General features: G+C 49.4%; 4 protein-coding genes and 1 long non-coding RNA gene across 12 annotated transcripts; 2 read left to right on the forward strand and 3 right to left on the reverse strand.

The window, feature by feature from the left end:
* Positions 1-984: 984 nt before the first annotated feature.
* Positions 985-4489, reverse strand: cenatac (centrosomal AT-AC splicing factor). Its single transcript, XM_057033458.1, has 11 exons — positions 4086-4489; positions 3343-3509; positions 2942-3040; positions 2797-2863; positions 2591-2653; positions 2256-2323; positions 2057-2159; positions 1936-1966; positions 1586-1687; positions 1366-1498; positions 985-1202 (listed from the first exon to the last, which is right to left on the reverse strand). Exons 1-11 carry the CDS (start codon positions 4200-4202, stop codon positions 1088-1090), a joined length of 1065 nt encoding a protein of 354 aa, XP_056889438.1. The 5' UTR covers positions 4203-4489; the 3' UTR covers positions 985-1087.
* Positions 4490-27016: 22527 nt separating this feature from the next.
* Positions 27017-29277, forward strand: gas1a (growth arrest-specific 1a). Its single transcript, XM_057033708.1, has one exon. It carries the CDS (start codon positions 27535-27537, stop codon positions 28318-28320), a length of 786 nt encoding a protein of 261 aa, XP_056889688.1. The 5' UTR covers positions 27017-27534; the 3' UTR covers positions 28321-29277.
* A 1103-nt stretch (positions 29278-30380) lies between these two features.
* Positions 30381-48635, forward strand: LOC130526308 (uncharacterized). 8 transcript variants are annotated; one of them, XR_008950701.1, is made up of 3 exons: positions 30541-30980; positions 44122-44232; positions 48300-48635. XR_008950701.1 is itself a non-coding variant. In XM_057033865.1 (2 exons), exon 2 carries the CDS (start codon positions 44238-44240, stop codon positions 45375-45377), a length of 1140 nt encoding a protein of 379 aa, XP_056889845.1. In that variant the 5' UTR covers positions 30381-30980; positions 44122-44237; the 3' UTR covers positions 45378-45979. The 8 variants fall into 8 exon arrangements, 4 of the variants coding, with proteins under 4 accessions (XP_056889845.1, XP_056889844.1, XP_056889846.1 ...); XR_008950700.1 differs by lacking the exon at positions 30541-30980 and adding an exon at positions 40960-41594; XR_008950703.1 differs by lacking the exon at positions 30541-30980 and adding an exon at positions 41728-43541.
* LOC130526310 (uncharacterized) lies at positions 47639-48205 on the reverse strand. Its single transcript, XR_008950704.1, has 3 exons — positions 48079-48205; positions 47983-48014; positions 47639-47927 (listed from the first exon to the last, which is right to left on the reverse strand). It is a non-coding gene; the product is annotated as an uncharacterized LOC130526310 (long non-coding RNA).
* A 4885-nt stretch (positions 48636-53520) lies between the features above and the next one.
* tars1 (threonyl-tRNA synthetase 1) lies at positions 53521-60238 on the reverse strand. The gene is made up of 19 exons (XM_057033642.1): positions 60068-60238; positions 59421-59498; positions 59028-59218; positions 58722-58845; positions 58409-58530; positions 57879-57996; positions 57744-57808; positions 57594-57672; positions 57276-57422; positions 56739-56837; positions 56490-56656; positions 56077-56239; positions 55831-55968; positions 55014-55091; positions 54836-54936; positions 54624-54728; positions 54481-54553; positions 54256-54370; positions 53521-54162 (listed from the first exon to the last, which is right to left on the reverse strand). The coding sequence occupies exons 1-19, from the start codon at positions 60125-60127 to the stop codon at positions 54014-54016; spliced, it is 2172 nt and encodes a 723-aa protein (XP_056889622.1). The 5' UTR covers positions 60128-60238; the 3' UTR covers positions 53521-54013.
* Between the last annotated feature and the right edge of the window lie 710 nt (positions 60239-60948).

Below are 60948 nucleotides of genomic sequence, written 5' to 3' on the forward strand. Positions count from 1 at the left end.
CATTATCAGGCGTGGGGATGAGCCTGTATGCTGTTATATATGAGGGAATAAGTGACTTTTTAAAAATGTGTATCGGATTAGACCCGTAGCCGTGCGTTTAGCCCCATTTCTTCAGTTACAGCCATGTTGTCACAGAGCTAAGAATAGCTCAGCTACACGTTGAATCCCTGTTTGCCTTGCAGCTGCACCGAAATCCACGCCCATCTCTCCAGAGCACACTAGGTACTCATTATACTGCTGTGGACAGGAAGGCTGTTCAGATAAAGGGCCCACTGAAAGCCCGAGAAGTGAAAAAGACCCAGTTTGAACCGGCGTTTCACTTTCCCAAATCACGACTCTGCAATTACATCCATCGTCAACGAGTGACTATAACTCCCTTGTGCGTCATAGGTGCGTTCTTCAACCCTCAACCCGGATTGTCTGGATTGTTTTGTAATAGCAGAGGACATTGGTGATGTTCTTCCCAGTGACTGATTTATGCTCACCAGCTGTAAGTATCTTTTCCCCTGTACTATAAAAGGTGTCTCTTTCGTTTTTTTGGCAACATGGTTGCGGTTATCTCCTTAACTACATGTTTGCTTTCAAAATGACAACCATTTCAACCAGGATTTATTGCAAATGAGTGGAAAATGAGCAATAAAAGCACAATAAATATGCGACAACACAACTATTGCACACAGTGTGATTACAGCCTCCTAGCAAACCTCAAACCATTGCAGCATTTTAACATTTACTGAGGAGGGACATGTTGGAAGCCTCGCTCAGAAGAGACATTTGTCATGGCCTTCAGAAAGTGGTAAGTGCTGTTCCAACAACCCACCCACCCCAAATTAGGTTGCTCTACCTCCCCCCCAGTCATTGTTTGACATTGCTGATTTCCATCTTGTGTTGTGCTGTTAATCATTCAGGATTCACCTACACGGTCTTTGAAGAGGTGACTCATAATTCCAAAGTAACTTTCCTCCCACAAATAAATCCAATGGGTTCTGTTTAAAATACTAATTTATTAACTGTACAATGCCAATCCCATACCCGGAAACACATTTTACATGTTACACTCATCTTCCAGAAAGCTAAGTCCACACTCTTAATGCTTGTCAGAACCAGTCATCTGTTCTGTTTTTGCCTTCTTTGACCCCTCTGTTCCATGCTCCTTCCTCCTCTTCTTTCTGTTCTGTCCTTCCTCCTGTCTGAACTGGTGCCTGTTGGGAAAACAGCAACACACAGTGGTGACGTTGACCTGCAGCCCTAAACATGTCCATTTTAAACTGGGCCAGGGACAGGAGATGAAGATTATAGCGCATATGAAAGACAAGTGAAGTCTCAGTCGGCGTGCAGGTGGAGCCAAGGCTGCCATTATCTCACCTGGACTGCCAGCGTCTGCCACTGTTCCACACTCTGCCGAAGGAGGGGAGCCAGTTGGCGTCAGTGTGTGAGCTGTGGTCAAAGTTGGCTCCGACTCTGTTTGGTGGAAGCTTTCTCAACTTCTCTTGTTCCTCTGGAAATAAAGGAGATGCCTTTAATGACACTCAAACTTGTTTAGGCTAAAACACAAACGATGATGAAATGTTGGGAGGATTCTTACTGTGTTTGAGGAAATCCTGCAGCGACGGGCCGATCTGGGCGTGGGCTGCGGTGCCAGAGGATCCCTCCAGAGGATCATCCTGGAACCAAGGAGGAACAGCACCTACAATGCAACAAACCAAAGCTGAGCCTCTGAGTCATTGCTCTCATGAATTGACCTAAGCTCGGGATTTCTGACTCGTACACTAAAGAACAAACGGAGCAACAAACACTTAGATCCAATTTAACATACAATCATTTCAACAGCGCTTTGCATGTGGACTCATTAGAGGTATTGTTTGCCGTGATTTGCATCCTCCCCCAAGCACACGGCCACTCCTCCCTCTGAATCTGAGTCTGACGTGACTGTACCTGTATGAACATTTCCACCGTTTGATGAATCCTGGAGGACAGGAAACACACGAGCGTGTGAGCGATGCGTTGAAAATTCGCCTTTTGAAAAAAGCTAACTTTGTTTCCTTCATCTGATCACCTGATAGCCGATGAAAGTCAGGCCTTGTCCAGCGGCGCTCCACGGTCCGTCATCATCCACGCTTCCTGCTGGCCGGTTGGATCCCTGTGGTGTAAATCCAGAGCTGCTCCCGAGACACGATGAGCCCGATTCATGACAATTTGTGTTATTAGTGAAGTGTTAGCGAGGATGAAAAGCCAGCGGCAGACGCGGCGCTTACCGGACAGCGTTCCCTGCAGATGTGTTTGTGCCTCTGGATCCGTTCAGCAACTCCGGCTCTGCCTCACGCTGACATTGATTCAGGAAAAGCCAAACGTGGTTCACACAGGAAGCCTGAGCACTAATCATAACTCTCCCCCCTTTTTTCGGCGTCATAGTTTCATTTTCATTCTTTCTTTTTTTTTGCACTTATATACAAGATTTTTAATGAATTCAGCTGATTATGTTTTCTGAGAATAAGAACATTTCTACTAAAATGAATAAAACATGTGGAGTGAAATAAATAAATGAAAGCCACAGTGATGGATACTGCCAGCGCATCCTTGGAAAACAAACCTCTGAAAGAGACTGAAGAACCTCTTGACGATGCATTTCCTGGGCCCGGATGTGATCAGCTTGCTACGGTCATCCAGATTAAACAAGAGACTCACGTCAGCTGATGTCATGCAGTTCTTGGCACATCACAAATGGATCGCTCTCTAACAGCTCTCTGACAGAAATGCATATTCTGGATGACAATTCATGTTTTCTTGAAGCATCACCTGCTTTATGAATTCATCCTCCTCCTCCACAAATGACTCCAGAGCTTTAGCCACCTCAGTTTTGAACCTGCACAAAAATTAAACAGGATCTTTTCCGTGCACATATTTCCCAAGAACTGTTGATTTCAGGGTTCGTCAGTCCTACCTTTCACTTTCTTCCTCTGTGAAGATGAATTTGTCTCTAAATTTGGTTTCAGCCTTATTCTCCCACCAGAATTTGTGAGTATTCCTCCTGTGTTCTGGGCTGAAATCCAAGAGTCTAAATGTCAAACTAAAAGATCTCTTTCATGTAATAACAAACAATTTAGGAAAGAATTTAGAAAACATTTGACCTAAATCTGTTAATCTGAGAAACACATATCCAAACACACACCAAAAAAAACCATCTGGGAAGTGTTTGGGATTAGGCCTATACTTCCCTTTTTAGCCTAAATCAAACAATGGTAAGAATAGATTTGTGTTAATTTTGACAGGTCAAGCACATTCATGGGACATAGACATGTATCACTTATCATTAAGATCAAATTTGATTTACACAAAACTTACGTGACCATATGCTCTATCAAGCCTCCGTGCAGTACACTCATGTTTCCATCTGTAACATTTCTTTCTACTTCAAGCCCACAGCAGTAGCACCAGAATGTCTCCTTATGTTGGGTACCATCAAACTTCTCCACTTGGGGTTTCTTTAGTGTTCGACGGGCTTCCTTCACCTGAGACGCAGGAGGTAAAGAATAGTTTTTAATTTATTTACACCTAACCCTCCCACACATCAGCTGGTGTGATTATAAAACCTTAACCACTGACCTTTTCAAGTTTTGTATTATAATCTACATGTATATAGCAAAAAAGTCATGGATTTGCAGTTTGAAAACAAAGAAACCCTAAGCCATGGTAAGATATTATGGGTATTGTTATTTCTTACTGTGACACCTAACAGGGGAAACCTTGGCCTAACTATAAATATCAAACTACTACTAATCTACAATTTTTAGTAGCATTTTGGCAGTTTTAATGTCTCAGTTATACCCCCTAGAGGCCACTGTGACATTGCTTAAATCTTTGAGTAAAGTTGGAGATTACTAAAACATTAGTAAATGCTCGATTTCTTAATTTAAAAAAAGGAACTCAGAAATTATGTAAATACTTATCTTAAGAATGAGTTTTACCCAATAATCTCACCATAACTGAATGCGTTAACCAAATGAATATAGCGATTGGCTATACATAATACAGATTATGAATATAAAAAAAATAAAAACAAAACAATCATAACATATATGACAGACCTTTTCTAGGAATTTGAGTAGAACCACTCTCAGTCTGCTTTGATGACTTTTCCCGTAGATGTGTCCCTTCCCAACGAACGTTGTTTGTCTACATACGGCACAGTAATGTGCGCCCATTTCGACAGCAAGATAAATACAAACCTATACAAAAACGCCTTTTTTCATTTTTCGTTTATATACCACAACAACCCCAACATAAACAACGAGCAATCGCCACCTGCCACTCAGCCGGAAGCTGTACCGTCCTAAGATTGGTTCCCCCGAAGCACCAAGTAGCTATAGTTCCAGTTCCGGGGTGAAGAGCGTCTTTTAATGCCCACCGACTGTGTCATTAATAATACGGGAAAGAAAGACAATGGCTTTATACAGTAATTAACTTCAAACTTTAATCTACTGTCTATGAGTTCCCGCAGGTGTTTTGCGTTTGTGTCGAAGTTTACGAAAAATGCCAGTGTTACAGCCTACGTCTAGATGGCAGCACTGTCCCAATGTGGTCTCAGACCAACATACAGAAGAAGAACAGTTATTTCTTTAAAAAAAAAAAAAACCCAAAAAAAACCCAGCATGTTGTTTAAGTTTGATCCATTTGAACAATACACCTGAAAATTGAGTTTAGAAAAAAATATTACAGCATTTTATTTTTTTAATGGCATGTGGATTAACAGCAAAACTGACAAGTTGGCACCAGACCTAGGCCGTGGAGAGTGTCAGGTAAATCCAGCATCTTTGGCGTTTTTAGTAGCATATTTGCATTAAAATGTAGCCATTTTTTTCACCATAGCATGTCATTCGTATTCCGTCTTGCAAATGTATTTTACTTTGTTCATCTATCATCAGATCTTTAGAACTGGTATACATTTCTCGTATTTTCCTATTTTATTTAAATGGTGAAAATGATCGTTCTCCCCAACTTTCCCCTTGACAACCCTACATCAGGTCAAACATCCCACACTTGTAGGGAATTAAAACTCCACGGACACCACTTGGTGGCGCTGCAACTCCTCCCACAGTCTGACACACTGCGGCACACATGAAACTTTCAAACAATCATTTAGAACTCATTGTTCAGAATCTGAAACTGTTTGATGAAATGCAACACATTCTTAGATTTTCCTTGAGTTCTATTCTGAGTGTGCCTCAAGATTGTGAACCTGCAACTTTGCTAAATCATCTTTATCAGCTCGACAACATTACAAACTCTCGCAAAGCAACCGCTGATGGATTGAACCGGAGGTTTCAGGAGGATATTAAAAAGTGATGGACGCGGTGACAACTCCAGACGTCTCATTTTGCAGCTTGAAAGGCAGCAGCTGATAGTGTAGATCAGTGATCAGTCATCTCAGCATGTCTGAAAGCAAAGGGAAAAAGTGCAATAATAATAAAAACAAACCTCTCCGATTCTTTAACAATGTAATAGAGCTTTCAGCTATGTTTATGCTGTCACAGATACAGCGGGAGTTTCCCTCGTGCACACACACACACACACCCATACACACACTTATTTTCCAAGTAGACTGTGAGCCCAAAATGGAGACATAAAAAGATGAAACGATTCTGTATATTTAACCATATTACATAAAAGCCAAAATGGACGTGTGATGAAACCCTCAGCTGAAAAACCAGGTCTGCAGAATCCATCATGGTTTTCACAAGCTCTCCAGGGTGATTAGCTTTGGCTGGTGCATTGGCGTGCCCTGCAAATCAAAACCATATTTGTTGAGGCCCGACACGCTCGTGTGCTCTCAGAAAGTGTCTCCAATGTGAAACCAGTGATTCATAAAACATTATTCTCACCTCCGCGGCCAAATGAAAGACCTGCGGAGCAAGGAACAAATTAACGGAAAGGTATTTAGCCTTTGCAAGAGACCCCATTCTGAAAACCGCACTATTCATAAAGCCTCAGTGCATAATTATGTTTTTATAGCTTTATAAACTATAGCGTTGACTTGTAATTTCATGGTTAGTAAGTTAGCAATTTTGAAACCCAAGTTTGTCTTTGGTTTTGTTTGTTTGCATTTTGTAGAAGTCATGTATGATTTTCTGTTCCTTTATAAGTGCTTGTTCTCACAGAACTTGGGAATTCTGCCATGTTTGATTCTGGAAGTCAGATGAATGTGGAGGGACGACGTCTGGGGCTGTTATACAGCTGTTGGTCTTTGTTCTGTTTTGGCTTTTTCTTTGTTATTTATGAAACTAGTGATGCGACAGAAATGCCAACAAAACTGTACATTCTAAAGAAAAATATGTTTAACGTTGTGTCAACTAATGACTTTTATGAATGTAAGAGTTCATCTCCAGACATCGTTGTTGCCGTGTCAGTATTTCACCACCAGGGGGAGGTAGTGAACCGACTGCGAAATGATGTCACCACCATTTTTCAACTTTACCTGTGAGATAAAATCATCAAACCCTCCGTTGCAGCATTAAAAAGTTTAACATATTTGCTGGTTTGCTTCGTCGGTTGCACATCCTGAATGAAGCAGAAGTCTTCAGTGGTTTTATGTGAGCTTCTTTCTGGGTGGCCTGTCACCAGCCGAGCGGCGAGGAACAGGCTGTAGATCTTCCTCGGCTCTCAGTGCTGTTGTCTCACTGACACCAGTGACAAAAGCTCAAACAGGCCCTGGTCCCAAATGGACCTGCTGCCTCCACTGTTGCGGGCTGAGCTTGTCCAGCTGTTTCTGCTGCCTCAGACAAAAATAAGGCCTCCGTTTAAAAGTCAGACGCTGCTAGATTTAGCTGCACGTCTCGGTCGTGTTATAAAAGAGGGCGCTTTTGTCAGAGAAGAACAACAAAAACAGCAAATAAATAAACGTGTCGTTCCTGAATGAGAGAAAACACTTTGAAAAGCGTCTTCAGAAGCCTCTGCAGGAAGGCAACTCTTCAACACTTTTCATTCTTTTAACTTCTTGTCCAGACTCACGGTGCGTTTGAGGCCCACAGGATGTCTGTGTTTTCCAGTGACGACTGAAGCCTGCCAAGCACCTCCTCGGCCATACGTCGCATTTATGGACTCTCTCCGCGCCTTAACTCTCTGTTTTCCTTTCATTTTCTTGACCACTTTATCCCTTTCAGGGTCTGTATGTTACCATCCATGTTCCCTCCCCCTCGCGCTCCTCTCCCACCCCCGTCCTCCCTCCTGCTCTCTTCCCGTCTCCCCCCTCTCGGTTGACTTTTCCACGTCAGAGACTAAGCAAACACAGTCGTGTGTGAGCGGCCTCGTAACTCCGCGAGCCCTCCTGGCCCAGCGCAGCTGCGTCTTCGTCTCCCCGCCATCTTCAACATTCTCCACATTTCTCCGGCGGCTCCGCTGCCTTTTGCCTGCTCCGGTTTGACCTCCCGACCCTGCGGAACGCCAACGAAACAAGACACGTGTTCACCGGGGACAGAAACTTGTCCGCCTTCGCTGAGTTCAGGTTCAGTTAAATCCAACCTTAAAACAGTTGAGGAATTTATCATCTAAATCTGTGGGTTTTTTTTAATCTAATTGTCAAATCAGCGCTAATGTTGCTACGACAAACAAGCCCAAAGTGTTCGTCATTAATCTGCCTGTTAAATGTGACGCAGTTTAAATTTTCCTGCCATTAGAAACAGACGTGAGAGGCCGAAAATGGAGAGCGCCAAAGGTCAGGGGTTCAAAGTTAGCAGCAGAGTGTGTGTGTGTGTGTGTGTGTGTGTGTGTGTGTGTGTGTGTGTGTGTGTGTGTGTGTGTGTGTGTGTGTGTGACAGCTAATGCAGACATCAGCAGGAGGCCAGCATGTGTTTTCTTCGGTTTGACTCACCCTCCTCACTCTCCTCCCCCCTCCCACTCCTCCTTTTTCTCCCCCTCTCTCCGTCCCTCAGCACACTCACTCCTCTCCTCACCCCTCCTCACTCCTCCTCACTCTCCTCACCCCTCCTCACTCTCCTCAACCTCCTTTTTCTCCCCCTCTCTCCGTCCTCAGCACCCTCACTCCTCTCCTCCCCCCTCCTCCTTTTTCTCTCCCCCTCTCTCCGTCCCTCAGCACCCTCACTCCTCTCCTCACCCCTCCTCACTCTCCTCACCCCTCCTCACTTTCCTCACCCCTCCTCACTCCTCCTCACTCTCCTCAACCTCCTTTTTCTCCCCCTCTCTCCGTCCCTCAGCACACTCACTCCTCTCCTCACCCCTCCACTCCTCCTTTTTCTCCCCCCTCTCTCCGTCCTCAGCACCCTCACTCCTCTCCTCCCCCCTCACTCTCCTCCCCCCTCCTCACTCTCCTCCCCCCTCCTCACTCTCCTCAACCTCCTTTTTCTCCCCCCTCTCTCCGTCCCTCAGCACCCTCACTCTCTCCTCCCCCCTCCTCACTCTCCTCCCCCCTCCTCCTCTCCTCCCCCCTCACTCTCCTCACCCCTCCCACTCCTCCTTTTTCTCCCCCTCTCTCTCCGTCCCTCAGCACCCTCACTCCTCTCCTCCCCCCTCACATGTTTGTCTTTATTCCCGTCCCTCCTTCACTGTGGGGAGACAGGACAGCAGGAGCGGGTGGACTCATCTCCTCTCGCCACGTGTTGCTCATGAGCAGCACTTTGGTGTTTTAGCTCCACGTGGACGCTGAGGACCTGCCGGTGATGCCCGGAGACGCGGTTTCTCTGCACGCCGACACAAAGTTCTGCTGCTGTAATCCTCCAGAAACCAACAGGCGGAGGTTGTAATGGTTTCAGGCTGGCGGTTTATCCTCCCGACACACCTACGGAACGCCACGAGCACGCCTTCCCTCTCCGCCCTCCGTCGGCTTGAGGTTTTTCTTTTTCCCGCTCTCGGAGCACCTTCGCTAGCACCTTGCAAGCCGCAGAAGTGAAGCCGAGAAGTGACAAATTGAGGGGGTTTTGGCAGGCGGCTGGCGGTGAAACGCGCCTGTTTACATGGGAGGACGCCGCAGAACCACAGACGTGTCTCCGGCTGCCGTCAGGAGAGGAGAGCAGGAGGGAGAAGCAGAGCGGCAGGAGCCGGAGCAACGTGTACGCTTCCACCAGGCTGGCCCGTCATGCTGTTGTTAGCCACCAATTAATTCCACGCACCGGTGACCAGGGCCTTTTTAAACCTCTCCTGATTACCTTTGGCCTCGTCTCAGCCGTTATCTCCTTTTTTCATATGGATATATGGGCCAAAACAGTGCCGCCATTCTGGGGAGGAAAAAGGGCACTAATGGGCCAAAATGTGACCGGTGCAGATGGATGTTGAGGGAGAAATTGTTCTAAGCTGAAAGTTTATTCAGGCATCTGGAAATTACAGCCTCTCATTGAAGTAAAAGGCAACGTTTGGATTGTTAATGTAGATCTTTAAATACATTCTCACACGTAAAGAGAACCATGTGGCAGTTGTTTCTGCCCCTCAGCTGCAGAAAAGATTTGCTTTGTCCACAAGTAGTTAACATTTATAATACCAATATACCAGGCGTACTCATCGGCACATACTCACTCAAATGTTGAACTCGGAACGCTTATTTTTCAAGTTTGTTCATAAACATGTAGTAGCACAAAGGGTCCACCGGGGGAGCTGTCCCAATGGCTACCCTCTTACATAAGGATGAAAACTGGATTTCTTTTGAAGTCTTCTATCTTTAGATGGTCAAGAGCTGTTCCTGATGGGCTCTAAGAGGGGTTGAAGAAGAAACTTGACATATTTATGTGTGCAAAAATATCTGGGATAGAGTAGAAAGGTCCACATATCTTGGTTTATTTTTAACTACGCGCCTGACATCGGTATTATTCTGCCTCTTACAGCAGATCAGACAGTTATGTGGCAGATAATCACGTGTTTTAAGTGCTGAAACAAAGATGAACAGAAAGCTTTTGTATGTCTCATTAGCTCGGCCCTCTGGCAGCCGTTGAAAGGTACCGAACGTTCATTTACAGCGTTCAATTTACAGGAAACCAAACAAAAATGAGCCAATTAATAACAGCTGCTTCATGGAATAACACGGACGGTTTTTCCAAACATCTGCAGCAAATAAACTGCAGAGATGCAGAGAGAGAAGATAATTATGTAGCGCTCGATCGAAGCCTCATTATTATCAGTCATAAAAACTATGGAAATAACTGGATTAGGCCACGAAACACATGCGCGCACAGATATCCTGCAGCGTATCATAAATATATGCTATGAATGCGTCTAAAAACAGGAACGTTTCGCATCAGACGTGATTGATCTCCAGACTTGAGCCACATGTTGGAGCCTGATATTTGTGGCCTCCAGCTGTGAGATGAGCTGTGAGAGATTAACGGACGGCGGGACTCATTTCTTCAACAGATGTGTGGAAAGATCACCTTTTAAATCCGCTGTGATCGTTATTAGCTACAACGCGAGGAGCTCTTTAAAGACCTTTCTGGGGAAACGCTCTTTTAAAGGTTTCGCTGCATGATTTTAGAGACATTCCTTAATTCCCAGTCCTTGGCTACCAGGATGAGGTCTTGCTGCTATATCGGTGGAGCTGAGGGCCCCAGGCAGCCATGTTCTTCCCAGCGAGCCCAGGTTCCTGTGTTGTGGTGGGAGGGTTAGCGGAGGCGTCCCGGGCAAACGTCGCTGTTTATTTCCATTCTGTCATGTGTGCAAATCTGATTACAGTTCGCTAAAGTCAATATTTAACTTCTGCGGATGGCATCGCCGTCGGCTAGCTTGTTTATCCGGCGCCCCGCCACATCTGCTGCCAGTGTCGCACGCGGTAGCCGACGTGTGCCGCCACTGAGAACAAAAGCAAACAACAAGCCCACAGTCCGGCGGGTCGGAGGTCAGAGCGAGAAAACCCACGTTTGTCTGTGGGAAAGCAGCGCTGGGAGAGGACGGAGGGCAGCGGGACGCTAGAGACGTGCAGCAAAGCTGGTTTCTCACATCAGCATTCTTCATATGTAAATGTGGGGGGGGGAAAGGAAACCACAAGTAGCCAAAACCCGATTACAGAAGAAGCGGCATCCGCGTGGAGCTTGCATCAACCATCTCCTTTGATCCCCCAGTCGTATGGCGAGAAGCAACGCGGACGTTAATTGCATTTCTAGGATTTTTCTTCATTGGCTTCCCCGTGTGTGAGAATCTGCCACTTTGTCGCGAGCCAAGACAAACAGTCGGCCCGGGCGTCTCCTCATCTGGCCCTCCGGCGCGGAGGATTTGGTATTTATTAAAAATAGAGAAGACTGTATTTCTTCCAGTTGTGACTTCATTACCTCAGGTTATTCCACTGAGGCAGACCACACACAGTCAGCAGATCTGAAACCATTCCTCTGGTTGTTTGCATAACCCACTATTTGAATTTGAGGGTTTTGCGGAATCGTGGGCTTTTTTTCCTGCCAACGATGCACAGATCAGGACTTTATTAGACTTGTAGTGGCTCCTATGTTGTTGTTCCCTGGATTGCTTTGACAAACATACAAGTCTGACTGTTCTCTTCATTGAAAACAACAGGAACAGCCAAGTCCCCCCCCCCCCCCCCACACACATGTGCCATCCATGTAAACTAATGCAGAAATATGCGCAGTTTTACAGCTGAAACATGAAACACGTGATGTTTAAAACATTAAGGAAATCGTGATGTTGGAGTCTCACCATGTGGAAGGGGCCTAAACTGGATTTAATGTAGGCGACATACATACATTACTCTCACTGTGTAGGCCCCCCTCCACCCCGTCACCCCTTCCTTAAAATTCACTTTCGTCTGTGCAACATCTGGAATTCATTGGGAGAAGGAGGTTTAGGGGGAAATGAACTCTGACAAGAGTCTGTAGCTTTGTGTTCCGCCTCCTGCTTTAAGTTTCCTTAAGATGCTTAAGATAGGCCCGCAGACAAAAACCCCATTGGCCGGTCTCACGCAGCCTTTTACCTGTCCCACGCTGAAAACAAAACAGAGCACTGTTGAGATCGCAGCGGAACCACAGGAACTAGCGTTAGCACAGGCATGGTTTTTAATCATTAAAATATCAGCGGGATCCCGCAGCTGCGCATCAGGATCGAACCGTTCGTTGTTTTCATCGGACACTTAAAAAGACCAACAAAGAACAAACGTCACCATGGCGATGTCTTGCTCAACGTGCTTCTGAATGGTTGAACTGTGAAGCGAGGGCGCTACCATGCTAACATTAAAGGCCATTTGGCTATTTGGGTTCGCAAGCTTGGTGTGAGATCTATAGTTTTTAACGACCAAATCCATTGGCGAGTGAAAAAGAAGATAAAACATTAGTGGCTGATACATAATAACGGGCGTAAACATGGCGGCAGCTAGCAGAACTGTAGAACATACCCAGTGAGAAAGCTTTTGTAAACTTTGCACTTTTAGGTTGTTTTGTCGCCTGAGCCTCACCCGCACGGTGGCCGTAAATATACATCAGGGATTCGTGCTCATAATCATAAAAGTTGCCAACTTTAAATCCGTTAAATTTCCCGTCAAACGTGTTGCGTCCCAGCCTCAAACTGAAAGACTTTTACTGCTGCTGTAATATCTTTGTTCTTTACGCCCTAAATAAAAGACACGTATGGGCCTATAAGCATCCTTGTTCTCGGAAAATAAGCACGTAGCAGCGCCTGCAGCAAATAGTTGGAGTGAAATCCGCTGGTCCAGCCTGCACGCCGGCCCCTTCCTAAACAGCACTGCATCTGTTTTTTGTTGGTCTGGGACATTAATTACGTCCCCCTGCAGCTGTGTCTTAGTGTAATTGTCAAAAGGTTGGAAACACGACACGTATCCCGAGAACAATTTACATGGTTGCCTCAGATTCATAAACTATAGCTACATTTTCAGCTTTGTAGCACACCAAGGACAACTCAGGCTACAATTAAACATGAAGTACTTTTTAAAAAAAAATAAAAATAAAGAATTCCCACGTGCAGAAATACCGACTTTTGCTTTCAGCTGTTTCTCCAGATCTTCGCGTTATTAGCTTAGCTAGTGGAGTAATCGTTACGCTGCGATGCTGACATGACCATAAAAATCTGTTTCCTGATAAATCGTATCAAATCATGCTGTTTACATCATCACTTCAATAATCTGATGGTCATGTGATGAGCGGGTCACCGGGGGGGGGGGGGGGGGGGGGCAGCTGTGGGAAACCCTCAGAGCCGCCTGATTTAATGGTGACGGACGTTAAAAGACGTTCTCTGTGTATTTTGGGAGAACTCCATCTGTCTGTTTTAAGCGTTCCCAGCTGACTCGTGTGTCTGCAGCGCGTCGCACGAAACACGGTCGTCCACCGAAGATCTGCGTGCCACCATAGACCGCCGGGCCCCTCCCCTAATCGCCTCAAGTATGCGGCCGTTCATACGAGCGCGGCTCTGACAGAAAACTACACCCAGATGCAGGAATGAAAACCCCGACCCCATCAGCTCACTGTCAAAACACGGCTCTGGGTCGGGCCTCGATGCGGGTCACCAGCGAGTTCTTCGGGTTCCTGCTGCTGTCGCGTGAAAGCCGCTTATTCGGTTGAGGGTCTCCGAACGGCCGTCTGCTCTCGCAGGGTGGAGCTGCTGAGGTAATTCATCACCCAACGGAACTTTGCTCAAGTGGAAGGAACACTTCATCGCCGGGGCACCAACGCGTTTGGAGAAGGCGGGCCAGGCCCAAATTCCCCAAATCCCTGACTTTACCCCCCCCTTCAACTACCTGCCTGTCTTGGTGGCTGTAGAGTTGCTGCTTTGGGTGCGTTGGCTTTGTTGAGTTGGATTCCAACTTTCCTCGTCCCTGAAAACACCTGTTGCCAAACGTTGGGCTCTCCTCGGCGTTCGGTAGCCGAACGCTCCTGATTATCATCTGAGCCCTCAAACAAAGCTCGTGGCTGCGTAAACAAACCGGCCTTTTCTCGCACTTGCTCGGTCTATTTTCTTTCCCTCCTCTTTTTGGCCCCCGCACTAAAAACAAACATCTCCTCGACGGCAGCTGCTCTTCTGAGGATTTGTAATTTATCTGTCCATAAATTTCTGGCCCCGCTCGTGAAAAAAGAAAGAAAGAAAGAAATAGAAGTAGTAAACAAGCGTCCGTTTGAGCCTGGTTGCCTGCCAAGGCAAATGGTTGCGTTATGATAACAGGCCTATTTCCTGCAGTTAAGATTTTTGTTTAACATCAGGCCTCTTTCTCATCCTGCGACTGGTGAGCAGCTCTGGCCCAGTTTCACCACTCTTAACCTCTGCCTCGCTCCGTCCAGCCAGATGTGACTTCCCTTAAGCAAATTATTATTGGTTCCTAGAACAGGCAGGTTCCCCTAAGTGTTTCCAGATCAGATTTGGCAGGACAGAGAGGAGACATTCCGCCGCAGCGACATCATATTTTCCCTGAGCCGTTGCAGAAATCCATTTCTGAACTCTGACTGTTGCGTCTTAGCCTCTTATTTCCCGAACTGCCCGTAGCATCATCTCAACAGTGAGCGGTGAGAACTCAGGCGACTGAGCACCCCGACCTGCTTTCCTCGGGGTGTCGGGGATCCTACGGTGGCTGCCAGGGAACAAAATAGATTTTTCTACCACAGTTCCCACAACAAGTGCCCTTTAAGTCCCTCTGTGCTACCATAGAACCGTGGAGGAGCATCAGCCCAGCGCCCAGGGAGGGGAATTTGAATATAATGGTGATTTACGCGAGTAAATCACCATTATATTCAAATTCTGATCATAGATTCACGACGGTATGAAGTGAAATTAAAGGCAACACAACCTTTTTGAGCGAAAGTGTGCAGTTTTCCTCATGTTGGGAACATTTCTGCGGGGAGGACCTTCAACCACGGAGTCCCCACCTCTGGCAGGGAGGGCAGCTGACAGCTAAAGAAATATTTACAGTAGAGGAACGCTCACACACGGCGGTTGTGTCTCTCTCGCCTGAGCTGGTGTCAGTGGAAGGCGGTCGGTCCGAACATAAACAGCCAGCCGGGGCAGGAGCCCGCCCGCTGGGAACGCCAAACTGTTGGACGCGTAAACACACGTTTTGGGCGTAAATGTCAACCCCGCTGGAGACCCGGAAAAACTGCATCTGGATGTCTCTGAAGTTTTGAAAGTCAGATGTGAAGAGGAAGAATGAATAAGAAGCTAGAGAGGTTAGAAATACACGCTTGTCTATGGTTCCCAGAGGTCTGCCTTTGCATCCCATCATGGCGGGGGAGACAGGAGGGGTGTTTAAGCTCAAGATGATCCAAACCAAAGAATGCATCCAGCCTTCTGACAGATGAAATATGTTCTGTGAGGAACCCAGGAACTCCCCAGTGAGGCATTAATGCACAATCCTTCCATCCTCCCTCTCCTGGACACAAACCTGATTTAAGTGAATAAAATGTGATTACAGGATTATTTGTTCAGCTTGTTCCACTTAAAGGTTCTCCTCTTCCCCCTGTTCGACTGATCCAGGAAGTGGCTACAGTATGCGATCTGGTCCCCCCCCCCCCCGAAGAACGAGATCATGTGATGTTTACCTTTGACCTTGCTCAGACTGCGGCTCCAGCGAGCCGAAGAGACGACCTTCAGGTCCCGGAGGATTAAAGTCAGGCTGGTCAGATGTGCTGTGATGGCTGAAGCTCTCTGTCACTGATGATGAGTTCAGACAGCCTATAGCTCCACACACACACACACACGCACGCACACACACACGCACGCACACACACACACACCACACACACACACACACACACACACACACACACACACACATGATTGATTATTACGACTGTCTTATCATGTTGTAAGACCAACTCGCAGTGTTCCACGTCAGCAGGACCGTCCAGGTCCAGAGGGGGTTTTTGGCTGCTGCAGCTGGATTCAGTGAACGTTTCTCTGGTCTTCAGTCTGACTAACAAAAGTCAAGTTCGTCAATGGCAAAAGATCAAGTGATTCCTTTAATCATTCACTTTGCTGCCTCAGATTGAGGCTGGAAAGGTTCTTTGATCCCCTTTTACAGTCAAAAACCTTTTTACTCACAGTTGGCAGGGTTGTGTGTCCTAACGGTCCATTTCTGTCCCTTTGTCCCGTCAGCGAAGGCTGCAAACATCACTTTTATTGCACTTTATTCGCTCAGCGTTCACATTCTTTACCGCTGACTGTAAATCTGTAAAGAGGGGTCAGGGTGTCGACCTCTCTGAGCAATTAACTCTTGTTCCCTATAAAATCCCGCCAAATGCCGACATTTTGTTAAAACATACATTGTTTTATTCAGCTATTACGCTGACAGAGGCTGTTTGTTTCCCCCAAGATGGAGTTAAAAGGGGGGATTTTGAGCGGAGCACCTTTTTTCTGAAGGTTTCTGCGTATCCAACAGCAGTTGCGCAACACCGCGGAGCGTCCAGCAGCGTCACTTTTCCCTCTCTTTCCTCCTGGTTTCCATTGTGAAACAGCAAAGACGTGAACTGAACTATAAACCTTTTTCAGGAGGCCTCTAAACTCGGACAAATGAGAGGAAATAATCAGCGCCGACTATTTCTGCTGCTCCGTCTGTGGCAGCATCATCAAAGAGCGAGGATGATGTCCAGGATTTTCCATGACTGCCGGGATCGCTCGTTTCTCATGCGCCCCCGCGACCTCTGAGCGGGGACTTCACGTCCGACCGACCCTCCAGTTAATTCAGAACCGGAGCTCCTGGTTTGATAAGGAAACTTTTGTGAGTGTTTTCCCGCTCGTGCAGAGGGGAGAACCTCATCAAAGCGTCGGGAAAGGCTCCTGTTTATCTAACTTATCATTTACATCCTGAAGAGCCGGGACCACCCGAGCCCGGACTCCCACAGGTGGGATCCTAGTATTCCGGCTGAAGTTAAAAGTGATTATTGTGTCTCCAAACAGGCCTGTCTACACACTAGCATGTCAAATAAAGCTCTGAAGAGGGTGAAAATAGGCAGCGGTGTAGCGGTGCGGTGGATCCCGAGGCCACAGCCGCCTGCTCGCCCGCCTGCTGCTTGATCTTTAACAAGGCAGCCATTTAAACGGCGCTAATAAAACCTCTCCTGCTGGGGGGATAGACTCTTCATAAACCTCCGCTTAACAATGCGGAGCGCACGTTTTCCCTCTGCGGCCCTGCGTTCGCCGCGGCTCCTCGCCACCAGTGAAAAGTCCAAGCAGCCACTTACGCAGGTGTCGTTGTTTCAACCGTAATTGGAGCGATAAAAGCCAAACGGCCGCCACGTTATGGCGGCTGTAACTCTGCCCCTGACTCCGGTCACCCGTCCGGGCGTCTGCACGAGCGTGGTAGCTCAAGCTTTTATGAGCTCATATCCTGCATCATTAAAGTAGCATAAAAATTACTTTAAATGTGGGAAATGGCTAACTAAGATTCTAACTAACCTCACTAATCAAGACAGAGAATCTGTAACCACTGATGATCTACTGACACTTTGGAGTGTAAAATAAATAATTTAATAAAGTATAATGGCAGCGCTTTTGTTCAGTCATATATTTAATGGAGTGGCCCCCCTCAGAAATATTACTACAGTAGCCTAGAGGGGACAATAAGCACCAATAACAGATACACTGGAATATTATGTATTTTTGATATTATTATGATGATCTAACAATATTCTTAAATAGAGGAAATTTACTTTTTTTTGTTTTCATCTCTTGATACCTCTTCAAATGGAATAAATCAATTACAAGTAGATGATTATGATACAAGTAATATTATTCTAAGTTATAGTGCTCAAAGGTTTTTTATGTTATGTCGACGTTTCTCTGTTTTGCTGTGTGTTTTATTTTAAACAGCTCTTAATAACCCAAATCAGACACGAAAAAGAGCCACATAAAATGGGAACTTTCTGCAGATTTCATGTAACTTCCAAAATGACTGATGATTAGAGTCAGGTCTCAGGAGGGCAAAGGTTAAAAGGCCTGGCCGGGCGGGGGGGGGGCGTTACTAATATTAGGTTTCTTCTGCAGAATGTTTGCCTTTATGGAAGGCTGCGTTCGAGACGCCAGACCTGATGATAACGCTGCTTCCCATGATGAAACCTTTAGGAAAAAAGCAAAACAAAACATGAATTAATTACAATCGTAAAACAAAATGACCTTAACGGGGTTCAGGAAATGGTTTTAAAGACCTGGAAAGTCAGGATTTATGGGCTTGAAGAGAGAGAGAGAGAGACCTGAATTATGCGCCGCGTTTGTGCACGGGAGGACCCAGCGTGCACGGCTCCGAAAAAACACAGCAAAATATGCAGCTATTTCAAAATGGCTATCGTGTTGCGGAGTGTTCTGAAGCCCCCATCTGCTTCTGGACCTCTCAGCCATCACATTAGCCAGACTGCAGCTGCATCCTCCTGTGCACACACACACACACGCACACACACACACACACACACACGCATGCACAGAGCTCTCCACTCTGACCAGCTGTCACCGCCAGAAGTTGTCGGTGTCTTATTTCCCTTTAAGTATTTAGAAATCACCACTGTGAGATGATAATAGATGCAGCGAATTCGTCCGTCCTCTCGCCTCAAAGTTTGTTTTAACTGGCCGCAGTTTAGGAGATCGAGCAGATTTCTTCACACACACACACACACACACACACACACACACACACACACACACTCCCGTGTTGGTGTCATTAACGTGGAAGCTGCGCTGGATCGGAGCTCCGCGCCGTCGCTGCTGAACTTCAGGCTAAAGAATTGATGCAGTTCTCGTCGGGGCTCCGACTCACTTTCCCCTCTGATGGATTCAGAGGTCAGAGGTCGTCTCGTGGTCTGTCTGGAAGCAAAAACCTAAACCCAAGCGGGCAGATAGAGCAGAAGAGGAGGAGGAGGAGGCTGAAAACGTTAAAAAAAAACAACCCGCCCTCACTCCTTAAAAGAACAACCTCAGTGATCCTCTTCATCCACATGTGACGGTGGAACCTGATCCGTCTCCTTCTGGATCCTTCTGTCGGCGTGATGGATGCAGGCAGCAGATCGGCTTCCTGGAGGCGGCTGCATGCGGGCCTGCAGCTGCTGGTAGACTGAGGACGCAACAGAGGACAAACTGCAGCCTGGAGAGGCAGGAAAGGGAGGGAGCCCCTTTCCTTTGATCCCCACGCCGATGATCAATAATCGAAACCATCTTTCTCAGTTTGAGCTGCTCTTGATGAGACCAGGACGTCAGCGAGGCGTCACCGGGCAGCGGCGGCAGTAAATCCTGCTCCTCAACTGTACGTCAGTGTTAACAAGAACGCTCAATTTGTCTCCTTCCTGTTATCAGAGGCTCCTCTGACATCAGCCGAGTGTCTGAACCTGCGCCGCCGCTGGTGCATCAAAGCGTGTCGGCCCAAATTACTACATGAAGTTTTACTGCGCTGAGCCAAGTCAAAAGTCGGAATTAGCGAAGAATGAAAGCGTGTTGGTGCACGGCGCTCGAACGCACCGCGCTATATAAGTTCCCATTAAAAAAGTTCCCATTAAAAAAGTTCCTTGTTTCTTAGTTTTAACTTATTAGGCCAGTTAGAAGTGGTAATTAGCCCCAGGTCACATGACCACCATATTTTTTTTGGAGACCAAAAATGGATCTGTCGTTGGTGGTGGGATAAGAAATTCCTTCATGCCTGATGCTAACCCCCCCCCCGGCTTCCCTCTCACCCACCCCTGACTGGTGACATCACTCGATCAGATTTCACCCAAGTCCTTCTGGAGCCACTCAAAGATCCCCCCCCCCCGTGTGTGTGTTTGGATCTCCAAAAGGGCTTTGATGTCTAAAATCAGCTCCACTTCAACTATTGACCCCCGCCTGAACGCCACGTCTGGGGGGGCTCAGTCTCGGACATCGAGCACGCAGGTCCGAAAAACTGGGAACCCAAACAGCACCCATGAAATCCAAGATTACGAGGCGGGATGAGGGTTTGGGGGGGGGGGGGTGATCCCACTGAAGTCATTAATGGGGTATTTATGATTTAATCCCATCGCGGCTGCAGGAACGATGGGATAAACAGTATCAGAGGGGAGTGTGTGTGTGTGTGTGTGTGTGTGTGTGTGTGTGTGTGTGCTTTGTTTTCCTTGTAATTTGCCACAGGTTTAAGGCCACTGGCGTCCTCATAGCTGCACAGATTGGAATCTCGGAGGCGGGGGGGCTGGGCGAAGGCTTCACCGGGAGACTCTGACGGCCCGGATGGAACGGGCGGGACCAGGAGAACCCGGATACAGGGTTCTGACGGCTGCTAGATCCTCATTCATTTCTGAAGAATCGGCCAGTTTTGTGTTTTTCCAGTGACTCTTTTTCATTTTTTTCCGCTTCACCTTCGGGGGGAGAAGTTCTGCCGTCTCGTTGAGCTCTGTAGAATTTCTTTATAAAGGCTGAATCCTTTTAAAAGTAAATAAAATGACCCCCCCCCCCCCGACTGAAGGCTACAGAGCCCAGCTTGTCCTGAGGTCATATGGAAATTCCTCAGTTATCACGAGGAAGTTTTTTTCTTTAGAAGCAGTAAAATGTCGGATCTGCCCCAGAACTCCCCCCCCCCCCAATATCATGATCCAAGTATGACAGAATGGCATAAATCTGCTCTGACTTGTAATGGATCCGACACTTTCTTGGAATTACAGGAATTTTCTGGAAAATTAACCTTGAAACAGATACTTGTATTAAATTTATTCCCTGCTCTTTTCTACGGGGGTTTGAGTGTGGGAATGTGTCGGTTTCGGCATTTTTCCTCGGTGTTGCAGGAACATCCGGTGGGAATGTTTCAATAATCCCACCTCAAGTGACAAAATCTGGCATCGGAACCGGCGAAGAGGGCTGGAATTTCATCTGTCTGGGGTTCTGTCCGTCGGCCCTCGAGGCTTCACAAACTGGGCCGTTTTCTGTCTGGGAACGCTTTAATTTTCCCTCCAGCTCCGGCTCACGCTCGTCTTCCTCTGTTAACGACAGCATTAGTGGCCGCTAACGACGCTCCGTCCTCTTTCTGATCCGCGGCGTTGCCGATGTTGCCAGCGCCCGGACGAGCCCGACCCGGCCCGTAGGTGAGAGTTCTGGGGGCGGCGGCCTCCTTTAAAATTAGAATGTCACATTGAGTGTTGACAGGAATGCTGAGAGCCGGGCGGCGCTGCAGGAATTCTGGTGATGGCATGGCCGATCTGTCAGGAGGCGCAGCTGCTCCTGTCCTGCAGAGGCTGCAGGGGGCTGGTCTGGGGGGGGGGGGTAGATCCAACCGGACCAGCCAGATGAGCCAGATGGGGGAAAGAAGAAGATGAGATTTACTGTGATGTGGATCACGTGTTTTGATCTGTGAGATGGATCCAGATCCAGGTTGGGAATCCAGGAGAGCTGATCATCTGAGGAATCTGTGTGCAGTAGCTGGATAGAGCGACCCTCAGAGGGGGGGGGCGGGGGGGCAGGGTCACGGCGCCGACGCCGTCCAGCCGCTGTTCTGCTTTATCTTCATCTGTGGTGGACAGAAGAAGGAGCGGCTTGTTCGGGGGGGGGGGACGCCTGCTGGGGGGGGGACGCCTGCTGGGGGGGGGCTGCTGGGTGGAAGAGTGCGTCCACTGTGCACCAGAGTCGGCACAGAAGGACGGCCAGAGCTCGCTGCCGGGCCCAGGAAATGACCGTGATTATGCCAAACGTGGCCTTTGTCGGTGACGAATAGGGAACAGCGCTGAGACGTGGCGTGGGGGGGGGGGGGGGGTGCTCCGACTTCAGCCCCTCGCTCACGTCTCTAGAAAAGAAAAATCCTCCGTGAACCCTTGACACCACATGGGGACACACAAGTGTTGAGAAAATCTGCTTCTTTTTGCACATTTCAACCCATTTCGGGGCCTTTCTTTTCTGCCCTCGGCTCCTGTTTCCCCAGGCAGCCGACTGCTTCCAGCATTCAGAGAAAGACTAAACACATTCCACCGCTCCTAATTTTATGTGCGGTTTGATTTACTTTAAATAGTCTTACGGTCGTAATGGTTATTTTAAGAGCTCACCAAGTCAAGATGATGCCAAAAAAAGCCTTTTACCTCCCAGGACCAGGCTTTTAAATATTACTGATGTTAGCTTGGATGTTAGCAAGCGCAAACAATCAAACCGTTAGAAACCATGTGATGAACCTGTTCGGAGAAAATCAGGAAGATTGGATTGGATATGGATTTCCTCTTGGAGGAAACTTGCTAAAGAGGGATTGTTGGTTCTTTTCAGGTTTCAAGGTGAAGCTTTTGCAACTGAAACAAAGATGGAGACTTAAAAATGGTAAACAACAACTAAGTGGGAAAGTTTTAGTCATTTAGATGCATCAAGGTTTTCCTGCTTAAAGAAAGAAAGAGAGAAAAGGGGAAGAAAGAAAGAAGGAAAGAAAAGCATAGTCCTGCAGTCTTGGGAAAAAAAGGGAATTAGAGAAAATGATACCTCAGTAAATATTTGGATGAATTACACGGTTTGTGCAATATCTATAAGCTTCACGCATGACGACGCTGAGCTCTCTCTTCCTGCGGATAAATGCTAAATTAGCTGTAAATTCCACGCAGCTTATTGCTTGTTTACGCAATATAAACCAACGAAATATACACTGTTGCGCTGGAGCGAGAAATCTGATGAGAACTCTAAAACCACCCGACGTCTGACAGAAGTCACATCACAAAATGCATTTTTAAAATTGACAATCACATTTAAGCAGTTGTGTGATTTTAACTATTAAAAAGTATTAGCTGTGTTAGCTGTGCTCGCTGTGTTAGCTGTGCTCGCTGTGTTAGCTGTGCTCGCTGTATTAGCTGTGTTAGCTGTGCTTGCTGTGTTAGCTGTGTTAGCTGTGTTAGCTGTGTTAGCTGTGCAGGCCTCCCCCTGACTCTGCTGGGCTCTCTCAGGGCCCTGATGGATTACCTGGAGCTGACCTGGGGTGCTAGTGGTTATCAATCTGTCTGAAACCACCTGGGGCCCCTGGAGTTATTGGCGGGCCCTTATCGGGTGAAAGCAGACACCGATGCGCCATGTTGTGGCAAGACATCATCACCAGACCTCTTTTGTTTTCATTTTTTGTCTTCCTTTTACACAGGTGGGGGCTGGTTTGGATGGATTTTTGTCCTGATTGCCCAATGTTGAACTGGTCCTTGTGTAATTACAGCGAGTCAGTGGAAGAGGACTAGATCACAGCCACGAGTCCATTTGTTAGGCTAGAACATTACATGTTAACCATTTACCACTGATCCTTAGATCAGTTGGACCCACATGTTCTGATCTTTAATCACAGTCAGAGGGAACTGTTCAGCTTGAGTTCAACTTGTCTTCTCTGATCGTATCTTCACTTAGCATTTCCCCTTTTCTTGTGTTTGCTTTGCCATTGAGAAAAAAGCAGGATTAGCATGAGAAAATAGCTTTTTGCTCTCTCGGAAACGCTGCCATTTCCGCTCCTCACGTCATGTCTTTGATCTTTGCTGAACTTCCTTTACAGACTTATTTTATTTTCTTCGTCTTCATCGAGCTTTGATCGTTGAAACTGTCTCTCTCTGATTGGCTGATATGCATATTGTGTTTTAACAACCAGACCAAAAACAACCAAAAAGGCCTCGGTCCGTTATTTTGATCCCTTTGTTCACATAATTCCAAGTACTCGGGTATAAATCGAGCGGATCAGTCCCATTTTTACCGGCAATGATCCACAATCACGGTGCTGATGCGTCTCTGGTAGGAAGTCAGACATGTGCTTTTTATTTTGCCGCCGGCGGCCTGATTGCTTTATCAGCACAGCGGAGCCAGCTGGGAATGCGCTCCAGCACCACTGGGGACGTGGCAATTAGCCGCCGAAAGCAGCATTCCAGCTTGGATTTCACAAAAACAACAAGTTTATCTGAGCCATCCTCATACTCTTACTGAAAAATTCCCTATGGCGGGAATTTAATGGTGGAACGTTAGCGTTAGCCTTTAGCCGCATGAGCGTTTCAGGAGAACAGAACCTTTATTTCCATTAGCTGATACTGCTACTGCTAACTACCGGTACTACTGTAAATTGGATTTGGTCTGTTGTGGTCAGTTTATTTCCTCCATATGTAAAGGGGGGGGGGGGGGGGGGGGCAATTAATTAATCACCCGGTGCAGACGAGTGGTATCACTTGAGCACCGAGGCCAGAATAGAGAAGCGTTTGTGGGGAACAGCTGCAGGAGCTGAGCAGCCCTTTGCCTTTCTTAGACATGTGAACAGAGAGAGAGAAGCAGAGAGGGTGTGTGTGTGTGTGTGTGTGTGTGTGTGTGTGTGCGTGTGTGTGCGTGCGCAGCCTTTTACAGATGGGATTGAGGAGGGGGGGAGGATATGAAAAGGCTGAGAGGGAAAAAAGAGGTTTTAACAGCCTGCCCACATCTGTTTATTTAGAAAAGCAGCCATTGTGTCACTCAGTTATTCTAACCCCCCCCCCCCCCACACACACACACACACACACACACACACACCCCACCAGAGCAGCCGCCGTCCCACAATGACGGCTTTTTAAATACACAGTTTACACTCCTGTGAAGTGGCCTCATAACTGCGACGGGGCCGCGGGATCCAGCCAAATGGGGAAACATGCTCGAGTTTCACATGCGCTCCGCTGCAGCCAGAGGTTGGCCGGGGGGGCTGGCGGGTCGGTGGGGGGGGGTTCTAATCTCTAGATTGGTGCTGGGGGGTTGGAGGGCGGCCGTAAATCTGCAGCTGCAGGACGCACGTTTGAACGCCGACTGGAAGGCTGACGTGGGGGGGGGGGGGGGCAGGTGAGGTGATGTCCAGGTGTGCAATGAACCCTTCCTTCGGTCTATGGCTGCTTCAAACGAGCCAATCAGAAGTGAGTGTTGTGCAGGAGGAGAAACAGAACCAGAACCCTGCTGAACGCATCAGATCAGATCAGATCAGATCAGATCAGATCAGATCAGATCAGATCAGATCCCACATGAGGACCGTTGTGGATCCCAATCAGGAGCGATCCAAGCTGCAGCCCTGTTGGATCCCGACGGTGCTGCAGAGGTGATGATGACTTTCATGTAAAGGGGCTTAATGGAAGTGGTCGTTTGTAGTTTAATCACTGCTCAACATAACCCCCCCCCCCCCCCAGCAGGGAGGAAACGGCGGCCTAATCTGGTCCGAGTCTGCTCTGGGATAACTTATCGCCCACGATTATCACCGCTCCGCCATCCCAGAGAGGAAGCAATTTGAACGTATGGTTCCTGCAGTCCCATTTCCTGTATCCCGGTATTCCGGTATTCCCTTTCTGGAGGACTCGGCTCCCTGGGACGCTCTCCTGATCCTCCCGACGCGGTGACGAGGAAGTCCGTCGTCCTCAGCAGAGGTCACAGTAAAGGAATTAGGAGCAACTTTCCTCCATTATCTGCCCTTTATTGTTCCTTTAATCTCTCCTCAGCACATCTGGTTAAAAACAGCTGCTGGAAAGGCAACAGCTGGGTGATTTAACATCTCTTTTACAGGCCGATGACGTTCCTTTTCTTCCTAAAAGTCCGGCTAAGGTCTGGAAATGCTTGGAAGAGGCGGCCGGGAACGCACCTCTGAAGTCGTCGCCACAGTTCTGCTCGGGGAACAATGAGGACGTGGCCGTCCCTCTCCTGCTCCTGGGAACACAGACGAGGGACTCCCGAGGTGTAGGGTTCCCGGTGTTCCATCATTCCTGACGAGCCGGGCCCTTGGAGCGGCGCCAGCGGCCGTGACTGACATTGAGTGCATTGTTTGCGGTGGGAAGCTGGCGGCCGCGGCCCGAAGGTACATTCCTGAGATCAGACACACAAGCAGCCTTTGTGCCCCCGCCGCGCTCCTTCCCCGGCTCCCTCATCCACAGCGAGGCCTCAGGAGCTAAACTGCCTCCTCGGGCTCATGTGTCAACATGTGGGCTATCATTTTAACCCCCCCACCCCCCCCCCCCCCCCCCCTCTCTCTGCCTCTCTGGGTCTCTCACTCACTGGTGATGATGCCCAGGGAGATGGATCATCTGCTCCAGCAGACGGAGGATCCTGACGTTGTCTCGACCTCTCTGATGCCTCCTGACAGCCGCTCAGCCCCCTTGTGCCCCCCCCCCCCCTTCTAACTTGTTTGCCGTCAGGATTAAAAAGCGTTTTGTGACGACAGATTTACGCTCGCAGCATAAAACCTCCGTTTGTCTCCATTAGTGAGGTTCTTTGCGGTGACACGCGCGACAGCTTGTTTTTATAGTGTTTTTTATATTCTGTTTTATAGACAAGACCAATTATTAGTTATTGGGGGGGGGGGGGGGATAATCATGATTGTTACTCTGAGCACTGATGGGTCCAGATCACTAATCCCTAAATAAATAATAACAGCTGACAAAAATGGTGATGTAGAGCCATTAAATCCAGTCCCCCCCCCCTTCCGATCTAAACATTAAAGAAATCTTCTGAAGGCCATTTTCCCTGTCAAACAGGACCATGCCGAGGGTTAAAAGGGCGGATGAGGTTCCTGCAGGACAAATCCGACACCCTCCTGGTTTAACGGACATGAACCTGGCGGGAGGATGAAATATCCGAACGCGTGTTAAGACAAGACCTGGATTCAGCAGCGTGAGACGTCAGCAGGGGGATGAGGGCAGCAGAGCTCATTAAGGGATGTTTGAGCAATCAATGATCACCCTGAGGGATACGAGGGGTGGGGGGGGGCACGGGGCGCCGCGGGCGAGAGGCGAGCGAGGTCCTCTGACCGGCGGGAGAATGTGAGCACGGGCTCCGCGGTGGACAGGTCTCCGGGAGACGTTTGCTGACTTCCTGTTATGTTGCCTCGAAGGAATGTGGACGAAGCAGCGTGGAAAAGAGAACAAGCTAGTGAGTTAAAGCGAGGGGGGTGGAAGTGACCAAAACATTTAGAAAAGCCCAAAACCTTTATGGTGTGTGTAACCCCCCCCCCCCCCAGCACTCTGACCACTAACTGTGTAAATTCTCCAGCCTCAACACATTCACCACATCACCTTGAGCTTCTCCAGAACATCTCCCTCTCTTCCAACTCCCGCCCATTCACGTAGAGGCCGCAACATGTGGCCAACCAATGAGAGGCCCCCGGCTAATGTGCAGCGGGGGGGGGAGTGAGGGGGAGTGAGGGGGGGCCGGGGAGCAGCCGCACAAATGCTCCGAGGGGAGAGAGTCGAGGACCACTTTGCGAGCCGCCACGGTTGTTGTTTTTCTCCCCCCGCGCGCTGTTTGTTTGCGCACCAGAGCCGCTCAAAGACCCGGCGCGGAGCCGCGCGACCTCTGAGGCGCAGCGGAGATCCGTTAGGAAGAGGGGGGGGGCAGGATCGGGATCGGGATTTTCGCGCTGGAACGCCGAACGCGGCGATGGAATGAGCCGCTGCTGAAATCCTCCTAAACTGCGGGAGAAGTTTTTGGTTTTTTTTGGCCCGGTCCGGTTCCGCTGGCGCGATGGTGTCCGGATAACGGGAGGAATCCTGCCCGAACGGACCAACTGGGACGGGTTTGCGGATCCGGGGGCTCCGCGGCGCGCTGCCAGGCTGCCTGACGCCCACACACGGGCCTTTCGCTCCGCATCTGCCTCGGAATGAAGAAGACTCTCTCCGTGGAAGCGGTGTGAAACTTTCCACATATGCCACGACTCTGAGTTTCGCCTTCGCCAGAACAATGGGAGGCTCCGGGGCTCCGACACGGGCCGCCTGTAGATGCGCTTGGCTCATCGGGTGCCTGCTTTTGGTTTTTGGCTACTTTTCCACGGCCACAGCGACCCACGGCCGGCGGCTGATCTGCTGGCAGGCCATCATGAACTGCCAAGCCGAACCCGAGTGTAATTACGCGTACGAGCACTACTTGCGCGCATGTGGCCCCGTGCTCAGAGGGGATAAGAAGAAGTGCCCGAGCCACTGCATTTCCTCCCTCGTCCAGCTCAACATGACCAAAAACGGGCCAGCTCTGGAGGACTGCAGCTGCGCGCACGACCCGGTGTGCGCGAGCGCCAAACGGGCCATCGACCCCTGCCTGCCCAGGACGACCAGCACCGGCTGCACGGAGGCTCGGCGCCAGTGCGGGAGGGACCAGCAGTGCAACTTCGCCATGCACGACTATTTGAACCACTGCGGGAAACTTTTCAGCGGCGCGATCTGCACCAACGCGTGTCGGAACGTGATCACGAACATGCGTAAAATCCCCAAGGGCCAGCAGCTGGAGACCTGCGTGTGCGACGGGACGGAGAGACCCATCTGCGAGTTCGTCAAGGGCAGCATGAAGGCGCTGTGCTTCGACGCCCCAGACCGGGACGAGGGCAGCGGCTCCGACTACGACCCCGACCCGGATGACGACGACGATCCCACGGATCCGGACTATCCAGTGGAGCTGGAGAGCGGAGCGTCTCAGTCGGGGGCCAGCTGTGTTTTGGCCCTGTCGGCTTCCATTTTGCTTCTATTGGGGGGGTGATGTGTAACGAGGGCTCATTTAGTCCCCGGGTTTATAATCTGGCTGCACTATTGTCCAGATGAAAGGCCATCTGAACTCTAGTCAGCGAGTGACCCGCTGCTTTTGTCAAAGGTCAGACTCTCAAAGACTGAAGGAAAAGGCGTTTTGGCACAGGACCCCTTTGATGTCAGACTCTCAGAGGCCGAAGGACGTCACTTTCGGATCGCCTACTTTCTATGCAAGTGACAAGAGAACTCTATTTTTAAGTGACCTTTGGTCCCCGTTCCACACCATAAGCTACACTAGATCGTGGACTCAGTCGTGAAATTATCCTGGCCGACAGGTTGGCTCGCTTTGATCCAGTCAGTAAATGCTGTGCACTGCCCTTTTTATAAAAAATACACACTATTTTTTTATGGCTGTGCTGCCTGGCACGGCGGGTATTTAACGCTGGATTCTAGGAACTTGTAAATAAACAAGAAGTTAAAGTGAAACCATAATTTATTACAGAGACAGTCGCCATCATGTGAATTAAAGACAAACTCCAGCTTTAAAGGGAAGTTATTTTGACTATTATCTTGCATCAAATGTGCATTGTATATATGTGAAAAGCCTATATAGAGTTTTTTTGTCAGAGAATTTTCTATGTCGGAGGCCTTGAGAGGATTTATTCACTATATTGCCTGAGAGAGAAACGTCTAAGTCCACTGTATGATCTGTTCACTTCCATCGAAGGCTTAAAGAGAACCCGAAGACGTCCGTCTTGTCTGTGATTTTGTCACGTTTTTCTCTTCACGTGTGCACGAAGAAACCGCTGAGTCAGTGAAATATCAGGTGAGGATCTGTAATTCAGTGAGGAACGACTCGTAAACTGTTGTTAAAATCTTCTAAAATGTAAACGTCGGACTGTAGCTAACAGAGAGCACTTTAAGAGAAGTAGCCGATTATTTTGATCTATAATAAAGTGATGTGAAGTGCTGCGTGTGGCCCCGCCCCCTTTCTGAGCGTGGATCCGGACGGTTCGGGCCCGGCCCAGGCTCTGCTGTGCCTCGACCTCTGACTGATGGCCTGACGACCTGCGACGTCTTGATTTAGCTGGCTGTTGTCAAAAGCAACTGGTACCATAAATCAACACCCCCCCCCCCACCCCCCACCCCCGCGTTCGGATATCAGAGTTTTCGGTTACGGCCTCGTGGTAAAGTGCTAAATAAACGTGTCACATTTTCATTTCCTTTAAACTGGGGGGAGGGAGTTTCTAAATGCTGTTCTAAACACTCGGGATGTTAAAGAAAAATGGCGTTTGAATTTGCATGTGGCTGCCCCCCCCCTCCCCCCCTCCGTTGGCTGACGTGTTTGTGTTTACGCTATATTGCAGATCATGGCAGCCCTCTCTGCTCTGCTTCAGGAGCTTTAAACCTCTGAATTTCTGCAAAATGTTTTATTAAGAGGGGGGGGGCGAGAGCCCTCCAGCTGAAAGGACGGAGGAGAAGTCGAGTGGCACCTTTGTCATGCTAATGTTAAGCACATAATAGTTGGGGAGCACAATAGGGAGGCACTTCATTCTTTCAGGCCGGCTTGACACCTCTGGAGAGCCGAGCAGCGGGGAAGCATGTGGGAACGATCTGCTGCCGCTCCGTTCTCAGCCGGAGAAAAGAAGGCCGGAGACGAGAGAACGGATCCCAAAACCCAGATTTGTTCCACCCGGGTTTGTGTCAGCAAACTGTAAAAAAGACAAAAAAAAACAAACACCTGATGCCAAACAGGTTTTGGATTTTTTACAGAATCATAAAAAAAAACCCCATTTCCTTGTCGGTATGCAGCCCGGCGTGCACCGAGGCGAATAGCCCTGCCCCCCCCCCCCCCCCCCCCCCCCCCCTCCGTCCTTCTGCTCTTTCTTCTTCCTCTCACATTTGTTCAGGCCCTCAGGAGAAGCGCAGCGTGTGTTGATTAGGCATCGCACTGCGTGCAGAGAGAAAAGATGCTGAATGAAACACAGAAAACCCCACGAAACCCACCAAGGGAAGTGTGTGTGTGTGTGTGTGTGTGTGTGTGTGTGTGTGTGTGTGTTCGCAGCCTTACTTCCAGGCCGATTTGTTGCTGTGTGTTTATTTTTCCCACCATTAATGTGTCAGATGGGATTGTTGATAACATTCTACTGTCTCCTGCGTGTGTGTGTGTGTGTGTGTCATTTACACACTTTGGCTGTTTGTGTTCCAGCTCTTTGAGCATGTGTGTGAGGTATCTTTGCCATCAACTCTGCTTCACTGAGCTCACTTCACCTACGAGCTGCGTTCCTCCCGGAGCGGGACGGCCCTCCCCTCAGCCCGTGCGCACCGCTTCGCCCTTTCACCCCGCGTGGATCGCAGATCTCGTCCCACAGGCTGGACGGCGGCTGGCTTCCCGTTGGTTTGAGCCGCATTCCCATCGCTCCACCTCTTTAGGCCTGATCGCCTCCTCGCCGCTGATCATATTTCTCAGGCATTTGTTTTGGGCCCGGCGCCCCGCGAGCTTGTGCAGAAAGTGATGAAGAAACGGTCGGACAGTTGGAATGGCTGAACTGGAGGAGGAGGCACTGAGAGGGAAAGAGGGATTTGGAACTAATCCCCTGAAGTTACCACAGGGTGTTCGACGGAGGGGGCTCCGCCCCCGCGCTTCCGCCACCGCTCGCGGCCGTGTCAGAGGTGGGTAGTTTCCATCCGAAGTTCTGGTTCTACTTTCTTACGCAAATGTTTTGATGCGGCGGCTCCGCGCCGCCGCCTGCCGACGGCGTCCCCCTTTATGAGGTTTGAAGGGGAAGGCACGGACACGGAGGGGCAAAGATCATCGATTCCGCCTCTCTCATTGAGCCGCCGGGCCGATGCCAGCGGACTCCGGAGAAAGTCTTGTTGTTTTTCTCCCTCCTATTTCAGCTGCCACTTTGATTCCATCACGCAAGACCTCTGCTGAGTTCACAACCCTTTGAAATGAGCAAACGGCCTGTAATCCAGTTACTCAAGCTGCGGCCCGGCTCCTCGGGTCCTGAGAGAAAACCCGCCGCACTAATCTGACTGTCAGCAGGGGAACGCTCGGCTACCTGACAGCTCCTGGCAGCCATTTGATTTATTCTCTGTTTAGAACTTCACCCACTTGTTGCAGATGGTTTTTCTTAGTTCCAGTTAGTGGAAGGTTGTTTTTTCTTTTTAAAGTTAGCTAGTGTGTAAAGATTTTCCGTGGATCAGTGAAGTCAGGGTCCTCACTTTAGGAACCTTCAGCACCGATTGACAGTTCAAGTGATACAATTAGTAATTAATTAATTAGTACAATTAAAGTTAGAGCTCCAAGTTCCGTTGGTGTAGATTTCATGCACAAAACTCACAAACCTCGTTCACTACCGCCGCTTTCCCACTAAAATACCCAGGAAATTTTATTTCCAGGAATTTATTTACCTGGATAAAAAAAAAAGTCCTGGTAATCTGTGCCGTTTCCACTGCACCTCAAACTTCTGGAAAATGGACTCAAATCAGGCTTATGGGGGAGTGGGAAAAGAACAGAGCCCCACCCCTAAATAACTCTGGTGAATCTGAGAAGCCCCCCCCTTCAGGTACTTATTTTAGGGAAAGTTTGGGTGCAGGAGGGAACCTTTTTCCCCAGGGAATTCTGGTGGAACGTGCTGAGGCTTTTCCAAATCCTGGGTAAACGGTGAACGTTACTGTGTTGCACCCCAACAAGGGGTATTTTGAGCCAATACTACCCTTTGCCCTGCTTGATCAGCCCTTCTGTGCAGTCAAATTGTTCCCGCCGGAGCTTCAAACGGGGGATGGCGCTCCGAGCCGAGCGGCACCCTCAGGCGGCAGGTCCAGCTGCTCGCCGAGGGACATTCCCGGCGTGTTCACACATCTCTGGAAGAGCCGGAGTGTTTGCCTTCCACTTTGACCACAGCACAAATACCTTCACCCACAAATAAACAACACACGGGCGGGGGCCGCCGGCGCAGGGTGCAGCTCGTGCGCTCGGTTAGAGGGGCGCCGCAACCACTGTTTGTTTGGTTGTTTGTATTTACGCAAGCGTCGAGCGGAGCCTGTTCAAATATTTGCATGTGCAGCTGGTAGCGGGCGCGTGTTTATGGAGCGCTGCGGTTTCCCAGCACCGGCCTGTTGTTGCGAGCGCTAATCCTCCAAGTGTCCACGCCATCCTTGTTTTTCTGCGTTCAGACAGACGTTGTTTAGCGACTCATCAGCAGGACCTTTACCTCCCGATAAGCCTCCGGCGGCTCCTCGGAGAGGCCGCTGCAATTCAAGGAATTGGAAGTGAGGGGAGGGGGGGAAGGGCTGGGATGGGTCGGGAGACAGAGAAAGACTCAGAGGGAGGAAAACACAAAACTTGCTGACACGGGGCATAACTTAATTTCCACGGTAGGGGGACAGCTGTGGGGTGTAATCTGCCATGGCAGCCCATTCACACTTCAATGGCGGGCTCGACCCGCTAAGGAAAACTCGGACTCCGGCGAGCTCCGTCTCAGGGAAGGAGGTGGTGACCGGGCCACCATTTATGGACTCGTTTTAAAGAAACACACTTGTATTTGATAGCACCCTCCTCCCCCAGTGAACCCCCCCCCCCACACACACACACACACACACACACACACTTTGGGATCTTCAACATCTCCAGATGCCACATGAGTGTTTGAAAAGCGGATTCTTCAGCCTAGCAAAGTTTTGATGTTATCCAGTCTCCCCCTCCAAAATGCCCTAAAGACACTTTAAACACAAATGCGCCATCCAAATGTGTGCCCCCCCCCCAAAAGACCTGAGTTGCCCTCTTATCACGATCCAGATACGAAGTTTTTAAAAAAGTCTCCTGAGCTAAAACTCCGTAAAAAGGGACACTCGCTCCGACCCCGACATGAATGATGAGGCAAAGCCTGAGAGTTGTGAGGAGTTAATAGTTCAGCAGTGGAAGTCAATAGGGGCCGGGGGTCCCACTCCATTAAGCTGACCCCCAGGGCCACGTATTCATCCCCCTCACATTCATTTCCTCTATTATGCGCCCTTTCTTCTCACAGCGGGGGAGGTGGGGGAGGTGGGGGGGGCTCCACGCAGAAGCGACTGTAGGTCATAAATATGTTGGGTTTGAGAGCGTCTGCAGGCTCCAGCGCAGCCCGGAGGAGCAAACGGCTGATTCTTCATCACAGATTCTCCTCAGTGTGACTTTCACAACAGAGCTTTAAGTCTTTTCTCCCCGGCCGGCTCCCCGCGGGGGCATTTGTAAACATCTCGTGGTGAAATCCCCAGAGCAAACACATGTCATTCACCTCCGGGGCGCAGGAGGTTTAGAGCGAAGGACGCCGCCGTTTGAAGTCCTGGAACAGGGGCAGTAAAAGAAGTGCTGAGTGTGGCGCGGAGCAGGAAGCGATTAGGCCGAGGGACTAATTTCAACTCAAACAAAAGTGGGATTCGTGTTTAGTTTTCTCCTCAACGTTAATTCGTCCGCGTCCCCGTTGAAGGCTCCGAACCCTCGGCCCTGAACTGAGGCCTGAATCAAGGTCAGCCTGCGCGGAACACGGCCGACATGAGCTAAACACATAATGAATAATCCCAGTTTGGCAGCAAAGGAGCTGCACACAATGGTCCAGTTTACCAACGCGACCAGAGCAGCCCCGGTGATTCGGGGTCATTAATAAAGCCCCCTTTGTGTTTGGGTTCTTGATGGAGCTGGAGGGTTTTCACATGTCTCTGCATTGTTTCAGCATGACAGGGTGAACCCGCAGGGAAGATGGGACGGGGTTGTGACATTTCTGCCGCCGCCGCCGCCGCCGCTCCAGTCTGAGGGCAACGTGGAATTCATCCAGTTTCCCTGGACCCTGATGTGGGCTTAACGCGCCCGCAGTTTCTAAACACTCATTACCGCCCGACCGCTGTGTAATAACGCTGTGATTCAACACTGGAAACTGTTAGCTTTTAAAGAAATAGATCATATTTAGACCCTCCCCCAGTCCTCCTGTCAGAACCCAGCCTCTCCAGAGCTGGTAGTTTCCTGAGCTCCGAGCACGTGAGAGTAGCTGCAGGGACAGCAGGGGAAGATGGGGCGTGCACGGGGGAGGTTCAGTCACGTCTGGAGCCAGAAAGGCGGATTCTGAGCTGCAGGCGTGAAAGTGATCAGGGAAAACCTCTGACGTCTGTGCAGAAGCCTCTGACAGCTCACAAGATCCAAGAGTGTCTGAGACACGTTGAGGTTCATCCTGTTCATTTGAGCTTCACGCTGGCTGTGGAGTGTTGGTCGAGTTGTCTGAATTGATCCAGAAATACACATTAATACACATTAATACACATTGATACACATCAATAAACATTAACACACATTGATACACGTTAATATACATTAATAAACATTAATACACATTGATATACGTTAATACACATTAATAAACAGCAATACACATCAATAAACAGTAATACACATTAATACACATTAATACACATCGATACATGTTAATACACATTAATACACATTGATACACGTTAATATACATTAATAAACAGCAATACACATCAATACACGTTAATACACATTAATGCACATCAATACACATTAATACACATTAATACACGTTAATACACATTAATGCACATCCATACATGTTAATACATATTAATAAACATTAATACACAGTAACAAACATTAATACACATTAATACAAACAACGTTTCCTGACACCAAAACACACCAAAGGTTCTCAGTTCTCTGCTTCACTCAGGTATGTGGAAGATATCTTCTCCAGCCTCTGGGTGTGTGCGTGTGTGTGTGCGCGTGCGTGCGTGTGTGTGTGTGTGTGTGTGCGTGTGTGTGTGTGTGTGTGTTGGGGGATAAGTTGAATTATCTGAGGCTCCGCAGCAGATTTAGACGCCAGGCTGGCAGCAATCAGACAGTTCAACTTTTGACAAACAGCTGCGTCCACTTTATCCTTAATACTCCTTCCATCCTACACACACACACACGCACACACACACACACCCATGCACATAATTTATATTTAGTTCTACTGATAAAATGCATCAGCCTGTGTGTGTCGTGCTACGTGCTACGTGCTACGTGCACCGTGCACGGCTCGAGCTTTAATTTGAGATACAGTCGTGCACCCTCACAGTGCTCAGAGGCTCCCAGTTTACTGGCTGGTCGCCTTTGGAGATTTCGTGATCTCCTCCATCGTCGTCCACGTGGATCCGAAGTTCTGCTTGTTGTTGTAAAACTTGATCTTCTTTAAATTAAAGCTTCGGATTCAAAGATCAGGAATCGTCCGGAGCACAAACGTTCCGCCACTCTGCTGTCGTCCGTCTGTTTCTGCTGCCGGAATCAGTTGGAAAACTACCGACTGTCTGACTTTGACCCTCGAGATTATTTACCGACAGGCAAGCGCGAGACCAGAAAAGTGGATTTCCAGAGCGGCGGTAAATATTTGGATTTGCGTCTGACCTCCGGCCGCCGTCGTCCCGGCAGCGGCTCCGGCGAACTCAAGGAAGCCGAGTGTGTTTTCACAACAGAGGTGGGGTTTGTAAACCGGGAAATCCTTCCAGATTCCCAAACCCAAACAACAAAATGGATCCTTTAGCCGTGACGTGCCGGGAAGGACGGGGCTGCGAGATGCCGGTTTAGTCTCCGTGGGGTGGACCGGAGGATCGGAGGATCGGTGGATCGGTGGATCGGAGGATCGGTGGATCGGTGGATCGGTGGACCGGAGGATCAGAGGATCGGTGGATCGGAGGATCGGTGGATCGGTGGATCGGTGGATCGGTGGACCGGAGGACCGGAGGATCAGAGGATTGGTGGATCGGAGGATCGGTGGATCGGTGGGTTGGGTAAACAGTGGATCGGTAGGTCAGTGGGTCGGTGGATCAGTGGATCGGTGGACCAGTGGATCCCCTCTCCCAGGTTGGGGGCGATTGTTGTCGGTAGCCGACTGCAGACGGGCGGCAGGAATTCTGCGCTAGCTTTGCCTGAAGCAGCAAGTCGTCTTGGATTAGAGGAGTGACTCGGAGTTCTGCACATTTCGTTTTACAGGCGGATCAGCTTCCAGCGGATCAGCTTCCAGCGGGTCAGAATCCAGCGGGTCCTCGGCCTTTGTTGGTCGGAGAGGAAACAACAGCTGTTGCTTTCACGGGATTTTCTTAGGCAGGGTCCTCGGGGGGGTTCGGAGGAAGAAAGAGAAATCTGTTAAAAAAGCCCGACTGCCAAGGAAGTGGCTCCGGACCAGCAGCACCAGCGGAGGTTCCTTTGTTTTCCCGACACCGACGTGCTTTTGTGCCCCCCCCCCCTCCCGCACGCACACACACTCCCTGTCAGAGGAACCAGAGGGAAGCAGCTCCGGGTTCAGCTCCGTCTTTCACCTGTCCGTTTATTAAGGGCGATGAGGGACGCAGTCGGGCCTCCCCCCAGTAATTGTGTCCCCCCCGTCCCCGTCTCCGTCTCCCGTCCACCTGTTGACAGAGCCGACCGGCCGATCCGGGCCTGGAATGTTAATCAAAGAATCTGACATGTTGCCGGAGATTTGGCCTTGAGCGTCTCGCTGGGACAGGTGGCTGTGAGCAGATCTGATGTCAGCCCTGCGGAACGCCGCTCCCAGCCGCCTCGCTCATCTCGGGACTTTCCTTTCCTTTCCTTTCCTTTCCTTTCTTTCCTTTCCTTTCCTCCTTTCCTTTCCTTTCCTTTCCTTTTCTTTCCTTTAATTGTTTTCCTTTCCTTTCCTTTTTTCCTTTCCTTTCCTTCCTTTCCTTTCCTTTTCTTTTCCTTTCTTTCCTTTCTTTCCTTTCTTTCCTTTCTTTCCTTTCCTTTCCATTCCTTTCTTTTCCTTTTGTTTCCTTCCTTTTCTTTTCTTTTCTTTTCTTTTCTTTTCTTTTCTTTTCTTTTCTTTTTCTTTTCCTTTCCTTTCCTTTTCCTTTGCTTTTGTTTCCTTATCTTTTGTTTCCTTTTCCTTTTCTTTTCTTTCCTTTTCTTTTCCTTTTGTTTCCTTCCTTTTCTTTTCTTTTCTTTCCTTTCCTTTTCTTTTTCCTTTTCTTTTCTTTTTCTTTTCTTTCCCTTCTTATCATTTTATTTCCTTTCCTTTCCTTTCCTTTCCTTTCCTTTTATTTTATTTTCTTTCCCTTCTTATCATTTTCTTTTCCTTTTCTTTTCCTTTTGTTTCCTTCCTTTTCTTTCCTTTCCTTTTCCTTTCCTTTCCTTTCCTTTCCTTTCCTTTCCTTTCCTTTCCTGCGAGGGGTCGCAGGTCCGGAATGAAAACACGACATCTGCTCCCGATTCCAAACGGCGACGTTCCCGTTTATTCCCGTTCCCTTTTCTCCGTCCTCTCTCCGTGTCCTTGCAGCCTTCGGCCATAAAACCCGATGATTAAAGGAAAGTTTGAGCGGGAGTCGCAGGAACGCCTGGTGCTCCAGGTCAGCCAGACCAGCACCGACCCGTTAAAATGGAGCTTTAACGTTGATGGTTTTTATTATTGTTGTTGCAGACGTGAATATTGATGGATAGTTTTAGTTTAGTTTAGTTTAGTTTAGTTTAGTTTAGTTTAGTTTAGGTTAGGTTAGTTTTAGGTTAGGTTAGTTTAGTTTTAGTTTAGGTTAGTTTAGTTTGGGTTAGGTTAGTTTTAGTTTAGTTTAGGTTAGGTTAGTTTTAGTTTAGTTTTAGTTTAGTTTAGTTTTAGGTTAGTTTAGGTTAGTTTTAGTTTAGTTTACTTTACTTTAGTTTTACTTTAGTTTAGGTTAGTTTAGTTTTGGTTTAGGTTAGTTTAGTTTTAGTTTAGAGTTAGTTTAGTTTGGGGTTAGTTTAGTTTAGGTTAAGTTAGTTTTAGTTTAGTTTTATGATCAGGTGATCAGACGCTGCAGCTGTGATGAGGTTGGAGCCTGCAGGGCCGCGATCATCATCAAGCAAAACAAGCTAATTGCAGAGCTAAACTGTGCAGGTGTGTGTGTGTGTGTGTGTGTGTGTGTGTGTGTGTGTGTGTGTGTGTGTGTGTGTGTGTGTTGTGTGTGTGTGTGGTTAACCAGAATCCTTCTTAATGAGATCCTGGTGTGTGTGCTCCTCTGCCTGGTTTAGCGTGTTAGCGTAGCCTCACGCCTTAAAATAAACAAGCCTCCCAAACTGTAAAAAACAGAAAACAGATTCAGATTCACACACGTTGGAAACACCAACATGTGTTTCAGCTCCTTTTTGAAGGTGTTTGTCTCACGGTCGGTGTGATAAACGGCGCTCCAGGCTACGCTAGTCGGGAGCTTCCCTTTGATGCGACAGCAGGAAAAATCCACGTCTTCCTTCTTGTTTGGCTGCGTTTTTGACATCGGACCACAACGGCCGCCTGTCACACCGGCCTGTCCCGGGCAGCCTTCAACAGGTGGAGCGAGAGCAGCAAATGAAGGAATTCCGGATTTTAAGAGACGCTTCTGGTTCGACCGAACCTTTTCGGAGACGAGAAAAACGCCAAAACTGCCGGAACTCCAAATGTTAGGAAGAGCAACATCCTGCTGACACCCCAGACACCCCTACCCCCCCTCCAGACCCCCCCACCCCCCCCCCCCCAGACCCCCCCACCCCCACCCCCCTCCACCCTCTTTAGCACCTCCAAGAGCCTCCGGGATCAAATTCTGTTAAACAAACAGCCCTCAAAGAGGGAGCAGAGGGCACGGAGCCACATTTAACATCTTAACTCTCAGCCACTGTATGATTACACCTTTTGTTGCTTTATTTATCTTTTCATTCATGCAGGGAGGGGGGGAGTGGGGGGGTAGTGGAGTGGGGGGGGGGGGGGTAATTTGGAACACGTGTGTTTCCGCAGGTCCGGATCGGTGCAACGTGGATGAAAACGATGTCGGTTCCTTCCCTGGTGTCTAATGAGCAACTTGTGTGTGTTCTCTGTCACTCGGAGGGGTGTGTGTCGGAGGAGTGTGTGTCGGAGGAGTGTGTGTTGGAGGAGTGTGTGTTGGAGGAGTGTGTGTCGGAGGAGTGTGTGACACGCTCCAGACCATAGAAGCCTCCTCAGCTCCTTCACCGCTGCAGGAACTTCTGCCATTTACCTGGAAGTATGCTAATGATGTGACGTAATATATTGTTCCAGTTAGCTTGCGTTAGCATCAAGACATTGAAAACGCGTTCTCCACCAGCTAAATTCTGTCTGCTTTGGCTCTGCAAGCGATATTCTAGTCTTTTATTGAACAATCCAACCCTAAATGCTGAGGAGAATCACTGGAGGTGATGCTAGCGGGGCTAATAACAGCGTCAGGAATGCAAGCCCAAGCTAGCGCCTCTAGCATGTCGGCATGTGTCAATCTGTGGGAGCGTTTTCTGCACATCGCTGTGGTTCAGCTGGGCTCTGAGCGCCGCGGCGGTTTGGGGGAAAAGCTCATTTTGGGTCGGAGCTTACTCACATCTGAACGCCAAATGGGTCGCAGCCTTCGGTCTGGTGGCGTCCCCACAGAACCAGATGAGAACTCTGTTCTGGTCCGCCCAGATTGAATTTCTCCTCTGGTCTCTTTGGCTGAAAGGCAGCCTTGTCTGTCTGGCTCTTAATATTCTTCATAAATGGACCACGCGGCGGTCGGATCCCCCACAAACGAACGGCGGCGGCACAAACTATGAACCGCCGATCGACCACAGCTTCAAATCCGATTAGCATTCGCGGCACGGAGCGCTGGAACCATCTGAGAGGAGCCGGGAGGGAGACAGGAAGGCAGCAGGCAGGACAGGTCAAGAGGTCGGATCAGGACTTCCTCCGTGCCGCGACGCGCCACAGGAAATGGCCGGCGTTGCTAGTTGGACTGGCGAGCGACTCCATACTCCGTCCTGGCGCTGGCCGGAGGCCTCGCCGCTGAGAGACGGGAAAAATCGAAGCGATTGTGCACCGCTAAGTCATCGTGAGGAGGGGAAAAAGAAAACATGTTGGAACAGACGGCCGCTTGAGGGCTGCACACACACACACACACACACACACACACACACGCACACACACACCAGGCAGCAAAGATTTACGTGCTCACCGGTGTTCTGGCCAAGGCAAACCGTGTTTATGGACGTTTTCTCTCTCTCTGACCGCAGACTTCCCGGCAGTGGCTTTGGATGGGTCAGCGTGAGGGAGGGAGGGAGGGAGGGCGATCGAGAGTCAGGGAGAAACTTCCTAACCCCGGATCGGCAGCAAAACACGCTAACCTGCCCGGAAACGTGGGCAAACCCGGCGCTAACGTCGCGTCGGAACCATTGGGCTAAACGGGCGAACGGCGTTTCTCATTGAATAGATTCCTACGTGCGATCCGGCTCCAGATGGGGGCTGGAGCTTGTTGGGAATATCGTGTTTTGTGCTCTGTTGTGTTTTTGCAGATGGCCAGCTGCTAGCGGTCTTGGCAGCCATGGGAACGCTCCCACCCATTAGCCTCCTGTCTTTAGTCATCTCTCTTATCTTCTGGCTCGGCCCAGTGAGCGAGCCGTCCGCTGCCAAATGGACAGAAATATTTACCCATGAATGGTGCTATAGATAAAATCTTCCCCCACAATACCCCCAGAGAATCTGCCTGCTCCCCGGGCGCCGTCCTATCAGCGCCGCGCTCAGGCCTCGCAGCTACTAAACAGCTTTAATGAGCTCACGGTTTGAAGCTCCCGGGCGAGGCCCGCGTCTCCAGACGGCGTAACTGGAAGACAGAAATCTGACATCGGTTCAGCTTTTTCTCTTTAAAAACGCACGAAAAAGCGATAGCGGAGACAAAATGGAGGCTCTCCCACCGGCCGGTGTCCCGCCGTGGCTCATTCCACACGTGACCTCGATCTAAAGCATCTGATCTAAAAAAACACGGCTAACTCGTGGGCGTTTAACCGCCTGAAGCTAACCTGGCGAGCTCTGTGGGCTAACAGAGTAGCGCTAGCCTATAAAGCTGTCGCAAGCCGTTTGGAATGAGACACGATCTACAAATTTAGATCTGAATTTCTCTGAACCCAAGCAACCCCATGGATGCCGGAACCCTCCCTGCTATCATGTGTGTGCTGACACAGGGGCACACATTCTTCGCTAAGGCTGAGAGATAGCGCTAGCGCGAGATTAAGAGATAAAAAAGACTGTCATGACACGCACGCTGTCTTCCCGGCGTCGCTGAAGAAATTCCTGGACTCTCGGAGGTTCGCGGCACATTTGCACACGTCAGCTGATTAGAGAACAGGAATTTTAAAGGCGCTTTGCCTCTGGGACCAGCTGCACCTCATCAGCGTCCCCCTGCACCAAGATGTCTTTTCGTCTCAACCTGAATTCGGCCTCCGATGCTTCGTTCTCTTGATTTCCACCACCACGTACGCGAGTAAGTTCCGCACTTCCTGTCGTGCGCACGCTCCTTCCCTCGTGATGCGTCTCTGTACGTTCATCTCGGCCATAATAACGCGGTTCGTCTCCTTGCTGCTGATGCTGACATTTTCCGTTCTCCGCATCCACACTGAGCACTATTGTGTGTCACTTCCTCTGACTACATGATGTCACGCGAATTCCTTCGGCGATGTATCATTTACGCGTGTCAGGTCTTATAATTTAGAGCGAAAGCCTTGCCTGATATCACAAGTGACGACCTGTTGCTGTGTTCTCTTTTGCTGCGCAGTCAGGGAGTTGCTAGGCGCGTTTTTAGCTAGCAATTAGTTTCAGAGCTAGCTGAGGGCGGGTGTGACGGTCCGTGGCTCCGGGGGTTTGAAAGCCAGCCAGGCGTGTGTGTCTGAGTGTGAAGACATGAGGAATTCCTTCAGCTGACTTTATTTTTATGCAGCAAACCGCAGTAAACAAACAAAAGAGCGTGTAAATTATTCAGAGATGACACAAAAAAAAACCGTCGCTCCAACACACGTCATCTGCTGCAGGGCAAATAAACACACTGTTGCTAGTGCTGTCTAAGAGGAAATAGGGATATTTTAGGAAGCACTGGGATTTTCTCAGTGACACAAATACTGAAAAGCGCACGTCTCTCAGCTGCATCCTGACAATGTGCCACATACTGTACATACAAAAACAGACACCGTTAGCATGAATCCTCACTCCAAATGACAAAGCATTGATCTGCGCGGCTAACGTTAGCTCAACGTCATTCATTTTCTAACCTGAATCTTTTCAGGGCCGTTTTGGCAGCATGACATTTCCATTGACAAACACGGATGCTAACGGTGTTAGCCTAGAACGAAGGCAAAACCTCGTCAGTGCATTGAAAAGGTGCCGTTGGATCACAAGACATTCCCCTTACAAAGGAAAACTGATGAAGAAAATGATATTTTCAGGGTTTGTTGACCCTGATGCACTTTGTTGTGGTTCCAGGCGTAGCTAGCTGAGGCTCCGCTACATCTGGAGCCGGTAACGCGCCATTAGCGGCCAGCTTATAATTGGCCGTGACCCCTCCTTCCATAGGGTCACCGGTCAGCGACGGTTGGGTAGTCTGGGGGCAGGAAAATTAACTTCCTGTTATTCAACGATAACGACCGCCTAAGAACACATGCGCTGAACGGTCGCCTGATTTTGCCGAACGTCTGCGCGCGAGAAAGCGCCTGCTGATTTGTTGCCTTCAAAAACAGTCTGACATTTTAACGTCGGCCCCATTCCAGCACATTAAAAGGCTCCTGGCAGGTAGTTGTCAGCATCTGTGTCCCTTTTTATGGACACGATCCATCAAAAACAGCGTTTTCACTGTGAAAATTCAACAAACAATCCCGCTTTAGCTCTTTAATGCTGCATTTATTGGCCTCCACGTGAGTCCTTTTATCCCCATTAGAGCTTCCTCGCGGTTCTCACGTCCAGAACGTGCACAGTAAACACTGGCGGCCACGTTTGAAGCTTTTTGATGCCGACAGCGACTGGAAAACAGTCGGCGCGGTTAGCGGCGCTGCTAACAGGCGGGGGCTGAAGGGGCCCGAGGCCCTCTGCTCTGCTGCTAACCAGCTCCAGATGTGGCGGGCCTGGTCATCCTGGCGCAACACAAACGCAGCATCTCGTCCGAGCGTTAGCCGCGGCGAGATCCCCTCCCCCGCTCTCAGGAGGAGCATCCGCCCCCCCCCTCCGTCGCCACTCCCCACATCCACCTCGACTTTAGCCGCCGACATCTCAGGTCCTGCAGGGCCTAGAAGGCTTCTCCCTTTATTTGGGCTCGCTCTGATGACATCATCATTCATGAGACGTAATTTAACGAGCGCCCAGGGACGCCGGTCCCTCCCCGCCCTCCCCGATGGCGAGAGGGGCCGGCGGCGGTAAACGAGCGGGACCCGAAAGGAAATACCAGGTAACAAGGACCCACTGCTGAGAGACAGATGGCTGCTGCACAATGAGGGGCCGCTAACGCTAACGCTAACGAGAGGCCGCGCGCACGCTGACGCGCTCCGTCTTTGCTCCGTATTGTTTCGAGCGGTGAATAGCAGGTATTCACGCCTCGCTCGCTAATTAGCGATGCAGATTTGGCTGCTTGCTCTGGGGTTCTTTTTTGGGATAAACGTATAATGAGGCTAACGTGGAAGCACATTTGGTTCTAACGTCTCAGGTCCAGTTCGGGGCGAAGCTAACGGAGACGCTGTGACCCCGGGTCACGAACGCTGCCGCTCCTCATCGGGTTTAATGTCGGAATTATCAGGAAGCTGCTCGGTCCCAGAGGGCCGTGGGGTTCGGGGGGGGACCCCCTGCCGTCGGCCGCATGTGTGAACAGAACACGTGCCGGCAGGCTCTCTGTTCTCTGTTCTAATCTGGAGAACATGTGTGAAAGGGGCTTAAAGGGGCCGGAACACGGCCCGCAAACCAAACCGGGCTAAATTCTTCTTCTTGGTGCTGCTGTGTGTATCTGAGGCTGAAGACCCGCTTTCTCCCGTCAGGATTCGAGCCGAGAACCCGCGGCCTCGTCGGAGAGCTGGGGTGCGGGGCCCCGCCATCATCTGGTTTCCATTCTCCCCGCCCCGTCCGATGAAACCCGACCCGCCTCGGAGGTGAGATGAATTACGGACTCGTCAATAACTCCCATAATTCCCCCTTTGAAGCTGCACATGTGACCGAGGGCGCCGACCCAACGCCTCGAGGCTCTGACGGCAGCTCGTCGCCCGACACCCCGCTGGAGGAGCCGGTGCATCGTCTGCCCCCCCCCCCTTTAAGAGACAGGCGAGGTGGGCGGGGCTCTTCCCGAAGGCTCTTGGATCCAGCCCTCAAATGTCGGCTGTGGGAGACGTTGAGAAATGAAATTCAGCAGGAGTTTGTTTTGGACCTGTTGCATTACCCTGCCTGTCTCTCTCTGCCTGTCTCTCTCTCTCTGCCTGTCTCTCTCTCTCTCTGCCTGTCTCTCTCTCTCTCTCTGTGCCTCTCTCTCTCTCTCTGCCTGTCTCTCTCTCTCTGCCTGTCTCTCTCTCTGCCTGTCTCTCTCTCTCTGCCTGTCTCTCTCTCTGCCTGCCTGTCTCTCTCTCTCTCTCTGCCTGTCTCTCTCTGCCTGTCTCTCTCTCTCTCTGCCTGCCTGTCTCTCTCTCTCTCTGCCTGCCTGTCTCTCTCTCTGCCTGTCTCTCTCTCTCTGCCTGTCTCTCTCTCTCTGCCTGCCTGTCTCTCTCTGCCTGTCTCTCTCTCTCTCTGTACCTGTCTCTCTCTCTGCCTGTCTCTCTCTCTCTCCTCGGGACCTGAGCACCAGGCAGCAGGCTCCAACTTGTGCAGGGATCCTAAAAACTGGTCCAAAGCCTCTTTCTCTGAGGGCTGCGTCGGGCCTCGGCCAGCGGCTCTGATACGGCGGGTGGTGCACGAGTCTCTGCTGGAGACAAACAGAGACACAGACAGAGACACAGAGAGAGACACAGACAGAGACACAGACAGAGAGACACAGAGAGAGAGAGGAGAATACGTGCAGGAATCCATCGCCCCCCCTCCTTCCTCTCCGTCCATCACCATCGTCCCCACTGTCCTCACTGTCCCCACTGTCCCCACTGTCCTCACTGTCCCCACTGTCCTCACTGTCCTCACTGTCCTCACTGTCCACCCAGGCAGCGTCCTCCTCTCCGCAGGGAAAGGGTCAGATTTGTCTCTCCTAAAAGGTTGCCGACGCCGTCGGGAGCTCGTTTCTCCGACAGGCGTGAGCGACCAGGAAGTGCTTCTGTAGGCGTCCATGTCCTGACCCGATATCCCGTCCTGACCCGATTTCCCGTCCTGACCCGAACCAGCGTCAAACAAACGGGGGATCACGCCGATAAATACCACAGCCTGGGCAACGTGGGCAGGACAGGCGGTCACCAGACATTCCAACACGTGTGGAATGTCCAACGTTAAAAAGGGACAGGTTGTCATGTTTGACCTGGAAGTGCAGCGGCGGTGCTGTTGCTAGGTTACCAGCGCGATGCAGCACCTGCCAGTGTCACCGGGGGTGGATTTGGGGGGGGGGGGGGCGCTGACCCCTGGGGGTACCTGGAACTCAAGGTCAAACAGAAAAAGCCGCCGCTCGTTTCCAGACTTTGGATTTTGGGTTTCATCTCTTAAACGTTGCCTAATCGCGGTCCACGGACAGATTATTTATTATTTTCATTTTCAAACCTCCCAACATAGTTTAATCCTCCTGAGCACCTCCTGGACCAGTTCCTCTAAACCAAAAGTCATCTCTCTCAGCTTATCTGACCCTTTTTGTCCTTTTAATATGTTTCCTCCGTCTCTCTCTGATTGCTTTGGCCTTGTGACCAAGCCTTGAATTAAATGCCTAATTTAACACGGGCCTTTTGTTGGCCGCCTCTTTGTCGCCGGGCTCTTTCTCAGCGTCCGGAGGGGGCCGCGGAGTTGCCGATGGCCGCCGACCGATCACTTTCTTCGTATTGTGCCCCGGTGACAGCGTGTCCTCGGGCAAGGCAGCAGAACTGTCAGGTCCCTCTGTCACACTTCTCTGCAGGCAGGACACGGCCAACCCTGGCACAGCTAGGGGTCCTGGAGAGCCGGGGCAACGCTGCTAATCTCCAAGGATGCCTACCTCCGTTGTTTGGCAACCGAGTGTGTCTGACAGGGTCTGTTCGTTTGTGTTTGGATGCTGTGTGTGTGTGTGGGGGGGGGATGGTGGTGTGTGTGGTTGGGGTGGGGGGGGGGGGGGGGGGGTTACAAGAAGAGCTAACCAAACAACACGTTGGCACTTTTATTGCCTCACCAGGGAGGCGGGGCCATCAGCAGAGCTCACGCCCTTTCAGGCACCCAAACTCTGAGGATGGTACCAGTGTTTCCATGGCGACGACCTTACAGTAGTAACAGCCATGAATGTAAACAAGTGACATTAGCAATATGTGATTGTAGTGGACTGAAGCTGGACCGAAGTTGGACCGAAGTTGGACCGAAACTGGACTGAAGCTGGACCGAAGCTGGACCGAAGCTGGACTGAAACTGGACTGAACTGGACTGAAACTGGACCGAAGCTGGACCGAAATGGACTGAAACTGGACTGAAGCTGGACTGACGTTGGACCGAAACTGGACTGAAACTGGACTGAAGCTGGACTGAAGCTGGACCGAAGTTGGACCGAAGCTGGACCGAAGTTGGACCGAAGCTGGACTGAAACTGGACTGAAACTGGACTGAAGCTGGACCGAGCTGGGACCGAAACTGGACCGAAACTGGACTGAAGCTGGACTGACGTTGGACCGAAACTGGACTGAAACTGGACTGAAGCTGGACTGAAGCTGGACTGAAGCTGGACCGAAGTTGGACCGAAACTGGACTGAAGCTGGACTGAAACTGGACTGAAGCTGGACCGAAACTGGACCAAAGTTGGACTGAAGCCGACGGGCGGCAGCCTGAACCTCCTCTTCCTCTCACCCTGCTCTAATCTGGTGTTTGCACAGCTCTTGTCAGCGTAGTTTATTTAGGTTTTCTGGCGGTCAACACACACACACACACACACACACACACACACACACACACACACACACGCGCGCGCGCTCCTCAGTCTCAAGGTATTGTGCACATCTGAAAAGCTCATCGGTGACTGACGTGCAGGCAGGACTTTTCCTCGGCAAAGCAATTCCAGCTGTTTGGTCTGGAAAATGATTAACGCTAATGGAGTGTTTCAGGCTGAGAGGCGCCGCTGAAACGTCTTAATGCTACTGAAACGCATCTAGAGTTCAGGGCCACGACAGGGAGAACAGCAGTAGGGAGTGAGGACCTCTGGACCTCTGGACCTCTGGATCTCTGGACCTCTGGACCTCTGGACCTCTGGACATCTGGACCTCTGGACCTCTGGACCTCTGGACCTCTGGACCTCTGGACATCTGGACCTCTGGACCTCTGGACCTCTGGACCTCTGGATCTCTGGACCTCTGGACCTCTGGATCTCTGGACCTCTGGACGTCTGGATCTCTGGACCTCTGGACCTCTGGATCTCTGGACCTCTGGACCTCTGGATCTCTGGACCTCTGGACCTCTGGATCTCTGGACCTCTGGATCTCTGGACCTCTGGATCTCTGGACCTCTGGATCTTTGGATCTCTGGAACTCTGGATCTCTGGACCTCTGGATCTTTGGATCTCTGGACCTCTGAATCTTTGGACCTCTGGAACTATGGATCTTTGGACCTCTGGATCTTTGGACCTCTGGATCTCTGGATCTCTGGACCTCTGGATCTTTGGACCTCTGGACCTCTGGACCTCTGGATCTTTGGACCTCTGGATCTCTGGACCTCTGGACCTTGGACCTCTGGATCTCTGGACCTCTGGAACTTTGGACCTCTGGATCTCTGGACCTCTGGAACTTTGGACCTCTGGATCTCTGGACCTCTGGATCTCTGGACCTCTGGAACTTTGGACCTCTGGATCTCTGGACCTCTGGAACTTTGGACCTCTGGATCTTTGGACCTGAACGTTTCATGTAAAACAAATGCTAACAGCTTGTTAGCTTAAAATCAGTGTATTCTTGTCAATTATGCTAGTCGTGCACATTTCCGTCCAACCTAAGTAAAAAAAACAGATGCTTCAGGCCATCTGAGGAGCAGCTCAACGGTTCTGGTTCAGATCGTCACACTAGTTATTTTTACTATTTTCCTTCTTAATTTCCAAACAGAAAGAAGGAATTCTCCTATGACTGCGCTCTGACGACCACCACTTCCATTTTCCTGACGTCTCCTCAGCACATTTGCTCCCTACAGGCTCCAGACTTTGTCCACATGTGAAGGACGGAGCAGAACAAAGACCCAGTGTGTGCTTCGATGGTGCCGGTGCTGGCGAACCCGTTTCAGGGCTAATTCCAAGTCTCTGAGAGACGCACGGTGCAGAAAAGTAAACAACATTTCTGAATTAAAAGATGCACGATTGCGGAGACACAAATGACTGAATCTGGTGTTTTCTTCTCTACTTTGAACAAGACGGAATAAAAATGGCGCTCAGGCCTGAACTGAAACCTTCTGCAGTGCTGTTTTTCTTTCGGGCTCTTCAGCCGGCGACTTGTTCAGGAAAGTCTGACGGTTTTATATTTATGCCGCCAATTACAAAAAAAAAGAAAGAAAAAAAGTGAAGCTTGTTAATTGGGGCAGTAACTCCAGACAGATGGGGACAAGCGGGCCTTTTGTCTGGCCCGTGTCAGGCCGCTCTCACCTCTCAGGAGGTTTTTTTCTGGGTAATTTGCTGGAGCACTTTTCTGGATGAGGTCACAGTTCTGGTGGGGTGACATCATAGACGGGCTGGACGCTGTCGGAGACGCTCCTGTTGACCTTGGACCCACGCAAAGGTCGTTAATGATGGAAATAAAAGCAGGTGAGTTGTGGTGACGCGTAACCGAGTCTGTGAGAGTCACATTCAGCAACGAGCCAGCTAGCATTACAAGCCGTGACTTGTCTTTAAATGTATTTATATTTAAGGCATTCGAGTCTCGACCTCTTCCCTGCTTTGCCCCTCCTGAACCAAGCAGAAGGTCATGACCCCTAAACTCCACCAAATTTTTCATTTTGTTGGTATCCCTCCCATTTCCCTTAAGACCCAGGTTTAACCTCCCTCGTGGCTGCAAACATCCACCTCATTTATTTTATTTTACCCGCCTGTCAGGCCACCTGGGCAGAAAGTGTGAGCGGGCTACAGGTAGTTGCCATAAACACTCGGTCTTTATCGTCTGGGGCAACGACACGGGCAGGAGTCGTTTGACCACACTCTCCAGTTTAATGACAGAAGACCTGTAGCCATTTATAGGCTGTAAAGGACACCTTGTAGCAGCTTAAGTGCATCAGAGCCAGAGGTTGGAAGGCAGAGGTGTGCAGCTGTGGTGGTGGGTGCTTCTCCTGAATAAACTGTAAATGTGTAGAACGTTGAAAACTCATGAGAGATGGTTCCAGTCACTTTATTGAAGGGGGGGGGACCCAGGTCATTATTACAATCAATTATATGGTATAAAAATAAAGTCTCATCTCTGCTTGTACCTGAACACATCTCAGGAGGCTGATCAAACATTAAAAGGTGTTTGAGGGATCATTTTGTGATCCTTTTGAACCGTGAGTAATGTTTTCGTCTCTTTTCTGCCCCCTAGCGGTCATAAGGTGATGTTCGATTACACAGGTCGCTTCATTAAATACAATACGTCACAACGGGATCTGCTTTATTCACCTCTGTGGCCAATACATCAACTAAAGAATGAAAAGTAAAAGTCCTGAATGACAAGGAAGCGGGGGGGGGGGGGGGGGGCTTTAAATACATCTGATTGTTGTGTTTTTTCAGATTTCAGCAGAACAGAAGAAACAAATTGTTTAGTTTGCACCATTGGCAGACTGTAAAACACAGAAGCTTATGCTGTAAAAGTGTGTGTGTGTGTGTGTGTGTGTGGTGTGTGTGTGTGTGTGTGTGTGTGTGTGTGTGTCTAAGTCCTCACATATAATCAAAGCTGATGGCACTGAGGCCCTCCACCAGAGGTACTGTCTTGTTATTGAGCAGTACTCTTCTCTTTGTGCCCACCCCCCCCGAAGCTATGCATGTGCTTTGCCCCCCCCCCCCCCCACACACACACACACACACACATACTTACAAAAGAAGGGGCCCTGCAAACAGCCACCTTCACACATCTCTGGATGAATGGCGGACCCTCTCCAGTGGACGCACCACACACGTGCAGGGACGGGCTGCAGCATCCTTTCTTCCCTGCAGCACCAGAGACATAAAGCTGGACCCGGTGACACCGGCTGCTGTTAAAGTTACCAGCCTTCAAATGTTTACGGGCTTTTTCCTGAAAGGGCCGAAGGTTCCACAATAGCCTGGGCGAGGAAACCCACCCAGCAGCTTCATGAAAGTATGAAATGGATCACTGTGCTACAGATGCCTGATGGCTCTTTCCTGTGTTGCTTAGGGGCCGATGGACTGGAACAGAGTGGGGAGGGGGGGGTACAGTGGTGCACAGCAGATATCCCGCTCCGGCCTCGCAGCATGGGTGGTCTCCGCTTGATTTTATACCACCTATTAGCACGGTGCACCGGTGATTTATGCAGCTGTCAGCCTCAGCTTCATCCAGCCGAGGGTGAGTGCACTGGCAAAAGCCTGTCCAGCTTTACGGGGGTTAAAGTAAACTACCCCAAGGAGAGAGGGGGCGGTGGAGGGGGACAGTGGAAGAGGAAAAATAGAACTGAGATAAATAACAACCACTCATACCGTTGGAGCCTGCTCTGTGGAGCCTAAACATCTGGCTGTCTGCACATAAGGAGGAGACTGTTTGAGCCGCAGCGAGGTGAGAACGGAGGAATTTAGGGCAGAATGATCGGCACAGGGGGAAATGATGCATTCACGGGGGTGATTTTCTCAAGAAAAATCTCTTAATCTGAGGACATAAAGTTAAAAACCTGTGAGTGGCTTCAGAGAAGTGGAAACAGAGTGTAACTGTTTACATTCGCTGGTTAATGGAGAAAAAGGTGTTATTCCCTGCTGGCACAGCACAGTAATGGGAGTTCTGGGTATAATGAGCGTGCGTGACTGGTGTTGGCGGCCAATTTCAACACACTGGCATGAGAGGAAGGTGGATTGGACGTCTACGTGATCACCAGCGGGCAGTTATTTACTATAAGGAGCATATTAGCAGAAACAACACACACTTCATCTGCCAGTGTTACACCGAGAGCAGTGAGATTAAAACCTTGATTTGCAGGAAAGGTTATTTAAAGTGTCAGGGATTATTGCTCATAAATCTGCATGAGGGAGTGTGTGTGTGTGGTGGGGGGGGGGGGGGGGGGTAAGATTTTTAAAATCTAAATATTGACTTAACGGTTCTCCTCCACGGGTGCAGGAATGTTCCACCAGACTATACAGTTGAGAAATGACACTTAAATATGAACCTAACCTGTCTTATTCTCCAATTTTAGCAATGTAAAACCATATTTCTATTGCATTCTATACCCATTTGTAATTATATCCACTACAACAAACATCTGAAATGTTGCAGTCATGAAAAAAAAATTGTTTTAATTGTCCCTCGGCAGCCACCGTAGGGAGACCGGTTACACTTAATAAAGGTCCCAATAGAAGATATTTGCAGGAAATAGGCCTCAATGATGATAACGTGTTAAAGAATCCTTGTAATACTGAGTTCATATTAGTAGAATATTATATCCACAAGACATTTTTTGTCATTTTTAGGAAAGCTAGCCGCCAGCTTTTGTTTGACAAGCTATTTTTTACTGACCCTCAGAACCATAAATGACAGATAAGCTAAATCTAACTTTTAAATTACATACACTATGTCATACAATGACAATATTAAACAGCTACATTTATTTGAATGGCAACTCACCTACTGCAGCTAGCTGCGCAATTAGCCACGACATGCTAACGGCTTGACTGTTGCTCCAACAGCTGAGTTGTTCAGTCAGTTGTCGGTGCTGGTTCGGAGCAGGGTGTGACTGCGCTTCCTTGTATTATATACCGCGCGGTTAGTATATTTATGCCCGTTCAAAAGCAGCCACCACATTTTGGAGATGAGAGGAAAAGCCCCGTCAAAGTCACATATTCGCCTTCCAGATGTCAGAGCGCCATCAAAAAGCTCCCAATTAGAACCATATAATTTGCTAACATTATGATATTAAAGATGGCAGCTTGTTTTCCCAAGCAAAACTAAAATCACAGGAAGCTGACCATAATTTGGGGTTCTGTTGCATTTAAGGGTAATGGGGCAGGAAGAGGCTGCGTGCACGCGCGTGTGGCGGGGGGGTGATAACTGGGGCTAAGAGAAAGAAAAAACTGGAAACTGAAGTTTCTCTGCTCCAGAACCAACATGGAAGGCGCTGAGAGCATAGGTAGAATCACACGTGCGTGCGTGTGCGCGCGTGTGTCACAGGGGAGGCTTTTTGGCTTCAACTGCTGGAAAAAAGTAAGAAGGAAAAGCTTTCTGCATTCATCACACGGGCGGAATATTCGCCACCTGATGTCAGTTGTCATGGTTATGAAGGAAAATACATCCCAAAACAAGGCCTGCGAAAACATGCATGCAGGCAGACGGAATGGGGAGCCATCCTGCGAGGGTGCTGCTCAGAACAGTGCGTGTGCCAGGTCAAATCCCCGTTCCTGCCCGATATTGGAGAAGGACACGAGGAAGCAGCCGTTTCTGCCATTTTTCTTAATGACGCATGCAGAACAGATGCGGCGGGGCCCCTTTGGGAAGATAGGAGAGAAGAATGCGTGAGTAAAGAGAAGTTTGCTCAGCTCAGTCAAGCATCGTGACCCTTCGCGGTCGGGTCGCCAGCGAAGCATCCAGCCAAAAGATCCAACAGGCCGAGACCGAGCGAGGATTACCGGGGGAGCGGGCCTCGGTCCCCGGAGACCCCCGCCCGCCTCGCTCCGTCTGTTGACACTCTCTTACTCCATTGACTTTTTCATTAACCTTTTATCAAAATGTTTTTCTCTCCCACACTCCATTGGCAGCGCCCCCCCCCCCTCCCCAAGAGCAGCAAGATTCTGGTCCAGCTGTTCCACCTTGTGGTCAGATCCGATATACGCGGGTCCGTACGTGCACCTCCGTGAGAACGCAAGACGCAGGAAACGGGTTTTATTTGGTGCTGGAGACTTCACGTGTGCCAGAATAACGTGCATTTCCAGTGTTTGGCCTGTCCTCGGGTTGGGACTTTGTCCCCGCAAACGTGTCCTCGGTGGTTCTATTCCGCACACAGCGCTGCAGATTTAAAGAAAACACCCACAAGGGCCGCAGGGTCACGTCCCGTGTCGGTTTGAGGGTGTAAACTGTGGAAAGTTGCCGAAAATGTCCCGTTTCACACAGAAAATGTGACAATTTATCAGCGTTTCTGGGTAAAATGACAGCACACGGATGAAGAAGAGATTTTAATTATCAAAATCACAAGTCATGAATAAACCCCAGACAGAAATAATCCTGCTACAGATGAGGACAGATGAGGACAGATGAGGACAGAAACCATTTCTTTTTTTTTTTCAAAGACTCGATCAAATTGACACCAGACAAAGCAGAGACGAGGCAGCCGTGGTCCTGTCCCTCAGGCAGGAGGACAGAGACCAGGCAGCCGTGGTCCTGTCCCTCAGGCAGGAGGACAGAGACCAGGCAGCCGTGGTCCTGTCCCTCAGGCTGGAGGACAGAGACCAGGCAGCCGTGGTCCTGTCCCTCAGGCAGGAGGACAGAGACCAGGCAGCCGTGGTCCTGTCCCTCAGGCAGGAGGACAGAGACCAGGCAGCCGTGGTCCTGTCCCTCAGGCTGGAGGACAGAGACCAGGCAGCCGTGGTCCTGTCCCTCAGGCTGGAGGACAGAGACCAGGCAGCCGTGGTCCTGTCCCTCAGGCTGGAGGACCTTCAGAACTCCTCTTCGGCGTTCCTGCTCCTGCTGCTCTTGAGTTGCTTCAGACGCTGGATGCACTCCTCCACGGTGCGCTCTCCGTGCACCTTGTTGTCCCGGGTGCGCACGTTGACCGTGTTGCTCGTCTTCTCCTTCTCTCCCACCACTGCGTCGGGCAAAGAGCAGAGAGGAAATCAATATTCCTGACGGACAGGAAGAGAAAAGGCGGCGATAAGGAGGAGAGCGTGTTAGCACCGACCCAGGATGAAGTTGTACTGCGCCAACTGTGCGTTCCTGATCTTCTTGTTCAGGGTGCAGCCGGGGTCCAGGTCCACGTCAGTCATGAAGCCGCTGCTGTGGAAGTCCTGCCTGACCTGCCGTCGTCAGGGGGAGAAACGGGCACGTGAGACACGAGTCTTTCTGATGAGGCCTGGATGAAGCCATAATAAAGGATCCACTTTGGAGGATCCGCCTGGATTGTTACCTTCTGGGCGTACTCCTCACAGGTGGGTCCCACAGGTACGATCATGACTTGAGACGGGGAGAGCCAGAGTGGCCTGGAAGGAAACACCTGCGTTATAAAAGAAGCAGGGCGGCTTCCTTCTGACGAGCGCAGCGACCACCCACCATTTCCCAGCGAAGTTCTCCGTCAGAATAGCGATCATCCGCTCCACGGAGCCCAGGATGGCTCTGTGGATGATCACCGGTCTGTTCTTGTCATCGCCATCATGCCTGCCAAATACACGCAGGAGGAGAATGGGAAATAGGACTATTTAGAGCAGTTTTTTGGGGTCCTTTTTTTAAAAAATAATACAATAAAAAGGCAACAGAATGCTGACCCGACAAAGGTGAGATTGAAGCGGATCGGCAGCTGGAAATCCAGCTGGATGGTGGCGCACTGATGGTACCGGCCAATGGCATCCTTGATCTGAATGTCGATCTGCACGCAAGGGAAGAGCGATGAGCCGCCTGAGGCCTGGGGGTCCAACAGCGCCACGGCTGTGTCACATGACTCACCTTCGGTCCATAAAATGCTCCATCGCCCGGGTTGAGGACCCACTTCTCCCCAAATTCATTCAAGCTGTTCTCCAGTTGCTGTGAAAACAAGCACAAATTCAGGGTGAAGAGCACGTTCACGGCCTAAAGCCTCCTCCTGACCCCAAACACACGGCCAAGCAACGCTCAGGTAATCACAGTTCTGTTCCGGGCTGCAACCAGACTGACCCCCACAGACCCCCGCCCCCCCTCTACCATCCCATCGCACTGAGACAGGACCCCTGCTGACCCGAGAGCCGTTAATAGTCGACAGACAAATGATAGACTGGACAGAACAAATCGACACACGAGCAAATATAAACACAAGCTTTGAGTGCAGGAAATGAAAAGGGGCTAAAACCCAGTTATTAGGATGATTACACACACGCTGTGTAGCGCCGTAGCCGTTTATCAAATCCTTTCTTAAAAAGAGGCTGTACGCACTCGATACAGTGGAGCCTGCGGAGGATGATAAGACGCCACCCGGAGTCACGCACAAAACGAATAACACACTCCAGGTGATAGAATTATTACAATTACTGAGCGGGCCGATAACTCGGGCAGCAGAGCCTGAAGAAGCATCGACTGCTGCAAGATAAGGCTGTGTGGCACTAAAGCATTCAACAGGAGAGAGAGAAAACTATTGATCCGTTATATTTATGGCAGAGATTGATGCCGTCAGTCCAGAGGACAGATTTACCACTGCTGCAGCCTGGGAGCACTCAGGAAGCTTCCATTTCCTAACAAGGCTTTAAAACCAACATGAAATCCTGAGACCACCAAATGAGGGAAACATCACCTTCTCTGCTTGGTCCCAGACCTCAGGGTCCCCCAGGAACTTCTCTGGTCTGGTGGACAGGTTGAGTTTGAAGGTGAAGCCAAAAACATTGTACACAGTGCGCAGGAAGTCCAGGCAACCCTTGATCTCCTCTTCAATCTGAGACACAACAGGAAGGATGAGGAATGAAGCCAAAATACCCAATAACAAAGTAAACGCTATCTACATTGTTGTGACTGTAAATAAGCAGCAGCAGCCTGTTCTGACCTGATCCATGGAGCAGAAGATGTGAGCATCATCCTGCTGGAAGCGGCGGACGCGGGTGAGACCTGTCAGAGCTCCTGACAGCTCATTCCTGTGCAGCACGCCAAAATCTGCCATGCGGAGCGGCAGCTCCCTCCAGGAGCGAGGACGGTGGTCAAACATCAGACTGTAGTCAAACAGAGTTTAAGAGACGGCCAGATTAACCATCCGTCCCGACTCATCACACTGTTTCATCCCACTGTTTCAATACTGCCCTAAATGATAAATGAGCTTTGATTAAGGCCTTCTAAAACATCCGTTTCACCAAAAATGAAGCTTTAGGCTCAGCTTTTCCAGACTGGAAACGGTCTGGAACATATGTGGGCGTGCTGGACTTTGCTGCTGGTGCTCACTGGGCCTCAGTCCAGAAGTCTCACCAGTGTCCGGGGCAGTTCATAGGTTTGAGGGCGAAGGTCTCCTTCTCCGACTCAAATGAAAACATGTTCTCGCTGTAGTGCTGCCAGTGGCCAGACGTTTGCCACAGCTTGCTGTTGTAGATGTTGGGGGTCACCACCTCCTGGAAACCCCTGCGTCTGTACTCGCTCTGCCGGAGACATCACACTCACTCAGACAACCAAAGCGTGATGACAGCGCCCCTCTTGTTCACAGCGTTACTGCACACTCACTCGTATGAATTCAATCAGGGTGTTGTAGATGAAGGCTCCCTTTGGCAGGAAGAAGCAGCTTCCAGGACTAAGATCGTGGAAGAAAAACAGTTCCTGCTCCTGTCAGAGGAACAAAGACAATATTTTGTTAGCGTGATGCAAGGTTTTAATGAAGGGCTCAGGACAGACGGGTTTGGAAAGATGCTGTCACCTTTTCTCAGACAGCAGCTGGTTTGACCAGCGCCGTGCTGGAAAGGTTACTGTTCATTAAACTGTTGTGACAGACAGAAACACACCCTGGCTTCAGGTGTCCTGATCAAACCAACCCCTATTTGTTCCCAACCCAAAGGTTCCCTATGTGAGCCACACATCACAACATTAGACACCACTAAGAGTTGTTCAACACGGTGTTCTACGCCTGTAAAGACATAGAGAATATATAACTATATCCCCATAAAATACTGTTATTTAAAAGCGATGTCCTCCGCTAAAGTATCACGAACACCACTCTGAAACCAAACAATTAACAAATCCTCGTTATTTCCTTTCACTTCCTACCCGTCCTAGTTTGCGGTGGTCTCTGTTCTTGGCCTCCTCCTGAAATTTCTCCCACTCCTTCAGCATTTTCGGGTCAGGGAAGGAGATGCCGTAGATCCTCTGGAGAGTTTCCATGTCTGCTTTTCCCTCCCAGTATGTAGATGAATTCTAGGAGAGAAGCGCGTTAGCTCATCTTTCTTGTGGGGCTGTGAAATCCCCCGAGAGCAGAACACGAGGGAGCTGCAGGAATAACAGCTACAGGATTTGGGACACAGCCAAGATTAATGCTGCAGAAATCAACACGACCGATTTAGAATCGCTGGAAACAGGGATCCTCACCTTGTGGATCTTGAGGGCCTTGATTTTTCCAGTGTGTCTCACGTGAGGCCCCCGACACAAGTCGATTAAAGGTCCACATCTGGAACAGAGGATGGACGGTTTAATGCCTAAAAGAATAAAACCGTTCATCGCCACAGCTCCAGCGCTCACCTGTAGACGGTGGTAGTCGGGGTGGAGACCTTCTCGTTCAGAATGCGGCACTTAAACTTGTTGTACTGCAGGGAGGAGGAGGGTATATAAAGAGCTCAGCAATGTTCCCTCACTACAGTTTGTGCCTGTGGGTACCTTAAACATCTCCAACAGAGTTTCCTTCTTGATCTCCAGCCTCTCAAATGGCTGCTTTTCCTTGATTATCTTCTTGCACAGGTTCTCCAGACATGGGAAGTCGTTGCTCGACACGCCCCTGTCAGAACACCAGAATGGTAAAACATGTCACCCTAAACCACAGGACATGTCAGATAGCCTTCGACGTGCACACACTGTCGGTGTTAGTGGGTTTCAGGGTTAACGCTGTCGAAATGCCCTTGTGGAGAACACTGGCCAAGAGCACATTAGCATAGAATGATTCGGTTAAGGAGGTTGTAGAATTAATTAGCACTTGTCACAGTCTCCTGCTGCCTGAGGAGACAGATGCATAAAGGTCAAATGAAAAAGTTGTTTGTGAAGAAGAAACGCTCTAAACGGTATTTAACACAAAACTGCCATAAATTAAACCCCAGTTATGGGGTATGACTGCAGTTTTCAAGGTTCAACTCAATTTTACGTGCAATCTATTATCTATTTTTTTAATTAAGTTAATAGGTGCGGAGACTTACTCATTTTCCAGGAACATGTCGTAGTAAAATCCACTCTCGATGGGGGGGCCGTAGCAGAGGCAGCCTCCATACACCCTCTCCATGGCCTCACCTAAGATGTGGGCACTGGAGTGCCAGTAAACCTGAATACAACAAATATGACAAGAAAAGTGGGTCCGTGGATCAGCGTTAAACAACAGGTCAGGACAGTGTGGCAGAACTCAAGGCTGCTGCCCTTTAAATGTCAGGGGTGACACCAATTTATCTGCGACAGAGAATCACCAAGGAAAACATGTACTTCAAGCGTCAAAGAGCTCATTTTGAAAAAACTCACAGCCTGAGCCTCCTCATCATCAAATTTGAGAAGTTGGAGGCTGCAGTCTGCCTCCAAAGGTCTGTCCAGGTCCCAAACCTCGTTGTTGACCTTTGCGATCACCGTGTTGTCAGCGAGGCCTTGGCTTTAGGAAACACGCCGCATTTGAAATAAGATGGAAATAACTGTTAGTAGCAGCAATATGCCGAGCTGCTTAACTAAGTGTTAATTACACAGATGTGTGGCAGGATTTATTTGATAAGCTGGTGCACAGCAGATGAAACTGTCTTGTATTAACATACTGGGGCATTGCAGTAACCAACTGACCTGATCCCACAGGCCACCTGGTACGGCGTGGTCTTCCAGGACTCGCCGTCTACAACCTTCCCATCAGGCAGGGTCACCTTGATGGCTTGGCTATTGTTCGCAGCTCTCTCAGCCATCAGGGCTTCGTGCTCAGCTTTCAGCTTTGAGTACAAACCGAGGCGCTCGTCGATGTACTGGGGCGGTGGGGACAGCTAGGTTCCAAAACAAAAAGCAAATTTGGAGAAGGATTAAGTTATTTTCTTCCCAGAAAAGCTTGTCTTACTGGGATATTTAAAAAAAAATGAATAGAAGAAATTATAAAATGGCGCGGCCTCTCTGTGACACACTTGATAGCTTAAGTTCATGGTTATAATATATTAAAGCATTCAGACAAGCACAATTTGACCAACTCACCTCACTTTTACCTCCAGCGTCACCAGCAGCACCTTTAGCTTTCTTCTTCCCTCCATCTTTGGTGTTTTCAGTTCCAGCCTGGAAAAATAAATTAGGACATAAGGTCAATGAACTTTACATGATGAAACGTCTAGGAATAAAAATAGGTCAGTTAAAATGACTGTTTTTAGGAAAAATAAAGTCACTCATACCCTCCAGCTTAAAACATTTATTTAGTATACAGCCTCGTTATAATAGTGAGCCCTAATATAAAAGTAAACCTGCTTGGTCAGAAAAGACTTTTCTATTTGTGGCACCTATGTGTTATGCTGTCAAAGAATTGTGAAATATAATACAATTTTCAATGTTGGATTGAGTTTTGTTTACACAGGTGTAATATGTGTTAAACCTACATTTGTCGACCAAATAAGTCTACAGCGAAGCCAAAATAAAGGACAGATAAGGATAAAAAAAATTAAAAGACTCTAAACATATTGCCAAGCAACCGTGTTTATTGCTTTTCTTAAATCAAAGTATCAGCAACATTAGTACCGCATTCGTGGCTAAATGACAGCAAGAATCTGACTAGAATTCTGCTAGCTAACTAGCTGCTAGCTGCACAAACCGGCTTAAAACAGGCGGACACATACAACAAACTCAAACATTACCGTTTTCCCCGGGTCCACTTGCAGTTGACTCATCTTCTCTACGACAAGCTGCTCGGCCATAGCAAACCCAGGCTTAATTCAGAAAAGAACTTTGTTAAAGTGGGTGATTTATTCGGCACACGGTCAAGAGGTGCCGGGTGAGGAGTGATGACGTACCCGGATGTAGCTACAATGATGCAATATTGCCGCAAAGGCAGTGGGCGGGGCTTGTTTTGCGAGAGCGCGGTTGTGTGGCGGGAGGGGGGGTGCGGGGGTGTCTATAATTATACACTGCACAGTAGGAGGAAATTTCATCATTATCCTTCCTTATTGTATTATCCTAGTAAAAAAAATAACTTTGACGTGATGTCAAGGTAGAATTATTATGTGTTTAAACCACATCTGTATTGTCTTTTTACACAGCTCCTTTGTGTTTCAGGGTAAAATTACCATACAGCCGCTGTCACATAATTGCTGGCTAAAGCTCATCAGACACATACACAGCATTTTGAGGCACGCAATCAAACCCACAGACCTGACTGCTGATTGTTCTACCACTTGACCCCAGCCACAGCTGCTGTCTGCACAGGGTGGGGAGAAGCAGAAATCTATGCAGGGAAAAACTGATCAAGCTGATATTCCATGGAGATTCCGTGCATATTCTCAGTGTTATGCTGCGTTTGTGGGATTGCTGCTGTGAACGTGTTACTGATGAATGAAGGGTTTTAGCCCCCACTTTGAAAGTGGTGCAAACACTGATCAGTCTGGTAGGAGATTCACTCATCTGTTTGATTTTAGAATTAGAATTATCGGTCGAGTCAGTCCTGTGATGAATGAACTGTCCAAGTAGATTGATGTTGACTTAAATGAATCCAGATTGATGTAAATATCATTTTAGACAG

The sequence above is a fragment of the Takifugu flavidus genome, chromosome 5, assembly GCF_003711565.1.
Source record: "Takifugu flavidus isolate HTHZ2018 chromosome 5, ASM371156v2, whole genome shotgun sequence".
Classification (NCBI taxonomy): domain Eukaryota; kingdom Metazoa; phylum Chordata; class Actinopteri; order Tetraodontiformes; family Tetraodontidae; genus Takifugu; species Takifugu flavidus.

Coding starts and splice junctions, on each gene's coding strand:
- cenatac (XM_057033458.1), bottom strand. CDS start 4,202: ATGGGCGCACATTACTGTGCCGTATGTAGACAAACAACGTTCGTTGGG. Junction 2,654..2,796: donor AGGATGAATTCATAAAGCAG/GTGATGCTTCAA, acceptor GGATGACCGTAG/CAAGCTGATCACATCCGGGC. Junction 2,324..2,590: donor TTCTTCAGTCTCTTTCAGAG/GTTTGTTTTCCA, acceptor AATCAATGTCAG/CGTGAGGCAGAGCCGGAGTT.
- gas1a (XM_057033708.1), top strand. CDS start 27,535: ATGGGAGGCTCCGGGGCTCCGACACGGGCCGCCTGTAGATGCGCTTGG.
- LOC130526308 (XM_057033865.1), top strand. CDS start 44,238: ATGAATTACGGACTCGTCAATAACTCCCATAATTCCCCCTTTGAAGCT.
- tars1 (XM_057033642.1), bottom strand. CDS start 60,127: ATGGCCGAGCAGCTTGTCGTAGAGAAGATGAGTCAACTGCAAGTGGAC. Junction 57,673..57,743: donor CCGACTACCACCGTCTACAG/GTGAGCGCTGGA, acceptor CCTCTGTTCCAG/ATGTGGACCTTTAATCGACT. Junction 54,937..55,013: donor GAGCATTTTATGGACCGAAG/GTGAGTCATGTG, acceptor CCTTGCGTGCAG/ATCGACATTCAGATCAAGGA.